The 70585-nt window shown below is 41.2% G+C and overlaps 6 protein-coding genes and 3 long non-coding RNA genes across 9 annotated transcripts; 4 read left to right on the top strand and 5 right to left on the bottom strand.

The window, feature by feature from the left end:
• Nucleotides 1-11940: 11940 nt before the first annotated feature.
• LOC4345036 (villin-5-like) lies at nt 11941-22118 on the bottom strand. The gene is made up of 23 exons (NM_001422507.1): nt 21953-22118; nt 20904-21016; nt 20248-20347; nt 19445-19513; nt 19126-19368; nt 18865-19042; nt 18644-18776; nt 18374-18536; nt 17057-17207; nt 16872-16972; nt 16450-16605; nt 16065-16133; nt 15914-15982; nt 15698-15835; nt 15471-15599; nt 14258-14405; nt 14132-14142; nt 13899-14039; nt 13685-13810; nt 13502-13567; nt 12947-13244; nt 12643-12851; nt 11941-12549 (listed from the first exon to the last, which is right to left on the bottom strand). Exons 2-23 carry the CDS (start codon nt 20957-20959, stop codon nt 12436-12438), a joined length of 2868 nt encoding a protein of 955 aa, NP_001409436.1. The 5' UTR covers nt 20960-21016; nt 21953-22118; the 3' UTR covers nt 11941-12435.
• Nucleotides 22119-30427: 8309 nt separating this feature from the next.
• LOC4345035 (AUGMIN subunit 1) lies at nt 30428-33088 on the top strand. Its single transcript, XM_015793496.3, has 5 exons — nt 30428-30976; nt 31437-31571; nt 31670-31796; nt 32578-32715; nt 32800-33088. The coding sequence occupies exons 1-5, from the start codon at nt 30507-30509 to the stop codon at nt 32908-32910; spliced, it is 981 nt and encodes a 326-aa protein (XP_015648982.1). The 5' UTR covers nt 30428-30506; the 3' UTR covers nt 32911-33088.
• Nucleotides 33089-35160: 2072 nt separating this feature from the next.
• Nucleotides 35161-38975, bottom strand: LOC107275717 (xyloglucan endotransglucosylase protein 7). Its single transcript, XM_066303696.1, has 3 exons — nt 36111-38975; nt 35828-36027; nt 35161-35652 (listed from the first exon to the last, which is right to left on the bottom strand). The coding sequence occupies exons 1-3, from the start codon at nt 36480-36482 to the stop codon at nt 35265-35267; spliced, it is 960 nt and encodes a 319-aa protein (XP_066159793.1). The 5' UTR covers nt 36483-38975; the 3' UTR covers nt 35161-35264.
• A 1683-nt stretch (nt 38976-40658) lies between these two features.
• LOC9271033 (xyloglucan endotransglucosylase protein 7) lies at nt 40659-42233 on the bottom strand. The gene is made up of 3 exons (XM_015792907.3): nt 41933-42233; nt 41635-41834; nt 40659-41180 (listed from the first exon to the last, which is right to left on the bottom strand). Exons 1-3 carry the CDS (start codon nt 42209-42211, stop codon nt 40799-40801), a joined length of 861 nt encoding a protein of 286 aa, XP_015648393.1. The 5' UTR covers nt 42212-42233; the 3' UTR covers nt 40659-40798.
• A 275-nt stretch (nt 42234-42508) lies between these two features.
• On the top strand, nt 42509-43344 carry LOC136351516 (uncharacterized). The gene is made up of 3 exons (XR_010734733.1): nt 42509-42645; nt 42717-42836; nt 42942-43344. It is a non-coding gene; the product is annotated as an uncharacterized lncRNA (long non-coding RNA).
• Nucleotides 43345-43485: 141 nt separating this feature from the next.
• Nucleotides 43486-50821, top strand: LOC107281823 (uncharacterized). The gene is made up of 5 exons (XR_010734732.1): nt 43486-43613; nt 43784-43924; nt 44062-44160; nt 46686-46877; nt 46964-50821. It is a non-coding gene; the product is annotated as an uncharacterized lncRNA (long non-coding RNA).
• LOC136351515 (uncharacterized) lies at nt 49031-51205 on the bottom strand. Its single transcript, XR_010734731.1, has 2 exons — nt 50649-51205; nt 49031-50108 (listed from the first exon to the last, which is right to left on the bottom strand). It is a non-coding gene; the product is annotated as an uncharacterized lncRNA (long non-coding RNA).
• A 3682-nt stretch (nt 51206-54887) lies between these two features.
• On the top strand, nt 54888-58060 carry LOC4345032 (cytosolic sulfotransferase 3). Its single transcript, XM_015794077.3, has 2 exons — nt 54888-55542; nt 57378-58060. The coding sequence occupies exons 1-2, from the start codon at nt 54992-54994 to the stop codon at nt 57871-57873; spliced, it is 1047 nt and encodes a 348-aa protein (XP_015649563.1). The 5' UTR covers nt 54888-54991; the 3' UTR covers nt 57874-58060.
• A 2669-nt stretch (nt 58061-60729) lies between these two features.
• LOC4345031 (cytosolic sulfotransferase 1) lies at nt 60730-65745 on the bottom strand. The gene is made up of 2 exons (XM_015793743.3): nt 65070-65745; nt 60730-61554 (listed from the first exon to the last, which is right to left on the bottom strand). The coding sequence occupies exons 1-2, from the start codon at nt 65666-65668 to the stop codon at nt 61071-61073; spliced, it is 1083 nt and encodes a 360-aa protein (XP_015649229.2). The 5' UTR covers nt 65669-65745; the 3' UTR covers nt 60730-61070.
• Nucleotides 65746-70585: the final 4840 nt, after the last annotated feature.

Genomic DNA, 70585 nt, shown 5'->3' with positions numbered 1-70585 from the left:
ATTTGACCATGATACAAATTTCGCATGTACTTTGACAAGTGACAATCAATGTGAAATAAATAATATATATATATATATATATATATATATATATATATATATATATATATATATATATATATATATATATATATATATATATATATATATATATATGTTGATTGAATTATTACTACGGATTATCTATACTCCATTAGGGAGATAAATTAAGGATTTTAAAAATATACTTAATATATAATCTAAAACAAGTGGTCTAAAACAATATAAAAAATTATATAACCATTTATAAAACATATTTTAGAATCATAGAGCAACAACCCACAACAATAATCTGTTAAAATAGCTGAAAATAACCTGACCTAAACAAGTCGTCTATTTTATCCCCAAAACCTTGTAAAGGATAAATAGGTAAGCAGACATGCTTGGTACACCTTGTATGCAAGTATAATACTCCGAGACTTTGAATGCTTGGTAGTAACATGTGTTACATGTTGGCATCATAAGAAGTGTACGGGTACATGATGGAGTCGTAATCATAGACCATTGGATTAGGACTTTGCAGCAGCATACTAGCCCATGTTGGCCACACGTATATATGTATGCATGTCATTTGTCAAATAATTTTACAAAGGTCAATGTATGCTCTCTCCGTCTCAGAATAAGTTTATTTTTATTCATCCCATTTGTCACAAAATAGTTCTTTTTTGAAAGTAATCGTTGCATCAGAGTTTATGAGAGTAAAAAATAAGTTTATTGAGGAATAATTGCATTGGATTTGAAAAGATAAGGGTATTATTGGTTTTCTGTGTTTTCTTTTGATACATGTATGTAGAATTAGAAAAAATAAATTTATTTTGGGACGGAGAGCGCCGTATCTTGTTTGTTGTGTTTTTCTGATGATGATAACGTGGCTTGCAGCTGACAACCATGCTTGCATGCAACGCATTTCCAACGCATGTGGCTCTCCGGTTTGTAAAGTCGATCGATCGAGTGAGAGAGTTGATGCACGGCAAGCAGTGAGAGTGATCTGAGCTCTGTTTATGTGAAAGCTACGGCTTAATTTTGGTTGGAGATAGCGACCAAATTAGCCTTCTCCCTGTAGGCTGTATATCATTTGTTGTGTCTGCTTAATTATTGATTAGTTTGGGCACTAATAATATCAGCTGTGCGACAAAATATCAGCGCACGGTTATATTAATGATTTATCTTCTCTTCGACTATCCGAAGTTGGACAGTTTTCTTTGATTAATTTCATTGGCGCAGAAAGAAATTAAGGGTAGGATAGGAAATTTTGATACTACCCTTCATCTCATAATATATGGCGTTGGTTAGTTAAAAAAAATTCAGGAGTAAAAGATAAGAACGATCGAATCTACAATACTCAATAATATCTGGTTTTCAACTTTTACTTTCGAAACCATTTGCTTTTCAGTCCTCAACGATAAAAATTTCACTTGATGTGGTTACGTGACCTAAGGCTAAAATATTTTCAAAGTATAAAAAACAGTACTAGTGAAAGAATTAAATTTTAATTATGATATAGAAAATTTTGACCTACTAATTACGTGCAAATAAACTTAAATTCCTTTTGGGCTCGAATTTAGTCGGGCCACCACAGTGATTTTTGAAGTAATCTAAAATATTTCAAATTACGACATGGAAAAATAACTATGTGTCGGTATATTCTCAGCTCGTTTTGTAGCCATATTCATCCTCTTCTTTTAGCAAAAGTACGTATAGGTGATAACTTCATCGGCTTGCTGGAGCCAATATACTTGATGTCATTGATGTGCTAAATAAGTGTTGTGAGGTGGTTCAAATTGCAACAAAGACAAAGTTAGGTAGTTCAAAGTGAAGCTTTGATAATAATAAGATGGCTCTAAGTATATAATTCACTCAAATTTAAATTTGGATGAAGCTAATAAGAAAAAAAAAACAGACCATGAGAGGGTAACATAAATTTAACCATCCCATTAGCATGAATACCTCTGATCAGGATGAGAAAATCGGGATAGGCTCATTCATGACCATGTGCAGTAGTCTAATCTCCCCCCATTAATCAAACTGTTAGATCAAGGCTAATAATATAACCGATCTTTTGACTATAAGATTCTTTATAGTTTTCTCTCAGTCTATCCATATAATAGTTAGCTCTTTACAATTAATATAAGGCCTACTTGTCTCTCTCACAGAGTTTCTTGGTTCTTGTGACCAAGCCGGCTGTAAGTTTACAGCCCGCTTCTCCTCTCTCCTCTTTTCTCTCCTCCACCTCAGCATTTAGCCGACTTATAGCCTACCATTATACTTTGCTCTTAACCGATTAATTAAAACATCACTGTCAGCTGAGCCCGGCCAAATCTCGACCAAACGTTCAAGCGCAGAGGAAATGGCATCCCCCTATCCTGGGCGAACTGAAGCTGAATTTTGATGGGGCTTTCTTTGATGAAGGCAAGACCGGTGGATGGGGATTTGTAGTACGGGACCATGGTGGCCACTGTGTGCTAGCTGGAGCTGGGAGAATTGAGCTGGTGCATGATGCTTTGTGTGCAGAGGCTATGGCATGTCTTTATGCTCTGCGCGCCGCAGCAAACAACGGAATTTCTCATGTCTCAGTAGAAACTGATTGCTCTGTCCTAGTGCGAGCTCTCAAATCAGCTGATTATGATCAAGCTACGGCTGGTGTCATCTTCAAGTAAATCAGATTGATGTCTTTGGTGGACTTTGTAAAGGTTGATTTGTCTTTCGCCTATCGATTTTGTAATAGTTGTGCTCATGAACTGGCTCGTCGAGGGGCTAATTGGGACCCGGGTCAGATGTCCATTTGGACTAACCCCCTCCCGTGTTTTATAAGATCTTTTGTGGTTCGTGATTACACTGAACCAGCGTATCAATAAAGAGCACGGTTTGAGATAAAAAAAAAAACATCACTGTCAGCAGCAGACGGATATCAAGAGGTGGGCCCCACGGGGTCGCCGTCGTTGACCGCCGACGGGGCCTCCACCGCCGTCGTTGCGGACACGTGTCGGGCGATGCGGCGCGGTAGGCACCCTAGCTAGCCGCCCCCTACTACTTCACTTTCAGTTGGAATGCATGGGGTGCCGTGCTGCTGATCGACCTGGGCCGGCGGTTACTGCAGTTACGTTACTCTCTCTATGACCACCCCTCGATTCCATAAAAAAATAAATCTAAGATAGTACTACTCCATTTATCTTAAAATATAAATATTTTTATTATAAATCTAGACAACTGTGTGTCTAAATTTATAGCCAAAAATTATTATATTTTGGGACGAAGGTATTATAAGATATGACATATCCTAATATTATTACTTCCTCCATTCCAAAATATAAAGCACAACTACTATTAATCTAAAGACTAAGAAAAAATTATTATCATCTTGTAGTTTGGATCGTCCTAGTAAATGTAATGTATGCATCCAATAAAATTAGATAATATGAAAGTGGAGTATTTAAAAAAGTAGTAATTTAATAGAGAACATGTCATAGTTAATTACATGCTTGTATGCATGTCTATATTATGAAACATCTAACAAAAAAATAGTTGTGCCTTATATTATAAAATGGAGTGAGTATAAGCTTATAATAGTATTAAGATGTATCACATTTTATTTTTTGTTTGTTTGTTTTTTATAATACGAAGAAAAATAAAAATGGTTGATATATTTTCTACGAGTACTGCGAATCTAGAAATGCTTCCTATCTATTTATATACTCCTATGTCCCATAAAAAGCCAATCCTAATTATGAACCTGTATTCGTTGGTATGATTAGATTTTTTATGGGACGGAGTGTGTACGTTCTTACTCCCTCCATCCCATAAAAAACCAACCTAGTACTGGATGTGACACATCCTAGTACTACGAATCTGGACATACCTCTGTCCATATTTATTGTACTAGAATATGTCACATCGAGTTCTAGATTTTTTTCAGGACAGAGGGAGTATACTCCATCCATCCCATTTTAAGTGCAACCATGAGTTTTCGCGTCCAACTTTAGTCATCCGTCTTATTTGAAAATTTTTCGTAATTAGTATTTTTGTTGTTATGAGATGATAAAACGAATAGTACTTTATGCATGACTTATGTTTTTTTAGTTTTTTTTAAAAAAATTTTAAATAAGACGGACGATTAAAATTAGGCGTGGAAACTCATCGCTGCACTTGAAATGGGACGGAGGGAGTTTTTTTTTTACGAGACAGGGTACTTCGTACCGGTATTTTCTTTCAATTTTCTGCTGTTCAGTTGAGCCTCGGAGACCGTGCAGTCAGTGGAGTTTCCGGTATTTCAGTTGTGGGAGACCGGAGTAGCGGACAGAGTGGCTGACGTCGCCTGGCGGTTGCTGTTCTGGAAATCAATGGGGGCACTGTACCTTGCGTTTCAGACTCTTCGGGCGACCGTGACTGAATGCGTTCGGCGGCTCACGAAGAAGATTTTTCTTGTTTGTTACGCGCATGTTTTTCAAATTATTTAAATATATGTTTCTTTAAAATATTAAAAATTATTTTTAAAAGCATATTAATTCATTTTTATATTTAAAACAATTAATACTTATTTAATCATGCGCTAATGGTTTTTCTCATTTTACAAATCTTATCTTTTTTCTCCTCTCAAATACTCCCTTAATCATTTATTACTAATAATTTGTTGTCCAGAGAATTATTAGTTGTCCAGAGAATTGAAATAATTTTAAGAGTAAATTTTACAAAACGGCATGTAAAGACTGTTTGTTTTTTATCAATGTATCATAAAACTATATATTTAAGAAAGTGCATCACAAAACTACAAATTTAAGATCATATTTTTCATAAAACTACATTTTTAAGATATCATATCAGGAAACTATAGATTTAACATCAGTTTTATCACAAAACTATAACTTTTGTATCCTTGATAGTGCTATGGATATAAACTCTACAATCTGTGGTTATTTAATAACTTTATTACTAAAACTATAGTTTTGTGATACAATGCTTTAAATTTGTAGTTTTGTGATAAATTTCGTGCTAAATCTATAGTTTTGTGATACACATTCTTAAATCTATGATTTTGTGATAGTTTGCTTGACGTATATGTAGTTTTGTGAAATTTACTCTATTTTAATTTAAATTTTAAGGGTTTTTCTAGTGTAGTTTATTTTCCAGCATAAATTTATAACCAATTTTGTCCATTTTTTAGTATATTTTTCACGGTTTATCAACTATAAATCAAATAATCAATCAACATTTCTATTTCTTATGATGTACCATAAAATACTCCTTAGATGGTACTCCACGTGGTATATTAATAATATCAAATCAATAATGCTCCATATTGTGTATGCTCTCTAGGTCTGTATGTCCTCTCTCTATCTCTCTGAATCACCTCTTGTTCCCTCGGCTCATGCCTCATAAGTCAATACTACATGATATGACAAAGCTGCAAAGCTTTAAATATTTTTTCTTCTAAATTGTTATTCGATTACGATCAGATGGTGCAATTAAACATTTTAAGTATTTTTTCTTCTAAATTATTATTTGATCTACGATCCGATGGTGCAATTAAACCTTATAATAAGATCTTATATGATTATATTATAAAAAAATAAATATGTTTTAATCGTTAAATTTGATGTTTCATGTGCAAGAGCGAAATGTATCACACATTTTATTGTGCTTCGCATATCTTTCAACTATTTCAATGATTTAAAATTTTTGTTTCACAACATATAACTTAATGTTTCACCAATGGTTAACTAAAATATTTTGACTGCATTAATTTGTTGATCTTATTTGGCGCCCGACGTCTAGATGCCACCATATTAAAAACAACGGATAATACTAGTTCACGAACGCTCACTTATATGTATACGTAGTGTCTTAATTAAGCTCGATATATAATAATTATGTATTCAATCTTGACAATTTTATACTAATTCAATCGTGGATACCCACTTGTAGGATATATTTTGTCATTTGCTCTATCCGTCCTAAAACAATTGTTTTTTCTAAGATTTAAAATTTATCATAAAATAGTTTGTACTAATTATCCCATCAATCACTTTCCATTTAAATTTCTCCCTTTTGTCCCCAACTATCCCCATTTAATTAGGGACATTGTAGTCTTTTCTAAACCTTAATATATACTTAAACACTCCAGAATGACAACTGTTTTACGATGAAAGTAGTACCTACTTTTTTTTTCGGGAGAATAGCTACTGTAGTCCCTAAAGTTTCTATGTAGAATCAGCTTAGTCCTTAACCTTTTAAATAGTTCAAAGAAGTCCTTAAACTTTGTCATAAGGCCTAGAATGGGTCCACCAAAATCGTCGTATGGATATGCCATGTCATCATTCATGCAAAATCTATGATGAATTGTCCAATTTACCCTTACGTATATCATAGAAAAAGAAATGTAAGGGTGAATTAGACATAACCATAGGGAAAAAAAATACTTTTCCTTTTTTCACCTTTTTGACGTATATTTTTGCTCTTATATATACCATATTTTTTAACTTTTTCTTTTGTTTTTTATTTTCCTATGATATATATAAGGGTAAATTGGACAAATCATATAGATTTTGCATAGGAGGGTGATATGGTATGTCCATGTGGCGATTTTGGTGGGACCAAGGACTATATCAGCCCATGTGACAAATTTAAAGGACTTGTTTGGACAATATGAAAGATTAAGGACTAAAATGACCCAGGAGCAAAATTTTAGGGACCATCTTCACAATTCTCCCTTTTTTTTTCATACCCCTATGTTAAAAAAACGGAATAGCATAATAAGATATGCAAAAATGAAGAAAAGGAACCTAATTACATTCTCACCTCTCCTGCCTAACGGGAACAGACAGAGCCCAAGTGGTCATAAGAGATCACTCTCGAATGAAATGGAACATCCAATCGGCATTATTGATTGATTTTCAGTTGGCACAAGAATTACTCAAAATGAGTTCTGAATGAAGAACAAACATCATGAATTGAAGTAGAGACCCAGAATTACTCGTACAAGCTGCACGATCGAGACCAAGAGAATCTTTGTGTCAAACCTGTCCATTGGTCAGATCGCCGTCGCATGGACTGGCAGACGGACGCCTTATGATGCTAGGATTTCGCTCATCACAACAAGAACCTTCATTTGTTGCCAGATCAGATCGAAGTCTTACTCTGCCAAATGTTCTGTAAAGAGATTGAGATCATCTTACTTTACACAGTGAAGTCAGAGAAGCACAGTGCGGTGACTTTAGGGTAATCTCAGCCGCCCGATTTACAGCGAGCGCACGGGATCGATCGCTACAGCACATTACATTAACACATGAACAATACTTTTACACAGGGACGGAGCTAGAGAAAAGATGAGGGGGTTCCTGACTTTCTCTGTGTAATACCGGTATGTATAATTCTAAAGTGATATTGTACTAAATAGTTGTGTACCCAATACATATAAGCATCATATCTCTAATTGATGGCAATATATAACAAGAAAATACATAGAAAAATTAAAAATATGCGTACCATAATGAAGAAACCATCTTATAACTAGCCACTTGCTGTCATCCTACTCCCCTCCGTTCAATGCAAGCAACAAACACTAACTTAATCAATAATCATGGGTTATGGATGGTCTAGCAAAATTGAAAGAGGGGACCAACGGGACTTGACTTATCAATTGGATTTTGATGCTGCGGCCTACGGTGGTGAAGTTGGTGGCGAACGGTGAACTGTTGGCCAACGTTGGGCATGGTAGGAGTAGGCGATACCGGTGGCCAGCGGCAGGCACGGCAAGGGCACTAGGGCGGGCCGCACTGCCGCAGGCGTCCAGGGCTGATCCAGGTGATAGGGGCAGCCGACGTCGCCGCGTCGGGCACAATCAGGGGTAGATCTAGACGGCGAGAGACTGAAAGATGAGGGACGAGTCGCGCGTTTTGTGGAAGACGGAACGATGCCGCCCTGATTTCTGGGCCTTCTCCAAAAACACGTGCGATGAGACTCCTCATCTCCTCTCATCTGGGCCTTCTCCACCAATAAAAAATGGAATAAGTTCACCGGAGGTCCCTCAACTTAACAGCAAGATTTTTCGAGGTCCCTTAACCACAAAACCAGAAATATCTACCTCTAAACTCACTCAAACCATTCACCGGAGGTCCCTCGGCAGTATTTTCGCCCGGTTTTGCTGACGTGACATCCTAGTCAGCAAAAAAAATTAAAAAAATACGTGGGGCTCACATGTCAGCTGCACATTTTTTTTCTTCTCTTTTCTTCTCCTTCTCTCCTCTTCTCCTTCAGGCTGAGGGCGGAGGCGGAGCAACCGCGCGCCGTGGTCGCCGTCATCGTCGGCTCTCCACCATCGTCGTCGCCATGAGCGAGGCTACGCGGCGCGGCCGTCCGGCGGCGGAGCGGAGGCAGCGGAGCGCGGCGGCGGAGCGGAGGCTGCGGGCGGAGCAGCCGCGCGCCGTGGCCGCCCTCGTCGTCGGCTCTCCACCGTCGTCGTCGCCGTGGGCGAGGCCTAGAGTTACATGCATATATGCATTCATTCATGAATATATACATATATATTCGATCGATCGATCTTGTCACATTCAACCCGTGCAGCCTGCAAATCAATCACAAGCTGCTTTTGCTTTGGTCTTTTTCTCTCTATTGCATGCATGTATCCCTCACTTGAGAACCCATAGCTAGCATGCATGCGTTCACGGGCTTTTGGCCTTTCTTCTCTCGCGCGTGGAGGGACGCCATTGCCGCCAACAAGCTCGCGAGTGAACCTCAGCCGGCTCTCTCGCCTCTCCGGCAAGAAGGGCGCCAAGGCCGCCCTGCCCGACGACGACGATTACGAGCCCCCCGCACCGCCGCTCCCACCCGGGGACGGCGACGATGACGAGGAGCCCATCAACCTCGTCTTCAAGGGCAGAGATGAGGCCGGCGAGAGAGGGGGTGGCACGCCGCATCGGCGAAGAGGTCGCCGCCGACCGCCTGCCGCCGCTCCACAGCCACACTTGCCCCTCCGCCGCTCGCCGACCAAGCCCCCCGCTCCGTCGTAATCGCCCGCCGCCCTCCGCCCACCGCTGCTTCGCCTACCGCGCTCGTGGAGGTCAACCAACACGACGACGACACCGGCGGTGAAGAGCTAGAGCATGACGAGCGCCGCCGCTCCGCTGCCACTCTCGCCCGCTGCCCTGCCCGCCGCTCCCGCCGTCCCAGCCGCCTCTCTCCCCCTCTCCCGCCACCGCTGGCGCGCTCGCTCCACGCCGCCCACCGCCGCGCCCGCCTCCTCTCCCCTCTCTCGCTTCTTCCCCACGCGCCGTGCCCGCACCGCCGCCTGTCGCCACGCCCTCATCTGCCCGGCCGCCTCACTGAAGAAGACGAGAAAAGAAAATGTGCAGCTGACATGTGGGCCCCATGTACTTTTTAATTTTTTTTTTGCTGACTAAGATGCCACGTCAGTAAAACCGGGCAAAAATACTGCCGAGGGACCTCCGGTGAACGGTTTGAGGGAGTTTAGGGGTACACATTTCTGATTTTGTGGTTAAGGGACCACAGAAAATCTCGCTGTTAAGTTGAGGGACCCCTGGTGAACTTATTCCATAAAAAATCTATGGGCTGGCCGACTGGGCCTTGTCGAGTGGAAGTTTTGGGCTAGACAATGGAGGGGGGTTCCTTGGTTTGGGCTAGAGGGGTGCCCATGTGGTAGAGATATAGGGGTTACAAGCTATTTCGAATTTTGGACCGGGTTCCTGGGCACCCCCTGGTCCTATTGGGCTCCGCCCCTGCTTTTACATAGTATGGTTCGTTGTTTACCACTGCCGCTACAGCCAATAACTGCAAATCACTGTTTTGTACTGTAGCACAAGACACAAATTACTGTGCTCCTCTGCCTTTAGCACCGAGAGGCAGAGAAGCTGGATCCTCTTTAAAGAGCACTATATTCTTACCCAAATGTGCTGGTAATATACATAAAGTGCTAATATTTGCTAAGAGAATAATATTTGTTATAGTTATGCTTTGTGTATTATTTATACTTTTATTGATTTTGTAGGAGTAAATTTAAAAATACTTTGTACGTTCCTACTTCCTCCCTCATCGTATACGAAAGGAGGGAGTATTTCACTATTGACTAGTGCTGTTTTAAGTTTGATCGACAATATTTTTAAATTATCAAATTTTAATGAGTGAAATTATTTAACTAGTTAGGAACAGATGGAGTATATGATTAATCAAATATAGGTCAATGTCAATATTGGAGAAACCATTCAAATCCTATATACTCCATCCATCTTATAATATAAGGGGTTTTGGAGAGATGTGACATATCCTAGTACTACGAATGTGGACAGACTTATTCGTAGTACTAGGATATGTCACATCCCCTTCTAGGTTGAGTTTTTTTTAGATGGAGGAAGTAAACTATAAGTAAAAAAAACAATTGTAATTACCTGGAGTATATAGCAGTGCTCTATGATTGGAATGTTGCACAAGCTTAACTGCCACACTTCCTCCCAAACTTGATATTAACCACAGCCAAATTAATTAGGGCAAGAAGCTAGGTCGCTTAGATAAAAAGAATATAATTTTGGGATGTGGTATGATTTTCGTCAAGGAATTTTTAGGGATGTAGAAATGGAGAACGAACCATTAGTTACTGACATCACAAATCTACTAGTAACTCTTATAACTCTATATATTAAAAGTATGTATCTTTTTTGGCAGTTGGTACACCAAAAGCAAGCTTTATTTGTCCATTTGGGTTAGTGATGAAATGGATGAGCAATGAGGTAGTACATGTTCTCTCAAAAAAAAAAGGAAAAAAAATGGGAAGACATAACTAAGCATTTGAAAGAAGAGAAATGACATTCTTTCTTTTCCCCTTCACATCTGCCCTTCAATTCTCAGAGGAGAAAGATGATAGGGAAACATCAGTCATTGTCACTGTTGCAACCTCTGATCACCACTTTGTGATGTAGAAATCTCCACTAGTGACAGCTAATGATTTGCCTCTCTCAGGGATACTTAATGAGGAAATATCAAACACAAGAGTAAAAACTTTCACTGGCTGGCTCCAAGGTTTAAAAAAAAAAGAGATTAGTCTTGCCCTCTCTGTCTCAAGATGCTATTTAGGCTGTGTTTAGGAGTAAGGATTGGGAACCCTTCTCTCCTGCACATAAAACAAAGCATGCATTAGCGCATGATTAATTGAGTGTTAACTAAAATAAACTTTAAAAAATTAATATGATATTTTAAAGCAACTTTTCTATAAAAAAAACTTTTATAAAAACACACCGTTCAGTACTTTGGAAAGTATATCAAAAAAAAATGAGGGAGGTGAGTTAGGAAAAGAGAGGGAAGAATACAACCTTAGGACCACTTTGAAACACCGTTCAGAAAACCGCCACAAATATTTTATAAAAAAGTTTAAGCACTCCAAAAAGCGAAATATGGATACCAGAATTTGAACCATATCATCATCGAAAAAGGATAATACCAGATTATGCTACCAGAGTCCTGGTGACTGTGAAAGGTCACTGCCTCACTGGTGTCAACATCCGTTGTCGTGTTAGGTCAAACTCGAAGGAGCCTCTGTGCTCCTTGCAAACATTGTGAGTTTTTACTGGACATCCGCCAATCATCCACTTGCAAACATTTGAGCTTTTATAATGCTTCTATTTTATATCCCTCCAAAAATTCATCACCCAAGTAGATTAAGGTTTAGAGTTACTTTTGGTAAGTTCATCTCATCACAAAAACACTTGTATGCAAACATAATCTTGCTCTGACTCCGAGTGAGATATTGTACTTCCGTGGTCAGTAAAAACTCAAAACTGGGGCACACGCTTGCATTAGAATATGACAAAAGTTAGGCTGATCATATCACATCAAAATATGAACTTAATAAACACGAGCAGGTAAGAGGCCATCAGGCTCAAGCTCAACTCACATTCAGAATAACACAAGCCATTTTCATGAGCAAGTATTTGCAAGAATGTAACAATTCTCAGATAAATGAACAGATGTTTACACACGAAAACAAAATAATCACATGTTACTGAGATTTTACAGTGTTGGCACTCTGCTGTACATACTTCTCGTTCCCTCATGCCCATTAGAAAAAAAAATAAAAAAGGACACACCAGGGTAGATTAATACAAAACTGCAAGCCTCAAAACCAAACCTGTGTGACCCTCGAACCAGTACTGAACGCTTGGTAAAATGGGAGATGGTAAGAGGGCACACCTATGAATCGAAAGAATAAGCCGAAACTAGCAAAGGCAAACTCAGACTAAGGAAAAATGGAGGACTCATCCCACACAATGTGAAAATAGACACATTGCACAACGACCATGGCTGCCAAGGGCTATTCAGGCATATACAAGTTGACTTGTACGATCAAACAGTGCTTTAGCTGGAGGTTGAATGAGGAAATTTTAAGCATGATTCAAGCTAAAAAAGTTGGAGAGCGATCTTCATTCTATTTTGCTTCCACTTTGGAAGCTTGCTGAATGCTTCCTTTGTCATTCCAAACTTGTCTTTGAATTCAGCCGAAGATAAGTAGGTCTGCATTTAGTTCAAAATGGGGTATGTGGTCATTACCTGGTCTGAGGATAAGTAATACGAAGTAGCTAAGTATCGAAAAGATCATATATTCACCTCTCGCCTGGTAACGTCAATTTCAGTGACAGGATCAGCAGCTGTAGTTATCAGGCGATCATATGGGTATACTGGGAGCCCCTCGTCATCTTCTGGTTCATTTTCTTTTACATCTTCATTAATAGTGAGAGATTCAACTCTACTGGTCATGGTGTTAATGCCTTCTTTTGCATCTTCCTCTTGCTTTGGCTTCTCCAACTCAGATCCATCTTAATTTGTACAGAATTTTACAAACAACAAGAAATCATTAACCCTTCCTCTGTTTAAAGGCAATTTTATGTTCCAAGATAAGTGTATCACATACCTTTTACTGATTTAGGGCGATCAAAAGAACCAGTGAGAGAAGCAGTTGCAGATGACTTAGACGGTGCACTTGATGAGTCAGGTGTGGCAGATTTTGGGTAAAGTTTTTTAACTACGGGTGGAGGGGTGGAAAGATTTCTGCTGTTTGCACTTTCAAAGTTAGCAGCCAATGCAGTGAATGCCGGAGATCTTCCCCTAACACGGACACGTTCAGGGCTGAAAGACATACTCCTCGAGCGCTGAGATTTGTCTTGTACAGTGCTTCTCCCTGAATATGTTGGTGTTCGTCGCTTTGGTTTCTGGTAACAAGTTAGAAAGATTGTAAATGCAAAGGTTCCACATCCACAGATAGGTCTGCTAACTACAGAAAAACACTTACAGACCACAGACTTACAACTAGAAATGTTATAAATAGGTGGTTCCATGATTGTACACACAAAAGATAAACAGAACACTGTTGTCTAGCAGAAAACGAGTTTGCAACAAAGAATACCATATATGGTTATTTCGACATGGCAGACTATCATAAGACAACTAAAGTTTGTACATATCTTACATCCAAAGCAGGAGAACCTCCACCCTTTACAATGGAAAGCTTCCTCTGGTATGAATTGCCATGCATCTACAAGAGAAACAAGAGTGAGTACAACACATTGAAGATGAAAACAAGGAGCATTATGGTGCTTCTGCCAAAAGGAACACAAACTACAGTTGTTCATCTTATGAATATTCTACTTACAAGTGACTTTGCTGAGTCCCAAGTGAAGAACCTTGTGAAAAATGTAGGCTCACTTCCTTCCATGATAACAAAAATTGGTGTGTCGCTGGATAGATTTTCCATCAGGAAATCAAGCTTAACGAATTTCTGATGCAGTATTAAAAATAATAGTCAGTGACCAAAAGAAAAGGAGATGCCACCTAAAGTGCTTCAGCATGGAAAAACAAATCATTACCTCACCAATGTCCAGAGCTTGTAATCGCACTTTGACATCTACCTGCTGGCCAACCCAAACAAATATATCTGAGTGACAGTCCAGAATGAATACATCTTCTGTCATCAGATCATCTTGAGTGAAGTGGTATATTTCTTTGATCTGCTCAAATAGATTTCACAGCTCAGTCAGTGTTAAATGCAAAAACAGAGAATATGTGCAGACCTGTATATGTCACAATTTTACTTTATTACCTTTAAATTGCCTTCATGGACCCCAATAGGTGTTGTTGGCAGAATAGAAGAGCAGATATATATCAGAAAACTCGAAGAGCAATGTGAACTGAATAAATTATAATAGAATGGTCAATTCATGGTTACCTTTGGGTAGGATACATGAGAAAAGATGGGGATCACTTTCATTTGCCCTTCCTATCTTTTGACTTGGATACTCAGATTTGCCTCCAAGTAAGCTCCAAAATTGATCTGTTTCTGACCCTTCTTTCTGCGATCTGGACTGCGAATTTGGCTGTGATGAAGAAAGCAAAGCACGAACAATTCTATTGTCACTACTTGATAGATATCATAAGCAAGAAGGAACACAAGTATGCGGTACACAACAAATTTCAAATAATAAGACTTGCAAGTATTCCTAGTAAGGGAATAGAAAACTGCTGGGAACCAGCCTGCACTAGAAATTCTCAATTCTGTCATTCTGGGATTGGGCTAAGTGGAGCCAAATCATCCCAAGTTTCAGTTAGTTATGCAAAACAAAGTTCCAGGTTATGCACAACAGAAGACCCAGGTTAATGCAAACAAAGAGAGCTAGGAGAAGATGTCCGTCAAGTCACTAGTGCTTGGGATATGAGCTGTGGTCTGGCTATGCTCTCAGTCTTTGTCTAGCTGGTGTCCCTTGTAGGTGCTCTAGGTGTTGCGCGTGTCAGTCTGATCTGTCTAGTTTCCAGGATGCTGCATTTCCTGTCTTTGTTTTGTTCTTTTGAGCTGGGCTGTGCTAAGTCTGATCTATCTAGTTTTAGTTTTTAAGCCGGGTGTGTGCGCCTCATGCCTCATGGGAAGTTTCATTAAACCGGGTGTAAAAGCCTTTCCTCTAAAAGAAGTTGCACTTGGTCTGATATATAAGAAAGTCTATACTCGGTTCCTCAATTCTTCATTGGTTTAATTTTCATTCCTCAATGCAATACCAAACGGAATCCATCCCCCAACTATCAAAACCATGCAAATAATATCCCTATGATTGTTTTGCAAGTGATTTTGAGTGTGGTGGCTTGCCACATCATCCTTTTTTACCATGTCATCTGCCACGTCCTGTGTGTTAGTCCTTTCTCTTCCTTTTTAATAGAAAACAAATAATGAAAAAGAAGATGCAAATAATATGCCTAGTAGATGGATGATCTAACAGGTTCCTTTGTTTTATCATTTCCCCTGACATCTTCATAGTGTACTGTGGTAAACCTTTGCAGGGAGTAATTACTCAAGATGTTAATGCAATATTTGTTTTCCAAAATAACAATAGGAATTGATCAAGTACAACTTCAAAAGTGTGTATGCCTTATCAAGGAGGATTGTTCCATACCTTAATTATGTCTAGCTGCCTCTCAACTACCTCTTGATCTAATGACGTAGTAAGGTTTCCAGTCCAAGTGAATACAGTATTTCCATCATGTAGGATGTACGAATAGGATGAATTCAAAGACGATGCCGCCTAATGAAAGAGCATGATCAAGTTACCTTGGAAGCAATATAATCTAATTCCAAAAGGAGTTCAAACATATCTTTAGGAATGAAAATGTGAGAACTTACAGCATCAACTTGAATTGCCTGCATGTTTTCTGGTCCTGAACCTTGAATTCGGAAGAGCGCAAGTCCATCTTCCAAATAAGTGTCATCATCAATACCATTTTCAGCAATAAATTTCTTGTATCCAGAGCTTAGACCACCCTATAATGAAAAAGGGAAAGAAACTAAGAATTGGATGTTGTGTTCAACCTGAGCTAACAGTATTTTATAGAAGGGAACCTTAAACACTTGGAAGCTTTGAAATATGACGAAGAATTGAATTGGTTCTTTTCCCTCATATAGTCGTGTCTGCATGTAACCAAGAACAATTAGATACACAAGGAAGTCATGTCTGGTTCACTAATGAAATATGGAGAAACTAGTAGGTTACCTGGACAGCCTGAAATTTCGCAGACTCAACCATCTTGCTTGCAAGTGAAATAGCAGTTACCCTATCCTCCTGAATCCAAATTGAAATATTTTTTAACACCTACATTTTCTAGTATGCACTAACAGAACATGTAACAACCGCATGCTGTTATCCAAAATGCCACTTCTTAACAGAAACAGATAGATCATTGTGGCTTCCAGTTCATAAATCAAAAGGATGGAAAACAGAAGCATATGCTGTCCATAGAACCTTCTAAGTTCTTTCTTCATTGTCCTAAAGTCCGGACTTCATTGATAACTTAATTAAAAACTAATTGTGAGCTATAAGGTGGAAACTCTAAATACAATCTTATAACTATGAACATGAAATCAAAGATAAATTTTACCTCAATGCTCTTCTTCCCAAACCAACTTCCAATAAGACACTCCTCCTTGTCATCTCCAGGGTACATATATTGAAATATGTAGCAATCGCCAGTGTAAAATTTTGATTGGTCAGCAGATGGCAGAAGTATCTTGTCCTTATCATTTATGCGCCAGACCTGATAACAGATATAGAAAAAAGAAAAATGTGTGGACATTTTAGCTCTCAGAGACCCAGAAATTGAACATATAGAGCAGAAATAAAATCTTGACAGGAAAACATTCTTGTAAAAATTAAAAAATTTAGGAGACAATAAACATAAGATAATATAAAAGGCCAAAATATTCAAGTGATACTAAAGATCTGAAAATTTTTCAGGCAAATGAGATGATGTTAAAAACACTATTGTTGAGAATTGACAAGTCAGATAGTGCAGAAACACACCTGCAAACTGCCAGTGCAATCAATGTAAGCTTGGGGTTCTTCTTTTGCAGGAGCAGCTTTCATCAGGCCCTTAACATTTAAGCCCTGGCGTTTCAGAAGAGCTTCGAGAAAATTAATAGAAAAAAGGTCAGAACATTTTATCAATGGAAAAGAAACAGTGAATTGACAAGATTGCATATAATAACCTGCAACTTTTCCTCTTCCATCCTCAGATGACAATTTCAAGTCAGGTGTCTGTGGCCACTCTTTAAATTTTGACTTGAACATAACTGTCTCAAACCCCTCAATTACTTTGATTACATGTGTTTTTGTTCGGTTATCATCAGAGAGCAATTTCTGCATACACAAACAAACATTAAGTATGACGGCAAAATAGTTCAAGATCCAGAATTAATTTGAGATATATTAGATGTATAAAATTATGTGATATATTTCTCCAGAAAAAGTTTATGTTCTTTTCTGGGTGATCTGGACTAAGTAACCAAATTTCTAAAATTCAGCAGAATTATTGGCTCATCATTTCATCAATGCCACAATGAAAATGCAAGCATGTTGGAAAATTCTGGTTTCATTCCTCCAAGCTTTCAAGCTTATGTGATTACTGGAAAAAATGCCCGTGCATTGCAACGGAAGAAAACATGAGAAATTTAAGAAAAGGTTAAGAAAAATTTACATTATGTAATTAATTAAAATATAAAATCACAACTATACATGTATACGATGTTGAAGAAAAGAAAGGCTCGTAAAAATCAAGGTAAATGTGGAAAAATAAAATTTTCCAAATAAACTATGGCTGGATTTATTTTTTATTAAATTCTCCATGATTAATTACACTATGTGAAATTTTTCCGATATTTTCAGAGCACCATTGCTAATTTTAATAATACAAACATCATTTTAGCATTTATTTAAATGGAAATCTAAATGAAAACCCTCCTTTCTCCCTGGGCCATTTTGAGCCCATTCTTTCTTTAGCCCGTAGCTGAGCCGGCCCATTAACCTCACTTCTCCTCCCTTCCACCTCGGCCTGCAAGCGCGCATCCAGCCCATCAAGCAACCACAAAGTCTAATCAGCATCCCTTCTCCTCCTCTCACTGTCGCGTGGGTCCCAGTGCTACAGGGTCGTCCCCTACCTCCGTCCGACTCCGCAGCTTCCCAACACCGCCGGAAACCGCCCCCTCCATGAAATCCGTTCGCATCCACGGAGATAATCCAAAATTGATTGAGGGGTTTTGATCCTTATCTCTTTCTCTTTCCCTTTTTCCAAGAATTAGAGCAAAATCGCATCATATCGACCTCGGAATCAAGCCATATAGCAAACCACCTAGAGTTGTCCGTTTCGCGTACGGGGAGAGAATCGGACTGGCGCCTCCAGGGACGACGTACCAAAAAAGTTGGCAAAAACATCTTAAACTTTTATAATAGGTAAAGATAAAGATATTTCTGTTTCACAAGAATGTGATGACATTACATAAGTATTTCTTGAAAGAAGAACATGTTACCTCAGCAGCTTCACTGGCACTCTTCCTCTCCTGCAAAGATGTGGTTCTGCCCATCCAAACAAATAATTCGACACCACAATCTAACAAGTAACACTTATTTGTCTTGAGCAACTCGTGCAATAAGGATTCATAATTGATAGGCTCCAACTTTCCTTGGTTAAAACTGAAAAGATGCATTTCATAAATATTGACTGACCTCAAGTGAAAATTGTTGTCTTCAACAAATGAACACAGGGTTTGTATATAAATAGCACATTTCCAATTAATTACCAGAGCAATTTGAAAACAGTTTCTTCATATTTCTCATTATCTTCTACAGGGGCTCTCCTTGGTAGAGGGGCAAAGCCACCAAAAAAACCCCAAAATTCACCAGCTTCAGCATCGGCCATCAACCTGCCATCCTCTATGAAAAAAGTACAATCAAACATATGCGGAAAATATCATTGTTCCAGTACTATGAACACACAAGGACCTGAAATAGAATAACTTACCAACAGCTGCAACTTCACACTTGCCCTCGTGAAATGTATCTTTGATGTACTGCACGACTTCAAGAGCCTTTGCACGCTCTTGAATAGACGAATTGGAGCCATTGAACTGGAAAATTTTGGACTTCGTGTCCAGAATAAATATGTCATCATGATTCAGGGACGATCGAGCAAAAGGAACCTAGTAATTGAATAGAAAGTCTGATCAAGACATGAATAGAAAGCCCCTTTCTGAAGAAGAAAACAGTTATCTAGATAGCTTGCCTCTTTGACATGAACAACACGATTCCCTGTACAGACATACAGACGGGTTTCGTGCTCCTGCTCATTGACCTCAACATGCTTGAACCCAGATGCCACTCCTCCTGGCTGTGGCATGATGCATGGTCTAAAATATGAGAGGAACTTATCTGTTTCATTGCCTTGTATCTCTCGGTATTGAACAGCGCGTCCACCAAGTGCAGCATCAAGCTCAACTGTTAAAATTGCTGCAGTTCCAGATTCATCCTACCATGCATAGAATTGGTTTCAACAAACTTTTGAAGAACTGAAAGTCTGCATCATCTAATTATGAGAATTTTACCTGACTAGTATCTTTGCCAATCCAGTAATGAATGTCATGTCGAAGAGAACCATTTTTCAAGGCAGTTGTCTAGGAAGAAAAAAAGAGCACGATGAAACATTATTACATTGATTGAGAATTATGCAGCAAAGCATTTCCCTTTTTCCATGAGAATTAGATGCAAAACAGTAAATTTCAGAAGATAGTTTATGTCATAATATGGTAATAAGAGATTTAGAGCTGTGGTGTCAGAGAAAATTTAAGAAACTATTTCAGTTTCCTAAAACCATGAGAGAACAGTACATATGAATGAAACTGTCATATTGCAGTAACATGGGGGCAAACACTTGGGAGCTTTTTATGAGGCTTGCTAGATACTCCCTCCGTCCCATAATATAAGGGATTTTGAGTTTTTGCTTGTAACGTTTGACCACTCGTCTTATTCAAAATTTTTTGAAATTATTAATTATTTTATTTGTGACTTACTTTATTATCTATAGTACTTTAAGCACAACTTTTCATTTTTTATATTTGCAAAAAAAATTTGAATAAGACGAGTGGTCAAACGTTACAAGCAAAAACTGAAAATCCCTTATATTGTGGGACGGAGGGAGTACCATGAAAATGCTAAACAATTTTGCCATGTAAAACAGGCGAACATTTATATGGTTGAGCAAGCTATAGAATAAGCATAAATTTATACTCTATAACTGAACATGGATAGACTATTTTAGGCAAAAGACTAATGATATGAATAAGAGGACAAAAGAGAGGATGATATATGGATTATGAGTTATGACACCATATAATATGTACTTGGATACCTTCAAGATGATGTAAGAATCACCCATGAAAAATTTTCCATATGAAGACGCAGGAATAGGAACTGGCTTGAAGTTCTCGATGCGCCATATTTCCAAGCCTCTGTAGTGTATTAAGGATAATCGTGGCTTTGTACATTGATTGGACTAGGACCAATAAAATAGTGAACTGAACAGATTGTCAATTGTAAATACTCAAAAAAGATCAAGAGTTTAATGAATATTTAAAGAAAAAAAGGCTTCTGCTAAATCACTACAGACCCTGTGATCATTGTTATCTCATTAACTTCTACTCTGCTAATGCTAATGTCTAGCATATTGTCAAGAAGCTTGCACCTGTCAGGATACTTCATATGTGTGCACAGTAGCATTGCAAATTCATGATCATCTAGCAAACAAATGCATTTTACTTGTTTTAGCAGAAGTGTACAATTAAATTATCTTCTTAGGACCAATTAATTCAACATGGTAGATAGTGTTCACTCAACTTATGGACAAAAAACAACTAAACCACAAATTCAGAGTTTCAACATGCACAAAGAAGTTTTCCTGGTTGACTTAAGTAATGTTATCTTGCAAATTAAGTGACTTCAATCAAGGTGAAGATAATGAAAGCAATAGAGGAAAGTACACTAAGGTGAAATTAAAAAAAAGGATACTCCTTTTGCCCAGCACCACGAAAAGCTGGATCCAAATCCTTCATAGAAACCGACATCCTTGATGTTAAAGAAACCTCTCAATTCTTCTCTTTCACAGGAGAGCTAATAGTATGCTGTAAACAGGGGTAGAAAAGGTGGGCAGTAATTAATTAGCAAACGAAAATGCACTTGGTTTTCCTTTTTTACGAAAATTAAACTAGATAGTTCAGTTGTTAAGAAACACGACCGAAGACATGCCAAGTATTAGGTATTCTGGTTATATAAAGAAAGTCAGCTTTGATGATACAATGTCTACTAACATTAAAGTAAGGATGAACCAAAACAGGCATACTATCATATCACTAATGGTGACTACATGCCCCATATAGAATGTGAAAAATATGCAGTACGCCATTTCCGCATCGAAATACACACTCCAATGTATTGTAGAAGTCTGACTAGCACATTTGCATTTCACAACCAACATGACCATGGGACATGACCCTAAGTTCCCCAAACAATGACTAGAACTGTCAAAGCAATGCAGCAAGCTAAGAAGTTTGCGCTTCCTAAGGGTTATGTCTACACAATTGAACAATGATCCAATTCCAAATGGTTAAGCAGGCACCGAGAGGCACGAATCTGGATCAATCAATCAAATGAGCACTCCCAGTCTCCCAACCACTAGGCGCCGCCCGCCGCGCGAGGCTGGACAGAACACAGCTCACTGAAGCATCACCACCCCCCAAACCATTCCTCCCCTCATAGCAACCAAGCTTAAAACCTCACGCGATTAGCCCCCACCCAACCCGGCTCCATACCTCCCAAATAACCAGCAAATGCGAAGCTCCCCGCCGCAACTCCACCCCACCCCCCACCCCCTCCTGAACCCCGTCTCCTCCTACCCTAACCACGGCCGCCTCCCCCCCTCCGCTCACCTCCGGATACCTCCACGCGCATGCCGCCGCGATAAGCGGCGAGTCCACCATTAGTCCACCAAAGCTCAAGCAAACTATCTCCAAAAAAAAACAAAAAAAAAAAGCAAGCGGCGGAAGATCGAGAGCACCGACCTGGGAGGGAGGCGGCGGAGATCGGAGCGGGGAATTCGCGCGGGCGAGGTGGGGGGGGGAATCGATCTGGAGCGGCGAGAGGGGAGGTGGAGTAGAGGAGGAAGAGGAAGAGGAAGAGGAAGGCTCGAGAGAGAAAGGAAAGGGAAAAAGAGGCAAAGCGGGCAGACAGAACAGAAGCGAGAGAGAGCGCACCTTTTGTTTTGCGCGTTTTATGCTTTGGTCCCTCTGATTGTCCCTATTTTTGTTCCGGTGAATCCACGAGTTTGAGGATCTGGATGTTAGATGTAGCTGTACCTCGTGACTTGTGTGGCAAGAGGTCGGTGGGTTTTTTATGCTTTCGGACTTTCGGTCTTAAAAAATAATAATAAATAAATCTAAACCTAATTATGTGAGATCACCTAATTATATGTATAATTTTTTACGAATAGAGTATTCCTTCGTAAAAAAAATAAATTAGAATTGGAGGTGAAGTATGCTAATATTCATTGTATTAGAATACATCACATCTAATTTTAGGTTTGCTTTTAGAGACAAAGTTATTCATTATGGTACTGAGATACGTCACATATAATTCCAGGTTTTTATAGAGAAAGTATTTATGTTAGACTTTTAGTCTATTTTTTTATGTTTATCGAATTTGTAGTGTTGTACCTCATATTCTAGCTAAGTCTATAGTTTATGAAGTTGATGCTATATGGACTGTAAATAATATTTAGTAGGGCCTCTATTATATCCCCTAAGATAGAAAGGCATCAAAATCACCCTTGACTACAGCCCCTATTCTTGAGGCTCTATGCCACAGTCCCTATACACTATTCATTAGCGCAGAAAGACATTTTTCCTCACCTATTTGTTCCCTCTCCTCCCTACCATGCACCGTACCTCCGCCATGCTGCCGCCCCACCGTCCAACATCCTCACTATTGCCCCTTCACCCCTCTTTCGTCGATGCATGCTAGAAGAATAGATCGATGGTTCATTGTCATCCCCAATCTTCGTTGTCCTTATCTTCAAGCTCCCTAGATGTTGTGTTGCAACCAGGTTCCACATTAGCCTTCGAGCTCCTCCGTCCTAGTCCGCCGCAACTCTTTTATTTGTCCCCTATGACATCCTCTACCGACGCCATGTTGTTGCTTGGATAGACTTCAAATAACTATGAACTATGTGGTGTCTTAAACATTTGCTACTCGTATTTTGTCATTCCATATTTAAAAGTTTTAAATTTAAATTTGAGTTGTGGTCTTTGAAATTGTGAATTTGTATATGATCAGATTATATGCATTAGAAATATTTATGTTCAATTATTCTATGTTAACTAATAATAGTAACATAAAGTGTATGTTGATATAGAAGAGAAGAAAATTGGGGGCTTGAAAATGGAGACATCCTAGAAATGAATGCTCCGTTGGAGTTGGAGGTATTTTTTAAGTAGTTACTTCCTAGGAAATATGGATATCCCGTAATTGATTTTTAGGGCTCTATAATGGGGGCTTCGATCATTGCCAAAATTTTCTTACCAAATTAAAGCATTTTGATATTTAATTAAGACAATTTATTTGGTGCTATCAATTTTTAAAAGCAAACAAATTGATCAAATGATTTATTTTCTCCTAATTTCTTCTATAAAAATATTCCCTCCATCCCATCCCAAAATAAATTGATTTATATTTTTTTTAAATGATCTATTTTGTTTAAATGTTTTTATGTTTTTTTATTTTATTCTATAAATGATTTAATTAATAAGTTTCTATAAAACCTCATGCATTTATTTATAACCAGTAATTAGACACATAGTACATGAATGATGACATACTCAAGAGAATGAGTTTAACAAGTGAAATTTGGATAACTTGGAGAGTAGCACACATAAGTAAGTTAATTCTACATCATGCCTATCAACTTGTGTATAGAGAAAGTTCTATCTCCTACCTATTCATCCATCAATACTATTTTTCTATTACGAGTGATAATTTCATATTTTCTCTTCACCATTGTATGCTCCCTTCGATGTTAGGAATGTTCTTATTTTGGGATATAATTAATATTGTATTAAAGAGCAATAACCAGTTGCCCTACTTTGGATCCAAGCATGAGCCTTTTGTCCATTTCCGTCATGGCTAGTATAGCATTATATTGGAAATTATTGTCAATCTTTTGTTGAAAACACTTGAACTCTTCGATAGCCGTAGGGCCTCCTCACCTTATATAGCAAATTACAGTCTATTTTTACAAGTTATGATTATACGTCTATTTATCTCAAATATTTTCACCATTTACTGTTCATCTAATTTGTATACACATCGTTTTTATTTAAGAAATCATTGACTTGATGATTGGAGAAAAAGAATCATGAGATCAAAAGCAAAATTATCTCTAAAGCGAAGGCACTGAAAGCAATTTTGGAACAATACCAAATCGGTGGTTATTGGCTAACTTGCTCAGAGAAGTTGGAGGATCTAGGTTCAATTTTGTGCAGAGATAAAGGGGGTATCTGAAAAGCAAAGCTGGAACGGTACACGGCAGCAAGGGTGGCAAATGATGGACTGGAGCGTGCGTGCCACTAAGCAACACCTACAATACAGAACACACTTATCTTTTCTATCAGAATATTTTTCAAAACTGCTCTAAATTGCAAAGTTAATAGTATATTCATCACATAAGTATTAAACTAGACATTTTCTTCTTTTTATATATTGCACATATGTGCACACGCCACAACTTATAGTCAACATTATATTTCACAGCATCTGCTGAGTTAACTAAGACTTATTAATTCTATCTTTCCAATCTAGATATTTTTCAAAACTGTTTTAAATCAGAAATCCAGTCATATATTAAAATGTTTTAAATACAAAATCGGTTTTCTCATGTTTGCACACGCCATGGTTCAAGAATCAAGAGTCAAAACTTCACGGAATCTGATGAGTTGATTATTAAGATGTATTGATTTTTTATCTATGAGACTATGACAGGTGACTTTGGAGAATTGGAGTACATTTTTAATTAATTTGGGAATTTCATTTGCATTTGATATTCGGAGGATATTTGGGGCGGTGTCCTGTGTCTCCTCATTAATAGTCTGACCTCATAGAGATGTAATATATATACTCCATGAGGGAAATGATAGTACTTAGGCCAGTGTTAATTTATCATGTGCTACTCATGCAGCTGAGAAAGTACCACACTTATTAGTAGCACTATGTACTCCACAAGTCCATTGATTTTGGAGGCCCTGTGGTACTTAGTTTCATTGGAAAGGAAGTTGGGCAAATGCAAAGATGCATTGATCATCATTTGCTAATCGATCACCTGTTTTACCAGTCATATGGGACCAGATGACAGTAGGGACATATATAGGGGGACATAGGAAATTGGTTTCTGGGTTGGCACTTTGGCAGATCCCCATTCTTTGTTCTGTTTTGGGTCCTACCTCCACATTTGGTTATTGCTTTGGTATGATATGAAGTTGATAGTTTGCTTTTTCTTCATTACTTGGAAAATGTAATAAGTCAAAAGATCGATGGTCATGAATGGCGATATTTTATATTTGATCTGATAATATAGATAAGGATCTTTTGCTTCTCTTTATTAGCTTACGGGTGTGTTTGATAGTAGCGGTTGTGAACCTTTCCTCATTGCACGAAAAACAGAGTGATAGATTAGCATATACTCACTCCGTTTCACAATGTAAGTCATTCTAGCATTTCCCATATTCATATTAATGTTAATAAATCTAGATAGATATATATGTCTAGATTCATTAACATCAATATGAATGTGGAAAATGCTAGAATGACTTACATTGTGAAATGGAGAGAGTAACAAATTAAATATTAGCTAAAAATTGAAAAATAAATTAATATAAATTTTAAAGAAACTTTCCTATATATCTTTTTAATAAAAAACATATCGTTTAGCAGTTCGGGAAGCTATGAAAAAAACAAAGACAGTATAAGTTCGGAAGAGGTAGTATAGAACATGCAAGTCTATTGATAAATTGATCGGTGCATGCAACCTAGCAAATTAGGGAAATATAGTCACCCTTCTTCTTCACTTGCTTAAACTTTTAGGTAAACCGACTAATGTAATGTAAGTGACTTTAATGTTTTGGATTACTTAAAGGGCGATGAAGTTGCGCATGAGTCTAACACCCCGCGGGAGCCTGGATTGTCAAGGGCTCCTTCCTTTTGATATTTTGAGGGGTTGTTGAGTTCTCTACCCAAATTTGCCCTTCCTAATAAGAAGGTAGTGCTAATATGACCCTCGGCCCTTGATCCATTTAATCGGTCAAAAAATAAATTTCACAAAACCTAGTATATTTGTTTCAAGTAGTACAAAACTAAATGTTTGGAATATTGCGTATCATTAATAAAAAACATTTTTTTCCAGACGTACCAAAAATGGTTTTTGCATGTGGAACTCTAGCCTGTCTATCCGAAAGGATATGCAAAAATCGCTCTTTTTTCATGTGGGTGCTTTATGTCGTCCGCACGCAAAAATAAAAATCCAAATAATAATAAAAAAACTAGCTCCACCGTCAGATCCTCCCGCCGCCGCCCGCGGATCTGGTCGTCATGGGCCCGGTGGAGGCGGATCCGCCCGTCACCGCCGGCCGCGCCCACCGCCTGCCGCCATCCATCGTCGGCCGCGCCGCCCACCGCCGGCCGTGAGAGAAGAGTGAGAGAGGAGCGCCGCTCGCGACAGAGGAGTGGAGAGAAGAAAAAGAGGCGAGAGAGTTTAGTGGAAAGGAGGTAAGAGAGATGAATGGATAAGAATGAAAAATTTTGAAATGTTAAGAGGGAAATGAGGAGGTAACTCGGACTTTAGGTGATTACTTAAGAGGTCCGTCTGCGAAAATATATTTTCGTGTGTGGCCCATTAAGAGGTCCGCCTGCAAAAATAAGCTTATTTTTGCGTGCGGACCCTTAAGAGACCCGCTTGCGAAAATTGATTTTTCCGCAAGGTCCTCTTAAGAAGCCGTATACGAAAATAGAGGACGATTTTTGTAGATGCGACTAGTTATGGTCCGTCTGCAATCTAAAGAGGGTCTCGTCCAAAAAATTCATTTCTGTAGCAGTGTATAACCACATATATTAGTATTATGGTTATATAGTTTGTCAAACATTTTCTTAACCTATTGTACATTTGAATTCTATACTTATATTCAAAATTTGAGTTCGTTCAATCCATCGCCAAAATATTGGAGTATAGCCATGTAAGTAAAATATTTTTTCTTATGCTACAATATCGAGTAAAACTAGTTAATGGTGCGGTTTTTTGAAACCTTAAGACCATAATAACTGCAGTTATATATGTGACATGTCCAAACTAACAAGGTTCTTTTACAACTCAAGCCATAATAATATAATACATACATGTGAATCTATAAAATTTACTCAAAAGAATTTATTGCCAAAAAATTGGCTAACAAACTGTCAATTTGAGTCTAAGCATACCTCCTATACATGAGTTTGTGCCTTTCGGTATATGGAAATACCATATAGCCAATAGTATACGTGAATGTATCCTTTTATTAAGAAAATACGATGAATAGAGAAGGAAATTATCTTCCTAAAATAGGAGGCGTTAGAGTTATAGTCGGGAAGATAATGCCTCCTTAGTCCGTATCATATTCTATCTCTCCGAATTCTTCTTGGAGAGGAAGATGATGTTCGATATAATACAAGACCCTAGAAGGAGAGGGAACATACCAACAAAATACAAGCCAATACAGATAAGAGCTATGAAGGCTGACATGAGGGATTAGAGCTACCTGCAATCTCGATGAGTTCATATTCAAAGACGAATACTACACTAGCTGTCGACTACGTGTGAGAGCTACATGATGTCAAACCGACAAAAAAAACTAGATTAGGTGATCCCAAATATTATACTCATGTGATACTGAAGGTAGACTAGATTAGGTCATCCTAAATACTGTACTCATGTGATACCGAGGCTATTACCTGTCAGTTAAGGGGCCCGAACCTATATAAAATTCTGTCTCCTATCTCTTTTTACCGTAATCTCGCATATACCTTGGTTACAACGACAGCCATACTATAAATACAGTAGGCGAGTATAACCCGTCAATACAAACCCCACTAATTAAAACGCAAACATTTCTATTTCTTTTGAACTCCGCACGTCTCAATTTTTTTGGAGAGGAAAAGAACTTTCCATTAACTTAAGGACTCAGCAAAATCGCTGGCCACCAAGTCCTCCATGCCCGGAGGCATACTGTCCCATGGTTCAACGGTATTCCGAGGACATTTACAACCCAAAGCTGCTAAAGCATGCGCTACTCTATTACATTTTTGTGGTGCAAAAACAAAGAAACAGGAAAGGAAACTACTTCCAATCAGCTATTTCGTTGAATATAGTATTTTACCAAAATTTTTGGGAACAACATATTGTACCAATTTCGTTGAATATAGTATTTTACCAAAATTCGTCAAAATCTGTATAGACCTGTACGGGCAATAAACCAAAGAAATCCTTTTTCCAAAGGAAAAAGTACACCGAAGGTCCCTCAACTTGTCATCGAGTTACAAAATCGTCCCCTAATCACAAAACCGGATACAACGCATCCCCTAACTTACAAAACCAGTGCAAACTAGATCCCTCGGTGGTTTTGACTCCGGTTTTAACCGACATGATAGCTGACTTAGCGTGGGACCCACGTGAGCCCCACATGTCAGCGTGGCCACCTCAGCCTCCTCTCTTCCCCCTATTCTCTCCCTTCCTCCTCTGTCCCTCTCTCTCACTTCGCCGAACAACGGACCGATGCCGGCGGCGGTCCAGAGCAGCAGTCGTGCCTCCGCACCCACCACCGCGGTGGCGCCCGCTTCTACCTTCGCGCCCACCGCCGTGGCGGTCGAGCGGTCCACGTGGTGGTGCGACGTTGAGCGGCCCGGGACAGCGGCGTGGCGCCGGTGGCGGTCGAGCGGCCTGGGCTGCCACCATCGTCGTCCGTATGCAACCAATCGCAAATCTGGGGATGAATCTATTGATGGGAGAGGGAGACGACGAGGCACGTTGCTGCATCAAGACAGAGACAAGGAGCACCGGTCACCAAGGACATCGGGCTAGCAGTAGGCGGTGGTGCATCGTGTGTGTCTTTTCATCACTGAAGTCTTGTGGAGATGAAGAGTTGAATACACAGAAGATAAGCGTGCGCTGTGGGGCAGCAAGGACGGCGTGCAGCTGCCACCGACTTTCGCCCCCACAACGCTTGTCACGCTGCCTCGGCCGGCCTCCGCCGCCGCTGACCGTGCGCTGTACCCTATAGGTAGCCTCTCCATGCCGTCCGGGTCGAGGTGCACCGCCGCCGCGTGAGAGCCCTCCCCATCTCTCCTTTTCTCGAGCTCGGCTCGCCGGACCCGTGTTGTCATCGTCGCTGTCGCTGTCCGCTTCCACCCACCAAACGCGTCCCTCTCCTTCGACGGTGGGCACGTCGTGCGCGCATGCGGGGTGGGAGGAACGGCGTGACAAGACGGACGGCAAAGAGTATATGGGCACGGCGGACGCGGGCGGCTGCCGATGAGGGAGGAGATGCCACCGGCGGCGGCGGCGGCGGCGACTCTCCGCTGGCTAGCGTCCAGCCCGCGGTGACAACGACGGCCGCACGCCGCACTCCCCCACACACCCCGCGCGCGGCGCCCGACGCCTCCGACATGCCGCCGCCCACGACCGCGAACCACCCGTAGCAACCCGGCCCTCAGCCCCTCGTCCGCCTCCTTCGCCGACGACGACGCCGCCCGACGCACACGCGGTCGAGACTGCCTGCTAGCCCCTGCCCGGTTTTGCAGTTTTCACCAACTCGCCGGGAGCTCGCTTCGGAGGATGAAGACGACGCCGACGCCGCACGCGAACGAAAGCGAGGTCGCAGCCCGCCTCGCTCGCCTGCTCCGCGGTTCTCCTGCGCATGCGGCGAACAGCTCCGCGGTCGGGGCACCCGCCGAGTCCATCGCCGCCGCGTGGCCCCTTCTCCCGTGTCGCCGCGCCGCCGTGTCGCCCCTTCTCCCGCGTCCCCGCGTCACCTATCGCCGGCGCCGCCCAGCTCCTCCCCCGCTGGCGCCGCCCAGTTTTTACGCACCAGCCATCCGCCGCGCCAGCCGAACCGTACCCAGCTGGCCAGCTGCTTTCGTGGGAGGAGAGAGAGGAAGAGAGGTGGAGATGGGAGGGGAAGTAGAGGCTGACACGTGGGACCCATGTGGGTCCCATGCTGAGTCAGCTGCTACGTCAGTTAAAACCGGAGTCAAAACCGTCGAGGGATCTAGTTTTCACTGGTTTTATAAGTTAGAGGAGGTATTATATCCGGTTTTACGGTTCGGAGACGATTTTGTAACTCGATGACAAGCTGAGGGACCTTCGGTGTACTTTTTCCTTTTCCAAATTGTAACGGGCCGAGTGGGCCGGAAATGGCATGAACGCCAACTTAACGCATTTCCATTTTCGAAAGAAAAAAAAAACCACACGAATTCCCAATTTCAAACGCCGATCTCTCCGTCTCGCCGGCCACCGCAACCACCCACCCACCCACTCTACCACCCATGGACCACGCCGCCGACCACCTCGACCCGGCGGCGCCGCCGTCCGGGCCCGCCTCCTCGTCCGCCGCCGTCGCCGAGGTCAACGCGTGGTTGGCCTCCCTCGCGGCGGAGGCCGGAGGGGCCGGGGGAGGCGGGGTCGGGGCTCCGGGAGGGCGCGGCGGCGTCGTCGGCGTCGGCGGTGGTGGGGCGGCACCGGAGCTCTCGCTGGGGCCCGAGCCCACGCCGCGCGGGGTGGCCTACCTCCGCGCGCTGGCGGCCGCGTCGCAGGCGAGGTCCCGCGCGGCGGGGATCGCGGCCGCGGGGCTGCGCGCGCAGGCCGCGGAGTACCGCGCCGAGGCGGCGCGCCTGCGGGAGGCGCTGGAGCGGGCAGGGCTCGCGCGGGACGCGCTCTCGCCGCCCGCGGCCGTGTCCGCGCGCGCCGTGGCCGCCGTCGCCAACCTCCTCGCCATCCGCGACACGGAGATGAGCAGGTGGAGGGGGCTAGGGTTCTCAGTTTTTCTTCTTCTTCTTCTGCGTGCTTAATTCTCGAATGAATAAGACTATTTGTTCTGCCATTCGCATTGCCAGTGAGAGATATGAACATCTAACAAGTCGATCTGTTTAGCATATGCGGTTTTATCCTCGGCATTGGGTGAACTTCGATGAAGTTGTAATTCCAGTAGGCAGTTCTGTTATGCGTAATGCTGTTAGTTTAGTAGGCCAAATAGCAGGAACATGTAATATGTCTGGAGCACATGCTAGTTTAGCTTTCATGTTTGGTTCTAATGCAGACAAAAACTTAGTTTGGGATGCATTATTGCAACAAGAAACAAACAATTTGATGGTGGAGAACAGTAATGTTAGGCTTCATACTTTCATAGTGAGTGTTCTGGTGATTCTTTCCTTTTGTTTTCATTGTTCTCTGATTACTTTGAAATGGTGGTTGTGCAGCTTTGTTGTGGCCAGTGCGGACCTGTCGCTGAGGAGAGCAGAGGTGGAGGAGAAGAGGGACAAGGTGCATAAGGAATCAAAGGCGCTTCTTGATTACACAAGGAAGGCCATCACCAAGCTTACTGAGCTCAAGAAGTGAGTGGAAAACTATTCACTTTCAGTATACTTAAGGAGATTTGTGCAACCACTTATATCTCTTGAGGAAAATATAATGAACAATGTATCATTTGAAGGATGCTGGAAAAATTTAAAAATGATGTGGAGAAGCAACAAGCAGAACAGATGACGGATTGGCAGACAAAGTTGGTTATGATGGACTCAAAGGAACGCCAATATATACTCCAAGTCTCCAATTATAAGGTGACTAGTTTTTCTTCTTTTGCAAGTGGTGTAATCAGTATATGGTTTTAGTTCTTCTTTTGACCTGATAGTTTTGGCCGACTACCACTAAACAAAGCAGTTTCTGTTGCTGAAGCAGCATATGGTGTTTGCTAGAGATTGTCAACTGTTAGAACTTAGAAGTATATAGTCAGTTATCATTTATCAATACTTGTGCTTGTGAGTTTAGCAGGATGCTGCAGGACATGACATACTATTATCAAGCTAACCGTACAACTTTGAAATCATTTCAATCCACATATTTCCTGAATCTTGACCTGAAGAGGCTGTTGATCAGATGCTTATCTGCGCTTTTATGCACTCTCTGCTCTATCTTTGATTGGTTTTGTAAGATAGGGCAATAACTGTATATAGCTTGTGTGTGTTTTGGGGGTAGCTGTGAAATTGTTCAATGTTGAAATAATGATGTATCTAACTAATAGGTAGAATTTGGTTTGAACATGCATTTCCATCACTTGTTTCTGCTGATGTTACCGTTTGCTAGTGACGAAGTTAGTCATATGATGAGTTGAATAGTTTCACATCATGATCTGATGTTGATAGTACAAACATGTGTTACTTCTAATTTTAAGGGCTTATGTGATATTATACTATTCTTGTTATTCTTACCTTAACAGCTTGGCTATCTAGAGCTATCCATCCCCCTTTTAGTCCGATTGCATGTATGCCGCAACACACTGTTCTTTGATTTGGTAATATACAATGACACATTTTAGATTCACTCTCCTTTTCTATCTGTTAGGCAATGCTCAACCGAGTGGGATATACACCGGAGATCAATCATGGTGTGCTGATGGAAATGGCAGAGCATAAGAAGGATCTAGAGAGAAAGACTAAACCCATTGCAGACACATTGAGAAGCTACCAGGACTTGCCACCAGTATGCCTTTTGCTTTCTGTTTTGTTCCTTTTCTTCAGACATAAATCTTTACTTATTCTTGGTATTTTTTGTGACTGTCATCAGGACAAAGCTCTAGCAGCTCTAGCTATAGAGGACAAAAAAAGACAGTATGCGGCGGCAGAGAAGTATCTGGAAGATGTGTTACAGTCTGCATTAACCACACCTGGCCTATGATGTGTGTGTGTGTGTGTGTGTGTGTGTGTGTGTGTGTGTGTGTGTTATTAAGTTTGTAATACTATTTGGTCTGACATGCCATTGATTGATAGTGCTATGCAGTAATGGCCATTGATTTCTTGTAAGTTGTAACTTGATTCTATGATCCTGTAAAATGCATGTTCTACTGTTTACCTAACCACAGCATATTTCACCACACAAACTTATTTCTGTTGCAGCTACTGAGCTACCATGTCATCGACAACCAGGATGCCTCTGAACATCTTGGCCTGTTTGCTGTATATCATTTTGCATTGATGTCTATGTGATTATGGATAGTCATGATGATTCATGGGATCAATTGATGCTATATGCTAGTAGATTAGGTAAATGTGATCATATGCCATATGAACATGCCATTTGTCTTTCATCTGTCCTTGCATCTTTCATAGAGTTAACCAGATTTGTTGGCTTTATTCCAATTGAATTCTTATGCTCATATTAAATGTTAGTACTTTCTGCGATTTCTATTAGATGTTTAGCGCTTCTTTTTTCCCCAAATACCATAACAAAATGTGTTCTGCTACAACTTCCAGAATATTTCTTTCAGGTGAATTCAGGTATTATTTGTTCTCTCATCTTCCATTGGCTAATGATATAGCTTAATTTGGGCTCTTTACCAAGTTATTAAACTAGATATTGAGCTGATTGCCGAATCAGGTTGGTTCTCTTGAGCTGCAAATAAAATGAGGGAGTAATGAAGACTACCTATATTCCTGAGCAAATTTTGGACTTTGGAGACATCCTGAATGGTGGTTCCATACTTCCAAGAAATAGGTGGGTGACTTTATCCTGAAATTGATGTGCTTTCACACTATCTGTAATACTAGAATAATTATATCCATTTTTCTTGATGCCTGATTATTTTATTTCTATAGGAATTGTGTTTGCACTGTATTTTGTATTCCTTTCTAGATCTGCCTTGCCTGTCGACAATACAACAATATCTTATTAGCATGTTTTTTATTGTTGGAGCTAGATGACACCATGACAAAGTGAGAACATCTTTAGGAAATGTTCTACATGAAGAAATCCTATAGTATTAAATATTCATTGCCAATTGTGCTTTCTAGTTATGTTGATAAATATGTAATTATCTTGTCTATCTCTTCATTAAAAAGTGAATGCTGTCTTGCTAACTTGCTATATATATATTGAATCGAAAGCTCTGTTGTCTGTTGCTATGTTTTCTGGTAGACCCAATAGCTAAAGGCAATTCCATACAGAATATTCAAAATTAGAACACTCAGGTAGAAGCTGACATAAAGAAGCTGGAGTTGTTATCAAGTGGACTTGTGCTTCCCACTTCCCAGTAGGATCTAAATATTGCAATAATAATATTTTTCAGAAATTGTTCTTTGTTTGAATAGATGTTCTTAAGCCCTGACTCTGAAACTCTTTTCAGTCGGCCTGTAAATTGGGAACAATGATCTGTCCTTCAAATGTGCCTTCGCCTGATTAGCACAACTGGCTCATGAACATTAAACTTGGCACTCGGCAGCCATTTAGTGTAACATGCTAACACATTACAAAAACCATATTTGGCTATAGCTGATAGGACACTGCAAATCTGCAATATTGTGACAATTTACCTTGGGTCACTATTCATTATAATCGCATCATTTCCAGCTGAGGAAGTGAATATCTCCCTGAGCTCTGATTGAACACCATCAAAATATCATTTGGTTTGGACTGAATGGTGGTGTGGTTGACCTCCCCAGTTTTATAAATGTATTGCCTATATTTTGTATTGCAGTCCCTAGCATATTGTGCTTTGAAGGCCTGGATGCATGATTCCCCTGGTTTTACTCTGCATAGAAATGAGAAGTCCTGGTTGCAAAGCTGTTTCCAGTGCTGCCTCTTAGTGAAAGAAGGAATGCTGATTCCCCTCTTGCATACAACCTTACAATTGAAGGTCAGTATTACTTTTTTTTTTTTGCTGATATGAGCACAAAATAGTTGGCTTAAATTTCTTCCATTTTAGTGACTTGCTTCATATCTTAGCATGGAAGTTACATGGTAAGCTTATATTTACTACTATAAATGGGCCAGCTGACTTAGATTTCTTTGATTTAAGTAGTTTGCTGCATAAATGGATTATTTGACTTTTCGTTGGCACTACTAATAGTTAAATTTGTCATTCTCTATTAATCCAGCTCAGCTCATTGTGTTTTTTTAGTGTAATGTTTTTGATATTCTGGGATCAATATATGGGTGCGAAGGGGTTTGATTCTTTTTTGATTATTTTCCTCAAACAAATGTGCAAAAGAAAAAAAAAACTCAGCTACCCTTTCTATCAGCTAACTGAAATACTTCTACTGTGACCCGCACTCTGGGGGATACCCATTTGGGTACCTCCTTGAGTCAGTGCAGTAATCATAAATCTTGTAGTTATCATCTACGTCCTTAAGTTTCTGCTTCCCTTCCTCATCCAAATCCTGGGTAAACCAGCTGCTGTCATTAGACCCTTGGCTGCAAATCCAGGCAGTTTTGTACGGAATGCAGGCGTTAGCTTGGTAGTTCCGGAAGAATGCGGTAAATGGTGCTTGAGACCAGTCGGTTTTGATACGCCCACCCTGCGTTGCCCAGTCATCGGCATCCCAGATGCTGGCGTACAGCCTCATTGGTTGATATAGCGGGAAGGGTATATCATTCCTTAGCTGATTCTTCATCTGCCGAATTGGTGTGCCATCAACAAGTATTCTGCAACAACAGACCAAACAAATTAATTTATGCTTAGCTCTAATAAAGAATACACCTTCCTAGCTGTGATAAAACCTTTCCACAATCGCTTACGTATAGGACGGTATTACCCAAATGAGGACTATTAATGCTGCATATATAAGAACTGATGACTCTAGGAAGAGAGGTAACTTACAAGATCATCTGCGGGTTCCAGATGATGGTGTAGGTATGGAAGTCTTCTGTTGGATCAAACCAAAGCCGGTACTGCTTTTCTCGGCCACCTGTTCCTCTGGCATAGATGTTAGTGTGCAAGGTGTAGGGCTCACCGGTGGTGTTCCCCAAGAACTCGAGATCAATCTCATCATGTATGTCCCACAGCCCCTCAGTTATCATCTATTCCCAAGTTCCGGTACAAAGGAATGGTTAGTCTAAGGATTCAAGGTATATTGCAGTAGCATCACTTGTTTCTTACTTACATATAATGTGGTGACAGTGCCGGCTGAGTCCTTGGCAACAAGCTTGATGTCCATGTCAATCCTCGCAAAGAGATACTTAGTCTTTGAGCGGAATGCAGAAGTAGTCCAGCGGTCAAGGGACAGTGATACAATTTGGTGGCCAGTGCTGTCATAGAGCACCTGTGTATTGCCCCACAGCATGTCAAGGCTGTCGGTCATGTCGCTGATTACTGGGGAGGTGGCTAGGATGAGATACAAAGCTGCCATGGACATGGAGGGTAGGAGTTGAGCCCTAGGTTGCCCCATGGCTTTTGCTAATGCGAAGTGCCTAAGTGAGTAGGCAGACTGTGGAGTGTGCTGTGTTGAAATGTTGTAGACTTTATATAGACTCATGTGAAGAGGAAACCAGGTGTTCAAGTCTAAACAAGATCTAGGTCTGACATACTATTACCTTAGATTCTTGGAAGGTGTATGAACTGGACATCATTGGCTGACATGAAGAAGTGGGCATAAAAAAAATGATAAAAATTGGCCTGAACCATAGCTTGAGCAGGAATGATCCAGCCTGGATTCTGTAGTCTGGAGTTGACTTACTGGTTCTGTCATCCAACCAATTTGCAAGCCGCCCCATGGTGGCTTCTGACGAACTCACCTGGCCTTAAGCAAGTTGAAAGCTTATGGTTTAGAGGGTTTTAGCCACCATGCAGTGCAGTTCTTGTAGGTAAATTACTAGATGAACTCAATTATGAAATATGTGCTCAGTTATGGTCTAGAGGTTTTTGGTCGCCACACAGTGCAGTTCTTGTAGGTGAAATTACTAGTTGAACTCAATTATGAAATATGTACATAGTTATAAAGCATCTGGAGAATTGCTAGCTTTATGCAGTCCTGCCACATTGATCTGTTTACTTTTCATCAAATGCTGATTTTCCTCTTCATGGATGTTCGTGATGAGGGATCGAACTGCAACTATTTTTTGTGGTCGATTACATTGGTCCATCAATGACTTCCATAAAGAATGAAATTATCCAGATGTAAACAGACATTTAATAAGTGATGCTTATCTTTGTTAAACAACTCAAATTATGTGCAAGTCAGACAAGCAAGTGACCTGTAAACACAAGGCCATCTAGTCATGCACACTGAAGTCCCACTGGGAATTTCACACTTCACACGTATTTGTAAGGTCATTGTGTCAGTGCACTGCTGCTTATAGGCTAGTTTGTACATAACTATCTTGAATTCCACTGTCTAAAAATTCCTATAATACTATTTGATACACAGGCCTTAGTTGACATTGTAACAACGGAAGTCGTACCTAGTTATTTAACGTTGTTTGTGTTGATAGCCGTGATACTGGCACGAATGTGCAGGCATTGTGAGCTGTAATTTTCGATATATGCAACAATAGAGTACTAATTCTTTATCCCTAATAAACGGTGCCTGTGTTTTTAATACTTTATGTTTCTAGGCAGTCACATAGAGATTGCTTTGATTCAGGTTCTGTTTGGCATTGCAGTGGACTATGAGTTTTGGTTCAACTGCTTTTATACATTTTGGTGCTTGTAAACTGTCTTCTGTTTCAATCTAATCTCAAATGATAATATATAGTGCTATGCAAATATGAATAAAAAAAAGAGTCATGACAGATTGATAAATATTTTGTTTAGCTTTCATTTGATTCATAAACAAAACTACAACCGTTTTAGATTTATTTTTCTACAGCAACTTTTAGAAAAGGGAAAAATATGCACAGTGCAATATAGCACAACAACCACGAATTGAGCCTCAATACTTTGTAGTTTGGATTAACACCTTTCTTAGGGGCCATGTTCAACTTTTGAAATGTTTATTCAGTTGATATGTGATAGAGTGGGCAATGCAGTAGGCTGTTGATACTCTGAGACTCTGGGCATGCAGAAAAAAATTGCGATGACATTTTTATTTGAGTAAATTTCACAAGACTACATGTGCTTTGTACAATCTATCACAAAACTGCAGACTTAGTGTCTCCATTATCACAAAACTACATGGTTTAACCTTGCCCGTTAGATGCACCAGCACCTTTGTGCGGGACCCACCTGCAGTCTCCGGAAACTACAGAAGTACATATTTACTCAAAGCATCCACATGCTGATCAGGTCAAAGCATCCGTGCAGAGGTAACACAAAAGCATGTAGGCGCATATAGCTAACACTTGATTATAGAAGCATCAAAATGCAGAAATCTAATACCTAATTACTGATCGCTTCATGAGACTTCAGGTGGGTCCCAAACATCAGGTGTCAATGCGTGTAATGGGTAAGGCTAAAACTGTAGTTTTGTGATAACGGAGACACTCAATCTGTAGTTTTATAAGACAAGTTCTTAAATTTGTAGTACTGTGATAGACTAGCATAATACCTGTGAGTTGCAACAGATATCTTTTAAGAAAAATAGCTCATCGTATATATTCTAAAGCCCACAATAATTGTTCTTATTGCCTAATATTATCATCATGTTACTTTTGCAGTCACTTTCTAGGTGTCTATTGAGCTAGAGTTCTCAGGGTCTGTGGCCTTGGGGGTTGGGAAATAGGCAAAGTCTCCCTGTTTATGGGTCCCACATGGTTATTGGGTACTTGGGTGGTGATTCACCACCACTACCACTACCATCTTTTACATTAGCACAGATATAGATTGTGCAAAGTACCTGTTGTCTTGTGAAATTTAATCATTTTCTTTTATGGCAGCCTCCTTATGCACATTATCCTACTGACATGTGGGCCCAGACCCACCTTGTGAGTTGTGAGTGATGCAACAAATGATTTGCAAATTTAAGTTTGCATTTATGTAGTTATATTTGTGAGTGATACACAAATGATTTGCAAATTTAAGCATGCATTTATGTAATTATATTTTTTAGTTTATATAGAAGTAACACTTGGGGTAATATGGAAAGAACAAGATAAGTTATACATTGGGTCTGGAACTCTAAATAACAATAAGCAACTTTTTATTGAGCAGGTTGAGGATGGAATTGTATTTCTCACATTAATATTAAATGTTAACTACTAATCTTTTTGTGATAAATAGGTTTATTGCCAAGTACTGACATGGTGATGGTAGTTTGGCACTGCTGCAATGGACTCCAGTGTAAAGGAATTGGTGGGATGATATCTGCTCATTCCACCACTCTTCTGTTATCAAAAGCATACCCATAAGTCCAGAGATGCTGTGATTCAGAAGGAAGGCATGGGAGGATGCACAGAGCCAATTGATACTTGATAGTTGATACTACCTCCGTCCCTAAATATTTGATGCCGTTGACTTTTCTAAACATGTTTGACCGTTCGTCTTATTCAAAAAATTTAAGTAATTATTAATTATTTTTCTATCTTTTGATTCATTGTTAAATATACTACTAGTACTCAAGTTTTTAAATAATATTCACAAAAGTTTTTGAATAAGACGAACGGTCAAACATATTTAAAAATATCAACGACGTCAAATATTTAGGGACAGAGGGAGTACTACGTAAAGGTAATTACCACAATGTTCGGTTACGTGGGTTCTGTGTGATGTGTTACTGCAGGTTGACAAGATTAGAAAAGGCTATAGGGGATGCAGAAATTATTTAGTTTTTAAAGTATTTCTTAGAGGATCTTGGTAGTACCTTATTGCCCAGGGTTACTAGCTATATATGTGGATTAGAGAGTTGCGAGGATAACATGTAAAATTATTCAATACCCTGGGATATATTTATTGGTGCAAAGTTTACCTTTTATGAGGGCACTTAGATATTCATCCTCAACCAGCTACAATTTTCACTAGCTGAATTTCTAGCCACACCTTAATTTCTGGAATTAGAGATGGAGCTCTATAGCTCAGCAGGATCTAATTGTAACACACATTTGCTTCCAGAAATGATATGAATATTGTGAATCTTTTTACTGATGAATTCATGCGCTTTAAACTTGAATCCTTTACTGCCATGCTCACTCTCCACATCAAGAAAATGGTAACCTTCATGGTCAGATATTATTTTTCTGTAGTGTTGATATCAAAGCATATTATTAGAGGACAAGAACAAGGCTTAAATATTTGTTCTGGATACAAAGTCCTCTGAAACACGCTACTTCCTCTGATAATAAGGAATGAGATGTGTTTTGCATTCAATATCTTTGTGGCAATACATTGAAGCACAGCAAACAAGGGGTCTAACTGAAAACTGCTGTATTTCCAGGTTGATCTTACCAGTTACATGTGAGGTATGTAAGTAATCAAGCATAATATTTAGTGATGCAAACACAAATGATTTTATACCATGTTATTCATATAACATCCTTCATATCTTGTTTGCAAATTGCATAATTGTGTTTATATTTTACACTGACATCTATGAGTTGACTGGCTTTTAATTGCAACTATTTGCAAATGTTTCAGTTAGCCTTCACATAATTAACACTAGCTTGACTAGAAAGCCTTTACATAGTTAGCTCACTGCACATGAGTTGCTGATCATATTTCATTTGCTATATGTACAGCCAACAATTTATTTTCATTTTAAAGTAGAGTGCTTCCCTGATGCTTCTTGTAATAAGGAAGATTTAGGTTTCTTCTGTAAGAATGCAATGGACAATACATTTGTTATACTGTTCATACTTGGAAAGAATGAACCGAATCATCCAATACACCTCTCACCCTTTCTATCTGCTAATTGAATTACTTCTAGTTTATCGTACACTCTTTGGGGAGATTATCTTTGAACCTCTTGGTGTCAGTGCAGTAATCGTAGATCTTGTAGTTGGCATCCACCTCCTGTAGTTGCTGTTTCCGTGTCACGTCCAGCTCCTGGTTGAACCAATTTCCGGAGCTCTGGCCGCAGAGTGGGGAGCTCTGTTGTGGGGGGCAAGCGATAGCCCTGTAGTTCCGGAAGTATGCTGTGAATGGCGCCTGCGACCAGTCAGTCTTCACCCGCCCTCCCATTGTTGCCCAGTCATCGGCATTCCAGATGCTGCCATATACCCTCATTGGCTGATAGGTTGGGTACGGGACACTGTACATCAAATTGTTCTTGATCTGCCGGATCAGCTTGTCATCAACAAGGATTCTGCAACCCAACAGCATTCTTATTGTTAAGGTTTGTGCCTTTCAAATAAATGGGCTGCATAAGATGATTTTCTTGATACTATTTTTTCTTTCTTTCTACTACCTCCTTTTCATATGTCGCTTTGATTTTTTTTTCTATGTTAAACTTCTTTTAACTTTGACTAAATTTATAGAAAAATATAACAATATTTTTAACATAAAACAAGAAACTATCAAAATATATTTAAAATGTTAGATTTAATAAAACTAATTTGGTGCTCTAAATATTCCTATATTTTTCTATAAACTTGGTAAAACTTTCAAAAAGTTTTGACTTAAAAAAATCAAAGCGACTTATAATACGAAACCGAGGGAGTAACATTTATTTGCCATGTAGTATTGCTTATCAAATAATTGTGAAACTGGTACTAATTCTGCACAATATAAGTTTAACTGGATAGGTTGGGGGAGCTTACAGGATATTTCTTTGGTTCCAGATGATGGTGTAGGTATGGAAGTCTGCAGTGGGATCAAACCAGAGCTTGTACCGCTTCTCTCTGCCACCTTTCCCTCTGGCATACAGGTTAGTGTGCAGGGTGTACGGCTCGCCAGTGGAGTTCCCCAAGAACTCAAGGTCAATCTCGTCGTGGAATTGCCATAGGCCCTCTGTTATCATCTGTTCCAAGATCGCAACACAAGAGAATGGTTAGTCTAAAAGATCTGCAAGTGACACCAATGCTAATACAGTAATCTGTTCATTCCCTGGCCACTTACATAAAGAGTAGTCACGGTTCCAGCTGAGTCTCCAGCAACGAGCTTGATGTCCATGTCGATCCTACTGAAGAGGTATGTGCTCTTCGACCGGAATGCGGAGGTCGTCCAGCGGTCAAGAGTCAGTGAGATAGTCTGTTTGCCGGAGTTGTCATAGAACACCTTTGAGTTTCCCCACAGTATGTCGAGGTCATTGGTGAGGTCGCCAGTGACCATGGAGATTGCTAGGATGAGGTAGAAAGCCCACAGGGAGGCTAGGAGGTGAGCCCTAGCCTGCCCCATGGCTTTTGGTGGTATGGGAGAGTGAGCAGAGTGAGTGGGTGTGCTGTGTCTCAAATGGTGTGCCCTTTATAGACTGAGGTGAAGGGAGACTTGGTTGTGCGAGCGCGTCTAAACAACTAAACAATATCTAGCTTGCCAGTGACTTTGATTCTTGGAAGATGTAAGAAACTGAAGAGAATCGTCTGGCTGCTGAATAAGTTGTGTAAAAAATGGTGATGAAAGTGGCTTCCATTAAAGCCAGAATGGTGATCAAGTTGACTAACTGGTTCTAGGGTTCGATCTTGGCTCCAAATCTGCGAGCCGTCCCACGGGGTCTTCTGACAAGCTAAGGTGGTTCTCAAGCAAGTTGCTGAAGGCTTATGTTATGATGACAAAAGAGTTTTAGGATCCCTTTGGCCATTGTGGTGCAATCTGTCACTAGATCCACATAAAAGGTAATTATTAGTTCAGCTATAAGGCATCTAATCTTGCTTGCTGGTTTCTCATGTTATATGACATCTACTAGGTTGTGAAAGGCTGGAAGTACACAAAAATGATATGCAGTTACAAGTTGTTTCCAGTCAATGCCTTCGGAACAGTTACCAATGATTTGCTGTTGTTCAACTCAGTCCCTCATTATTGTCAGGTTTGTGCAGCTCCAATAGATATCAGTCGTTCCTCAGAGGAATCTTTCAAAGGAGTTACTCCTGACTGGTGGATTAATTTGATTGATCTGATGGTTTTTGTGTAGACCGACACTCTGGTCTAGAAACCCAACTAATGCAAGTGACGCGGTGAACTGTTCTTCCATAGACAAATTGATCTGCAAGTCAGAAAGGGTAAGTCAGTTGTGGATTACGAGGTGATGCATACCAAAATTCCACCAGTAAATTCAGACCTCCAAGTTTCAGACTAAGCCCTATGTGCGGCTGTGCACTCATATTCTTTTTTCATGGATGCTCATGGGAACAAAACCCCAGAACTTGTGCTATAAACAATTTGCAAATTTATAACGGTACATCTTAGTACAAGTTCATCACATATCCGTACTTTGAGAAGCTCAAATGTTGTCTTGGGACAAAGTCAACTGGATTTGCTTTAAATGATCGTAAAAATGTCAACATAGCACTTGTTTGAGTTAAATCTGATGTTTGCTTTTGTATTTTTCCCAAATTGAAACAAATCTTTTGCGCTTACTGCATCCTGCCGTACCACTCATGTTTAAGTTGTCTGATTTTTATCTGTATTTTCTGAATAAATATAATTCTCATATACATTTTTGTTCTCCAGGATGGTAATGATACTAATGAAGTATGGAATTAATCACTGAAGTTGTTGGGGCTTTGATTAATTGCTGGACAAATTATACTACTGAATTCAAGTAAAAAGAAAACTATACCACTGAAATTACACCAAGCATCTGGTGAGTGATCGCATCAATTTATCAATTCTTTTCATGTGTTTCTACAATCTCTGACAAAAGCTACATACATCTCTGCATCTTATTCATGGATCAGCATTTCTTCATTCCATCTTCTGGAATTTGGCGCAGGATGCCAGTATTTTTCACTTGCCAGTTTGTCATTCTTACAGATCTTGCGTTGACTCCACTTACAGTCAGTGTGCCATTTTATTTTAACCACATGTCTGTGTAGAAGACCGTGAAGCTTGCAGCTTGCAGGGGCTTGCAGTATTAACCAAATTAACATGGCACATGGGCCGTAATTTCTCGATGTACGTATTTCCTACCTCCTCTAGTTAATGGCTACTGTTTTTTTATATGTGTGAGATCGCATCGATTCATGCTGCTGTGATTTGGATTAGTAAAAGGCATTTTGATCAGGTTCGTTTCTGGCTTTGCAAATGTCTAGGCACATGAGAGTTGTCGGCGTCATTTCTGTCAATGGAAGATGGCACCGGCGGTGCTTCCGGTGCCAAGCTTGGCATGTGTACGTACCGTATGCTCAGAGGTAAAGGAAACTGCGTCTTAGCTTCCCTTTGTTTAATACGGCTCTTCTCGGAATTTATTCCTTGGGTTTTATGATATGCTTGATAGGGGAAAAATTACTTTCAAACAATATTGGATATGAGCATGATTTGCCAAGGGATTTAACGAGTGAAGGGCGAGGTCGGTTATGTCTGGTACCCGAGAGTTTTCACTCCCTCTGTTATTTTTTTATTTATCGTTTAATTTGCAGATCGACAAATCGTTTAATTCACGTGTTTGATCAGTATATTTTTACGTGATAAAAAAGACATTTTAAACACAGAATTACTAAACTGCTTTTTGAGGTCTGTCTTCCACTCTTCATACATGATGACTACGTATTGTGAGTCAGAAATATCTTTTGGTTTTCGGTCGAAGCCCAGGGCGGTCCATCGAAAAAAGCTGGGCCATGGTCTTGATTCTTTTTTGGGCTGTTCTGCTCCTGCACGATTTGAGTCTTGGCCAACACAGGCTACGGCCATTTTAGGTCTCTCAATTAAGGCTACATCCATAGTCCATTTTAGGAGGTTTTTACCTGTATGCCATTAAGAAAGATGGTGCTTGTCTCTGTGCCACTAAAAAGTTCGAGCCTCCCTCTATGCCATCGTTGAACTTTACTGCGCTCTCCACACCATTCCGTCACTATTTTGTTAAGGTTCACCTATTTGGCAGCTCTGACATGTGGGGGCTCGCGTGTGGGAGGGTAACCAAGGACAGCCTACCAAACCCTCTCTACCTCATCCACCACCACGTCCAATCCTTCGGTCCTTCCACCCTATCCGTGAGGACAAGCTCGGCCGCCGCGTCCCCGCCATCAACGCGGTACCGGCGACGGAGGAGCCAGCCGACAACGCAGCGATGCTCCATCCGTTGTAGCATCCTCTCACCAAGCTCACGCCGCCGTGGCGCCCAGAAGCTGCTACCAGCGCTAACTTTCCCCACCACCATGGCGGTCACCGCGCATGCTCCGCTCCGTGTGGCGGGCTCGCCCGTCGCCGCTGGCGCTCTGCTCCGCCGCCACTGCTCTGCTCGCCGAGGCCACCCTCTCTCTCGCAATGGCGGCAGCATCATCAATGTCATGGCTTCCTATTCGACTATGCGCCAACCGCCACAGTGCCTGCCTCTACTTCCATGCCCACCGCTGTGGCGCCATCTGCTCCCGGCTCGCCATTGCCACGTCACCCCTTCTCCAGTTTCGCCGCGCCACCGCACCGCCCGTCGCCGCCCGCTCTTTCCCACCTCACCCCACCAACCCTATGAGGAGAATAATGAGAAAGATAGAGAGGAGGAAGGGAGAGAAGAGGGGAAATAGATGACGACGATGTGGTGACCCTGATGTGTGGGGCCCATGTTGAGTCAGCTGCCACGTCGGATAAAACCGGAGTCAAAACCGTCGAGGGACCTAGTTTTTACTGGTTTTGTAAGTTGGAGGATGTGTTGTATCCGGTGTTGCGGTTGGGGGACGATTTTGTAACTCGATGATAAGTTGAGGGAGCTTCGGTGTACTTATCCACAAAAAAAAAAAACCAGGCGTGAACTGGGCCTGCAGCAGCTTGGGCTCGATGCCCAGGCTGCGGACGATGGGAAAAAAACCAGGCGTGAAGAGAGAAGCCCAACCCGTGGCTTATGGGACGATGGGAAACTGGAGCCCTCGATCTCTCCCCCTCACCTTGTCGCTTCCTCCTCCCCCGACGCCGCCGCTTCCCCAATTCCGGCTCCGGCGGCGAGCAGCAGGCTGCGGACGCGCCGTCGAAGCTCCAGGAGGATGTGGATCTCCGGTGTAGTCTCCGTGGCATGCCTACATCGGCGGCGCGAATATTCAGCACCGGCTTAGATCGATGGCGCCCCTCGCCGCCGGGCTTCCGTGGAGAGCAGGTATGCTTCCGCCTCTACTCCTAGGTCGGTCTGCGCCGCTGTTCTTTGGCTCCGACTGAATCCATCCAACAATTAGTTTTGTACCATATCGCCGATTCTGAGACAACACGACCTGTTTATTAGCTCGATTTGATTCCATTCCATCGCCACCCCAGAGGCACCCACCCCGACTGCAATGGGCAGCGGTAGGGCGTGTATCCGCACTACCGTTTCAGCTGCAAAAAAAAAAAAAAAGCAGTGAAAAGATCCCCTACTGGGGCACGGCAGGCGACCCCCTGCCAAAAAGATGCCCTATAGAGGCACACAGTCGGGTCTCTCGGTGGAGGCAGCGCTAGACACTAGCGCTTGGCTTTTTGAAATTTGTAACATTAGATTTTTTTCCCCTGTTGAACTCATAGCTACTCATGGGATAATTGAACCAATTGCAAAAATAGTTCGATTACTTCGTAACACTCCTCCATATACAACATACTCCATGCGCACAATAATCTGAAAACCGTTTCATAAGCAGAGAGAGAAGCTTAATGTCTTCAAACATTATTAAGATAGGGTAGGAGAGGAGATGTGATAGTATATAGACTGATCATCCAATAATTTCAGTAGATGTTTGACTGAAACATCCAATATTTTCAGCGAGTTGTCTGAAGATGTGAATACCAAGGTTCCAAATGACTAGCGGCAAGATCAGGTATGTGCAGACGACCTCCGAGACTGAACCAAACTCATCCAGGCATGGAATGCGGAAAAAAAATAGACCATAGCTCATCTCGGCATGAATGAAGAATCTCACATTTTGAAGAGTCTTTTTGATGCTCAGGGATTCATGTAAGCAATTATTTCTTATCCCTAACACAAATAATTTGTCTCGGCTTTTGTTTCTGAAAATGATATTTTTTTTCCATTTTTCTCAGAGTGCAATTAATCACGATGCCATAATGCATGCTAATGATGACCAGAAGCTTGACGCCAATCGGAAGTCATGATAGTTTTTTTTGGTTGCTAGTTCGACTGGTAAGAGCTGGTGCTGCCGAGACACCATCCTCAGTGTTCTTGAAGTTTAAGTCAACACTCAATAGGCATTGGTTTATTTAGTTCTTCTCAGCCATCAGAAACTTCAAATAGCAGGGCCAAAGTCTGCAAACTTTTAGGTAGGATGCACTTAGAACATCTCTTGCATATTCGCTACAAAGAAAAAGATGATCTAGGGACTAGCTTCTAATCACACACCAAGTTTATCATAGAAAGGTCATGCATCAAGCTCTTCTACTAGGAACATTATCATGCAACCTCAAGTCCTAATTTACCAATATGCACCTTCAGGCTTCAGCCAGCTCAACAAGCATTAACCAGGCATTTTAAGAACTCCATTATGTCCAAGGATATGCTGCTATTTAAGAATCTGCTGAAGGAAATAGCAATGTTGCAAAGATGCAAAAATGATGCAACATGGATGCTCAAACCTTACTACCAGTAATTTTAGCTGTACTTGAGTGGAACAATATTTGGCTAGGTCTGGTGTGCTGCATAAATTAGTTTCATTCAGATAGGACATGCAAATTAGAGATAGGGGGAATGTTTCCAACATCTTTTTGAAACCTTTTGGCATTGCTGACTGATTCTTTTTGTAAGAAAGGAACAAATCTGAAACAAGAGCATGTTAGGTGACATGTGGCAAATAGATGAATACAAACATTTATCACCGGAAGGATTGGTGGCGATTTTTTTTTTTCAAAACAAACTTGTGGGAGGACTGCGGCAATTCGTTCTTCCCCCAACTTGTAGTGTTATACACGAAACATGATAGGCATGTTGAAGCATGAAAATACGTCCTTCACACTTTGTTTTTTCCTCATTTTTTAGATTTCCAGCTGCAACAAATTTGGTGCAAAATTGCTTATGGGGACCTGGTTGGACTGGTGAAAGGAAGCTCAAACAACAATCTTTATTTAATTTTCGTTTGCTTTGAGACAGGAAGAAGTAACTGAAATAACTATTCCCTCCGTACTCGTAAAGGAAATTGTGTTGGACAGCGACACGGTCTCCAAAACACAACTTTGACTTCTTGTTTCTATAAAAATATTTATTGAAAAGTGATATATGTATACTTTTATGAAAGTATTTTTTATGACAAATCTATTCATATAATTTTTACATTTTCAAACTCAACAACTTGAGAGTTATTCATGATTTATATTTCGAAAGTTTGACTTAAACATTGTCCTAAACGACTTCTAATACGAACGAGTATGGAGGGAGTACTTGACTAATACCAACATTTCTTTATCATTTAATTTTTTTTTGTCTTGATTGCCAATGCAGGGCCTTGTTATTCAGCTTTGATGTTTCGTGTGTTCGTTTCACCTATTTCCTATTTTACATTTTCCTGATACTATATTATCATCGACCTTGTTGTCTAGCACCAATTCTATAGCCAAATTTTGGTCTGCATTTCAATCACTTGGGTTCAATCACTTGACCAGATTACGCCATTGACTTTTATGAAATAACGTTTGATTATTTGTCTTATTTAAAAATTTGGTATAAATATGCTAAAGAATAAGTCATACTGATACGGTATCATCTATTTAAAAATGAGAGTACTATGATACGATGAGGTTTTCTGCTTCGAACATCAGATGCTAGATGACAGTAGATGCTAGATGACAGTGGAAACCCTTACGGATGTTAATTTTCTATGCCCTTGTTTAGTTCCAAAATTTGGTATAAATATGCTAAAAAATACCTGTGCGTTGCAACGGGTGAAGGCTATTTTAATTTTATTATTGTTATATGGTTTAGTTAAAATGGAATTCACTGTGAGAGTTAGGTTGGATATATATATTTTTAGAAAATCATGAGCTGCAGTTAAGAGTAGTTAGCATGCGAGTTCTTTTTTAAATAGATTTCTTATATGATTTCTTCTGTATTACTAAAAGCATAACAATAATAAACCATATAACAATAATAAGATTAAAATAGATTTCATCCGTTGCCACGTACGGGTATTTTTTCTAGTAATATGTATAATAGGTAAAGAAATACAAATATTACATATTTAACTGGTGAATCACCAAAGAAAATAATGAATACAGTTAAAAGTGGCTTAGTGAAAAGGGTACACAACACAAACGTTACATGAAAAACGCATGGGTTGATAAAATTATCAAATTCATCATAAATCATGTACAGGATCTTCTCCCGTTTATTTATACCAAAAAGCAGAGAATACAACAGAAAAAAAAATCATTAACTATTTAGCTGGGAAGGAGCAGGACCGGCCAGGCAGGAAGAAGCCCAAGAGGCCTAGGGCGATGGGCAGATGGCCCAGCTGGTAAAAAAAAAAAAATTCAGGACTCACGAGCGCTTCCTCGGTCAGATGCAGAACAGCGCCTGTACATCTCCGTCTCCGAGCGACGTGCGGCAACCAAGCCGACGCGACGATGGATAAAAAATGGGACAACGTACGAAAATTTGAGGGCAAAAACACCTTGCATAAATTAAGTTGCAACAAAATAAATAATATTTATATAATTTTTTAATAAGACAAATGATCAGACAAAAATCAACCAACGGTATCATCTATTTAAAAATGAGAGTACTATGATATGACGAGGTTTTCTGCTTCGAACATCAGATGCTAGATGACAGTGAAAACCCCTACAGATGTTAATTTTAGTTCTAAAATTTTTCTTCAAACTTTTAACATTTCCATCACATCAAAACTTTTCTACACGCATAAACTTCTTAACTTTTTTGTCACATCGTTTTAATTTTAATAAAACTTCTAATTTTAGCATGAACTCTACACACCCTATGTCTACCCGTGTTGCTAGTCGTCCTGGTTTTCTTGTACGTCAAAGAAGTGCTGCTAGTCATTAATGATTGACCCCCTATGTTGCAGTTACTGTTTGGAAAGTCGTACCTCATCATGCTCAAATGTTCTGCAGTGTACAAAGTAGTGTATGAATGCAGTTCTCTACTACTATCACAGCTCATGTGAAATGGGACTCCAGCTGAGAAATGCAGGACATGGAACTTCGATTCATTGCATAAGCCCTGCATAGATATTTTTCAAAAGATTTATTCATGATGGGCCTCCCTAATAAAGCAGCGGACGGTCCTAGAGACACATGGCAGAAATATCTTACTATATACTAGTATTTAGCAAGTAAAAAAAATGCATTTAACTTTGTGTTCGTTCAATAATTAAGGAGACGACTACACGTCGGACATCCGGAGATTTGTAAAACTCCGGACGGTGTTTCACTACGTGTTAAAGAGATGTCGCAATGTTTCATTGTTTCAAAAAAAATGTTTCACCATATTTTGCAAAACGTCGGACGTTATTGCACGAAATGTTTCACATGTTACACCACTCGATGAAAAATGTTTCACCAATTAAAGGAAAATGTTTCATCGCTTGAACGAAATTGTTTCAACCAAATACAACATTCGAAACACACCAATTGCAACACGAAGAATTGATATATGCAACATCAAATCAAAAGAAAACGAAACACCTTAATAAAATAAAGTGCAATAGAGATAAATAATAGGCTGCAACATCGTTAAAAATCCAAACAAAAATGAACCCACCTTTGTTTTCTTCATCTACTCCATCCGCCGAAATCAAGTTAATGATGCAGCATGGGAGAGGTAATGGCTAGGGAAGAACACATATGAGCAGCCTCGTGAGAGGAGTGACCTTAGCCAGGGCCACCACATCTGATCCACGCCGATGGCAAGTCCAGTGTCTCCCTCCCCGACATCCTCACGTTCTGCCCTCCTGCTGCCGCTATTGTGTGGGCACCGGCGAGGTCAGCATCTTCTTGCTATCTTGCATCACCTTGCCCTGCCGCTGCAGCCATGGATGCCTCCGCTATGGAAGAGGTGAATACCGTACCGAGGAGGAGGAGGATGCGAGGATGTGGTGGCAACAGGAGCACGCGACGGGGAGGAGGAGGAGGAGGAGGAAGAAGCAAGGCATGAAGAGAGCCAAGAACACAAGCAAGCGAAGAGCCGTGTGCTCGATGGCTGGAAGTTTCGAGGAAGGAGGGAGAGCGAGAGGAAAAAAGTTAATAGAAAAGATGTGGAGGAGAAGGTAGTTGGAGTTTTGGATAAGGATGAAGCCGTCCGATATTTCACATGCGCTCGGACGTACGTCGGAAAGCATTTTTGAATAATTAACCCTAGGAACTGTACCATTTCAACAAACTAAGACAATAATTTGGGGAGGGATAAGTCAGACTTTTCCCAAATCCAAATGATAAATGACTGATTGGAGGGACATCAAAGAAATGTAATCCTATGGCAAGTAAAAAAAAAGAAATGTAATCCTAGATATTATTTTCCCCTGTGGCTGTGTTGAGAAGAGTTTAAGATTATAAGAAAAAAACTGATTGAATAGTTAAGTTTCTAATAAACTAGAAAAGTTAGATTTCATACCTTCTTGCTTCTTGTTTATTTTCTGAATTTTATAACATAGATTCTAATTAGGTTACGTTCTTTAGTCTACTTTCCCTAACTTCACTTTCCTCGTTTTTCTAAATGGCGTGTTTTTTTTAAAAAAATTTCTGTAGAAGAGTTGCATTAAAAACTTCATATTATTACTAGCCACATTCGTCACCCATTGCGCGACTATCATGACTTTTTTCAATCTCTATATGTGGACTATGGCATATGCCACTAAGAAGGACTATGGCATCCTCTATGTTTGTCGTCAATTTTACATTCATATGTTGAATAAATTTTACAACATTTAATATAACCTACCAGTGCATTTGTTATAGTAAATTCATTTTTTACTATATTCACCTTGTTGCAAACCCCGAAGCTAAGAGTTTGTTTATAGATAACTTTGTACTTATTGTATATAAATTTTACAAAAAGAATTATATTATTGTATATAAATTTTACAAAAGAATCACATGTTTAAGGTTATTCATAATAATTGCAAGAAATATACCACAAAGCCATGAATGCATTATGAATGGGTTTTCAATTTTTGTGTTTGTAAATGATTGAGAAATGATATTAATATGCATCCGTTGACATGTTTAATATCTTAAAACCATTTTTTATTTGGTAAATTATTAAAAGTGGTATTAAGAAAAGTAATCTGTCTAGAGTGGTAATTATCTTTCATAAATTAGAAACTCGCATATAAATTATCTCTTACCGTAGGTAATTTACCATGGGCATTAAGATTACAAATTTAATCATGTTTTTCCATTTGAATCATAATTTACTTGAATATATATATATTTTTCTTCTTTTATTCAATATAATTTTGATCCTCCTATCTTTTACCTTTGTTATATCTCCTATTCTATTTTTGATAATCATGTTATTGCATTGCAATTATATTTTTCATATTTTCAAATATTTTACTCTCAATTATAAAATAACCAGTGTCAACTCAGTCTCTAATGCGTTAATAAAATAAAAACCCTTAAATTAACTAACTTCCTTTCTGATCAAATTACATCATGTGTAAACCCAATAGCTACGGTCTATATAATAGTAACAGGAAGCTTAGTACGTGGCCTTTTTTTTTCCATTTGACTATAGGTCTGCTACTATGCTTCCTTTCTCTAGATCCTTTCCCAAGACCTGAACCCTGACCTGGGTCATCTTTTACTGTCCAATCCTCACTCTAGATCCGACGTTATCTATTGAATGCATGTTGCATCCAACGGCTCTGATTATTCTGATGACGTGGCAAATTGTGATGATGAGACCACTTATGGAGAAACCATCTTTACTCCCGGTTGGAAACCCCCATTTAATCCCGGTTTTCCAACCGGAAGTAAGGATCCAGGACTAAAGATGTCTCTGTTAAAATAACCGGGACTAAAGATACATCTTTAGTCCCAGTTGGTACCAACAACTGGGACTAAAGAGAGGGGATCTTTAGTCCCGGTTGATGTTACCAACCGGGACTAAAGAGACAATAGCGGCAGTACCAGATGGTCGCCTTTTCTTTTTCTTTTTTCCTTTTTATTTTCTCTCGAATCAAGTAGGCAAATCCCCAAATCAATCCCCCAATCAAAGCAACATCCCAAATTCATATCACCAAATACACATCACAAATCATAAAGTTACTTATACACACAAATCAAATACATCACAATATCCTAAAAAATTACTCAAATACATCACAGATCCAAACAATGAATCACAAATTTGTATATCTCAGTGAATCACAATTTTTTTTTAAAAAAACAATGCCGCTGCTACCACCACTCGCCACGACCGCCGGGCGCGGCCTCACCGCCCGCCACGGCCGCGGCCCCGCCGCCTGCCGCCCACCACGGCCGCCGCCGCCCGCCGCCGGCCTCGGCCCCATCGGCCTTCGCCCCACCACTCTCCACCGGCCGTGGCCCCGCCGGCCTCCGCCGGGCGCCGCCCCGCCGCCCGCCGAGGCCCCGCCGGCCGCCGGCCTCCGCCGGGCGCCGCCCCGCCGCCCGCCGCGGTCCCGCCGCCCGCCGGCCCGCCGGATGGGAAGGGAAGGAGGGGGGAGGAGGAAGGGGAGAAGGGGGAGGAGAGGAGGAAGGGGAGGAGCTGGAGGAGAGGGGACGAGGAAGAGAGTTAGAGAGGATAGATCTGAGGAGAGGGGGTGAGATTCGATCTGTCTAAGTTATAACTGTGGATGAGAAGATAAGTGATAGGGATTATATACTACGTGTTTAATTTTAGTCCCGGTTGGTATTACCAACCGGGACTAATGATCAAGAGTACCAACCGTGACTAAAATGGTGATATTTAGTCCCGGTTATTGACACCAACCGGGACTAAAGATCCTCGGCCCCCTGACATACATCTGACAGGGTATGAACCAGGACTAAAGATCAAGATCAAAATTTTTATCTTTAGTCCCGGTTCTTTTTGGAACCGGGACTATTGTGGATTTTGCCAGACCGACCAAAGATGGTTTCTCCACCAGTGGAAAGATGAATCCTTTCACTACTTTAGATTTTTTAAATTTTTAGCTAATATTTAACTAAATATACGCTAAACTGTTGTTTCGTTTTGCGTGCAATGAGGAAAGTGTTTTCAACTCCAACTGACGAACACAACCTACAGCTGGAGCTGTGCCAAACGGTATAGATTCTCTATTTTTTGGAGCGGAGTTAGTAGAGCTGCTCCACAAATTTGTACTACGGGGGTGGAGCTAGGTTTTTGCTACTCCACAGCTTCACTCCACCGCAAAAGACCCACTACCCTTTAATTTTTTAGTCTATTTATACCAAAATGCTACTGAACTACCCCTTCCTACCCCATCTCCCGTTCTCGCTCATCCCCATCTTCATCCCTTGACACCGGCGGCGCCGTTGGTGTCGGCAGCGGCAGGCGGTGGTGGCAGGTGTTGGTGGAGTGGCGGCGAGGGCCACGAGCGGCAACGGTGGCGGGAGACGGCACGTGGGCGGTGGAGTGTGGTCGGCGGCGGCAGGGCGAGGTGCGAGAGTAGCGTCGGCTGCGGCAGCAGGCAGGGCCATGCGCGTGCGGTGGCGGAGGCAGTGGGGCGACACCAACCAGGTGTTCAACTAAATGCCAACAAGGGACGTGTTGGTGTGGAGCTAATCAATCTAGCCAAATACTTATATACCCACTTCAGCTCCTATAGGAGCTAGCTATCACTGGAGTTAGAGTTTAAAGTTGGGAGTTGGAGCTTGGAGTCCTACTAAACGGGCCTAAGAATCCGGATAAGAATATTGATCATTCGAGAGCTAGAAATTTTTGGAGAAACTGTGGCCGCTAAAATCTCGTCCAGATAGTGCCTATAGTAACCTGCCAAATAAAGTATTGTAGAGAATCTCATCCGGCTGTCAAGGCCATCTGGCCATGCATACCAAATCTTTTCTCAACAGCAAACCAATATACGGAGTATAGTAAGTACTAGGGTCTTATAAGAGTCGATACTCGCTCTTGCTGCCGCCATGGCGAACAAGGGAGGAGAGCCGGCAGCAAGAGCAGCTGTGCGCCATGGTGGAGGCCCCGTCGCGTTCAAGGACGCTGTCGACGTCGACGCCACGCCGGTGCGCCCTCCGACGGAGCTCGCCGCCGCCGTCTCCGCCCTGCCGGCGGGCGTCTCCTACGGCCAGCCGATGCGCTGCTACGGGGGGACCTGGGTGTTCGAGAGCTGGGCGCAGGGCGTGGTCGCCATGCACCGCGGCGGCCTCGTGCCCCGCGCCGGCGACGTCCTCCTCGCCAGCCTCCCCAAGTCGGGGACGACGTGGCTCAAGGCACTCGCGTTCGCCACCATGGCGCGCCGCGCGTGCCCGCCGCCGGCGAGCCCCGACCACCCGCTCCGCCGCCTCAACCCGCACGACTGCGTGCCCCTCCTCGACAGGCTCTTCGCCGCCGGCCGCGACGCGCTTCTCGACGAGCTGCCGTCGCCGAGGCTCATGTGCACGCACATGCCGCTCTCGCTGCTGCCGCCGGCGGTGGCTGACGGCAACTCCAACACCAAGATCATCTACATTTGCAGGTACCCATAACCATAGCTATAGCTAGCCATCCCTTATTCGTTATATTGTTATTGGTACTCCCTCTATCCCAAAATAAGTGCAGTTTTGCACTATTCACGTTCAACGTTTGATCGTTCGTCTTATTTGAAAACTTTTTATAATTAGTATTTTTATTGCTATTAGATGATAAAATATGAATAATATTTTATGTGTGACTAAATATTTTCAAAATTTTCAAATAAGACATACGGTCAAACGTTGGACACGGATATCCACGGCTGCACTTATTTTGGGACGGAGGTAATATTATTTTACTAAGGGGAATCTTAGTTTTGAATCATATCCGGTCGTTTTCGTTTTTGTACACCAGCCGAAATTTATACATATCAGATTCAAATATTAGCTGCTCTCATCTCAAATCTCATGTGTGAAAACTTTAAACTAATTTTGGAAATGGTATGTATTTCTCCCTTAAAAATGAGTATTTTGCCATATGGCCGTTAAATAGAGATTTTTTATTTCCCAAAGAAAAGCGTTAGGAAGAAAGATGGTACATGACCACGTGCTGTGCTATGTGTGATACAACTGCGTAGTATTATTATGACAGAACGGGACCCTCTACCAAATATGGTGATGTAGCATGTTTCCTATTTGGTTATTGCAGGATCTAGATTAGCTGGTACTTTGTTGTCATTATTTAACATTGTATTTTTCTATAAGTAAAGTACATAAAACCCTACTATTATGGTGTAAGTTACGTAAAACTATAAGGATTTTGATACGTGGCACATCACACCGGATATTATGGTTCTAAAATTTCATAAAACCGTACTATTGAACATTTTGATTTTTGATCAACCACACCTTTTAGTTCTACAATTACAATTTAAATTTTTGAGAATTTTATTCATCATATAAATGTTTTGTCCACTTTTTAAAATCTTGATATAGGAGCACATTAAAATGGTTACACATAATACTTGAGATTATGTGTCACATGCCAAAATCTCTATGGTTTTGTACAACTTGAACCATAATAGGTGGGGTTTTATAGAATCTACTCTTTTCTATACAAGAAGATAAACGCACAATTACAACCATGACCTTGGTAAGAGCCCCTTCAAAGCAAAAAGAAATCCCCTTCCACACCCACTCCCCTCCGTCTGAGAGTCATCCTTGCAGTATTGGTAGATGGTGTCTTTCACTGGTGCCATTATCCTCCTACAAGAGTTCAAGGTGATGAGGTCAAATAATTGGCTTCCCTTTTCCTTATATCCATATCGATGGAGAGGCAGTTCATGTTTTTCTATAGTGTCGCAAGCTTCTAGTCCCTCTGTTCTGAAATATAATTATCTTTGCCCCCTCTTGTATGTCCCAAAATAAGTTCATCTTTGAGTCATCATTGCATTGGATTTTATGAAAGTAGGGGACAAATGCATTAATTGTAATTAGGTAAGTAGGGGACTGATAAAGTAGAGGGTATTCTAGTCTTTTTGCTTTGTATTAGTATGCAAGAGTTCGGTGAAAAACAAACTTATTTTGTCTCCCTTGCAATGAGTCATGATGCTCTAGACCATGGTGCCCTTTGAGAAGTAAAGAGCCCCGTGTCTCGTGTGTTAGCTTGTTGGACTTGTTCAACAACCTCGATCTCTACCCTAGGAAAAAAATATTGTTCTTACATACTTGATCCAAACATTGTCCAAAATTTCATGAATTCGCAAAAGCAAGTCCTGGATACAATATGTATATTTAGAAAGAGAGAAATTGCAAACCAAAATCCAAAACATTTATTCACATAGTATTAACTTTAGTGACAATGAAACATTGCTTTACTCTAGCTTGTTATATTTTGTAGGGACCAGAAAGATAGATTGGTCTCCATCTGGCACTTTCGGAAACGCAATGTGCCAGATCTGTTGCTCCAAGAAGTGTATGAGTCTATATGTGATGGCACTGGGTTTGCTGGTCCTGTCTGGGATCACTTGCTTGGTTACTGGAGGGCAAGCAAAATAGATCTAGGCCGAGTGCTCTTCTTGAAATATGAGGAGGTGCTTCGAGACCCAGTGAACACCGTTAGAGAGCTCGCACAATTTGTCGGGCAGCCATTCTCTGACACAGAGGAAGAAGCTGGCATTGTTGCGGAGATCGTCAAGCTATGTAGCCTAGAGAGTCTAAGGAGCCAGAAAGCCAACAAAGAAGGCATACAAGGTGTGTACATCAAGTTCTCGCACGACTCGTATTTTAGGAAGGGGGTGGAAGGGGACTGGAGGAACCACATGACTCCTAAGATGGGCGAACATCTGGATTCGATTATGCGAGAAAAGTTTGATGGATCGGGGCTCACCATATGATGCGCCATTATGGCCGGGGTTTCATCTTTTAATTTGTAGTCACAGTTTTCAAGCTATGTGTTTCATAATAAAACAAAGCCTCCTAGCCTGTTTGGAGGCTTAACTTTAACTGTTTATGCTTATAAACAGGTACATCTATGACCTATGTAATTTTCGGTGCACCAAATAAAATCCTTCCGATGCTACCCATCGTTTTTGTCAATCACCATAGGCAACCATCTTTTTTGTTAATTATTGTAATTAACCTCTGTTTAGGTAAATGCTGCAGTTACATTCGATCTGTCACTACTATAGGAACTCACTTTTGTGTCAGTTGGGAACCGGTCTTTGGTGTCAAATTCACAACCGGCACCCTTCATGTGACACTGATGTGGAGAATGGTCTAGAAATTGGTGCTTTTGAGATTCCATGAATAAAAAAAATGCTCGATGCATCGGCTCGAATCGAACATATGCTACGAGCCAAGAACACATACAAAAACTGAATGGAAGATTCTCACAAATCCAATGACAATGTATCAGAATCATCCCAGAAATTACACACATAACATTCACGACCTCCCCCCTCAAAGAAAAAAATATTTACAAATCAACACAAGGATGCCTCCATTGCCTCATCCCAGCGGAGACCAAGGCCACCACCACCCATCGGAGGCCAAAGCCACCTTTGCCGCTACTGCTCACCACCACTACTCAGATCCAGAAGACCACAGTCAGATATAAGGGGTGGTGGGAGAGATCAGGGAGGGGAATTTTTTGGGAGGAGGGGTATTGGTTAGTCATGTGGATCGCCACCACCGCTGCTTGTGGGGAGGTGGGGCCGAGGGGAGGATGCTGATGCTGCCCCACCGAGGGGAGGTCACTGTTGCTCGTTGTCGCTCGTCATGGTCGACAGTGATAACTAGGGGAGGGAGGAGGGCAGATCTAGAGGTTCCTGAACTCGGACAATCTAGATATGGCATCGGTGCCACCGCCATCGCCAATGACGATGAATCCGTCTGCGGGAACTGAGGCTGTGGCCATGGTGAGAGGATAACCTAATGGCTTGTTCGCCGCAATCGTCGTGTCACTGGGAGAGGCAGGCTGCCGCCTTTACGTGTTGGGGTGTCATCGTAGCGTCGCAGGCTAGGATGCTGAGAGGTGGAGAGGAGTAAAGAGTGAGAGACAATGAGAGAAAAGATGAAGATTATCTTAGGTGGAGGCTTAGAGGGTTTGAGAGAGACGGATATAAGAAAGGAATGGACGAGGTCACGAGGAGATATGGCGTATGTCTATGTGATTTTTTTTCCGCTGGTGCTGCTGCTCCAATAATGTGCCAAAAAACCTAGCACATATGACATCTTTATTTGTACTGCTTTTATTAAAGAAAATCAGGCACTTGTATTATACGTGTTGGTTTTTAGAAAAATTGGCACGTTATAGGTGTTGATTTTTAATTTAAGAATTTACGAAGGATAGGAAAGGCCTTGTAGATAGAGGATGTCCCCAATTTGTGGTTTTCTAGTAGTGTGTTCTAGGGATCTTGCAGCGTATGCTGGAGCTTGTAACTAGCTTAATTACCACCGTACTTCCTCCGTTCCACTTCGATCATCATTTTTTTCTCTCTCTCATTTTTGTATTTGATGTATTTATTTTGGAGCATGTTAAAAAAGGTTTACCATAATACATCTTGATTTGTCATCTAAATCAGCAGTTTTAGCTATATCCACGCACATGTGCCAAATTAATTACATGTGCCAAATTACTAGAACAAATCCTGTAACACACACATGCCAATTTGATACACAAATCCACGAACAGTATGCAAACAGCTGCTTTGCCTCCACACAATTAGTAAGAATAAAAACATAGCTCATGAAAATTTAGATCTAGCTATCAGTGAAAATGGGAAAAATAGAAGCCCCAACTCAGCGGAGGCGCAATGACATGTTCTTCATGTAGGCTGCGAGCAGTATATACTCCCTCCATCCCATAAAAAACCAAATCTAATACTGGATATACTTCCTCCATCCCATAAAAACCAAATCTAATACGGGATATGACACATTTTAGTACAACGAATCTGAATGTATCACATCCAGTCTTAGGTTCGTTTTATTTTGGACGGGAGGAGTATTTTTTTTAAGAAGGATATTTTTTACCCGGATTCTGCATCCAACCGGATATATGCAGCCTTTTTAAATTAGGAACTTAGCCTATCAAATAAGGAACTTGCCCTCTAATAACTCAATCTAAAATTCGCTCATATGGAAATTTGAAGTTAGGACCTTGGGTGCTACTCAGATCACTGCAACCACTAGGCTATATGCCCTTTCACGGACGGGAGGAGTATATATCATCTCCATATTAATTGCAGATGTGTGAATTAATTAATTACTTCCCTCCCTCCCTTAAGATGACTCATCATATGGGGCTTGGGCAATAACACTAGCATACTTAGTAATCTATATTAAATTTATAAATCCTGTATAAACTTATAGGATTTATAGGATTTATAGGATTTATGACTTCATAAACAAGTACATGGATATGGCATAAAGGCTTCCATTGTCGAAGACCTGGTCCTTTATTCTTCTCAAAAGAAAGAATTAGAGGTTGAATTTTTCTAGCTTATATTTCAATGAACAGTATACTGGATTGATTGTTGACATTACACTTAGTTAGTTTAGTCATCTTGAATTGGGAAATATATATGAAGTTAGTTGAATTCTTAAGTAAGCTGAAACAGTTTGCCTTAATTTACTAAATTTGTCTTAGGGTGCAGTAATCATTGATGATAGACTTCTAGAAAGCATTTTATATAGTATGCGCATCTCTCCAAAGCAAATGATATCCACAGCCATCTTGCAGCAATGTGTGGGGAATCATTATGTATTTATGCCAGATAGCTAGTCCATTATCCCATTACATCAGTAACCAGAGTAACTCTAACAATTACCAAAATACAAGCTACATTGTGATTAACCGAATTAGGGAAATTACAATTAAAGGGTTTTCCTTGGTGCCCTGGAAATTACAAAGTTATAACCGTTTTACAAGCATAAAAGGTTACAGACTATACTTCCAAACAACACCATTATTTCAATACATGGAGAAAAGGTTCAACAAGAAAAAAAACAATCCAACGTTTTTTGCGTACTACTATATATTGTTAAGCATAAATTAAAAGACGAAACACACGTAAAACTAAATGCATATTCAGATAGTGAGTCCTGACCCATCAAACTTGTCCCGGAGAATCGCATCCAGACGTCTTCCCATCTCAGGGGTCATGTGGCTCGTCCAACCCCCTGCCACCCCCTTCCGGAAATACGAGTCGTGAGAGAACTTGATGAACACACCTTGGGCGCCTTCCTTGTTGGCCTTCTGGCTCATGAGATTCTCCATGCTACAGAGCTCTACGATCTCCGTGACAACACCAGCTTCTTCCTCGGAGCTAGTGAATGGCTGCCCGACGAACTCGGCTAGCTCCCTGATGCTGTCTGTTGGGTCTTGAAGCAGCCGCTCATATCTAAGGAAGAGCACCCTGCTTGGGTTCGCTTTGCTTGCCCTCCAGTACTCGAGAATGTGATTCCAAACAGGGCCCCCGAAGCATGTGCCCTCGCAGAAGGACTCGTACAGATTTTGTAGCCCATTGCGCTTCAGGAAGTGCCACATGGAGACCAATGCATCCTTCTGATCCCTGCACATGTACATTTATATGTTTTGACAGCTCCTTCTTTTTTATTGCAAAAAAAAGGAATAAGACTTAACAATGGTGTTTTAACAAATAGCAAAATCGAAAAACTACGTAACTACAGTTCAAACCTGGTTACCACCTAGCTAGTTATTGCATTGGACGAAGATTATGAGGCATATCTGTATTTTGGGGTACCTAGCTCAATTAAGGCTGGACATTATATGTTAAACTTTAATTTGTCTTTAGATCGATCGATGTGCTCTTTTTTTAATTACACATGGCATGCTGCAGTGATTATATTATAGTGTTCGATGTGTGTGCTCTAATACTTTATTCACGATGCAATTATCAAATTGTGGTTTGGATTTTTGATGAATGATAGGAGTAAAACATTGTTGATCATGATGTGTTCCATGAAAACGATGAACATATATCATATGAGAATTATATTTGTCACAAGCAACTTGTTAATTTTTGCCTTTTTATGTCTTTCAGTGATCTAGGTTCTTCGCACATGCACCAAGCAAAATTTGAAAATGGTGGTATTATTCCATCCCACTTGTTTACATTAACAATCTTAGTTAATTATCACTTCATCATGGTACAAATATAATGGGCCGCAAATTGAATATTATATATATCGACATGTCTATCTATATATACCACACACATATACAGAAAGAGAAAGAGAGAGTATGTGTATAAGATCTTATGTATTTACTCCCGGTCTGTTGATGAGAGAGATTAAAGAGGAATATATGTGCCCAAATTATGGCTATATATAGAGGTTGTTTAATTATATACACCCTCCATTTGATATATAAGTAGTTTGACTTTTTTATTAGTCAAATTTCTTTAGGTCACATTTATAACATTAAATTAGTTTTATTAAATTTAACATTGAATATATTTTGATAATATGTTTGTTTTATATTAGAAATATATATATATATATATATATATATATATATATACACACACACACTTATAAACTTAATAAAGCTTAAGAGAGTTTAACTAATAAAAAAATCAAACAACTTACTCCCTCCGTTTCAAAATATTTGACACCGTTGACTTTTTAGCACATGTTTGACCGTTCGTCTTATTTAAAAATTTTGTGAAATATGTAAAACTATATGTGTATATGAAAGTATACTTAACAATGAAATAAATGATATGAAAAGAATAAATACTTATTTAAATTTTTTGAATAAGACGAATAGTTAAACACGTACTTAAAAAAATCAACGATGTCAAACATTTTGAAACGGGGGGAGTATAATATAAAAAGTGTGGTGTGTATCTGTCCGATTAATTACCTGAAGGACACACAGTAGCTAGCAACTTTGGTCGAGCTAGCCCATGCATATATCAGTCCCATTCCGTCGACCGTCCTTATTGTAGCTAACAAATATCCGGTACACCTAATTGATATGACAACACCCAGTCACCTACTTCCACGTTAATTGTCCAATTCTATCACGTAGCTAGCACAAGTACGCCTTGCGCTGTACTAACACTACTACAATACCCTCCAGTCGCTCTCTCCCTCCCCGTTCTCTCTCTCTCTCTCCCCCTCATCATATTTTGTTTGCACATATATATAATAACGACATGATTCTATATATTCTTCTCTGCCCATTGTTATTCATCACAGAAATCACAATTATTAACACTACTACAATACCCCTTATTGATATCGATTCATAGGTGTCGGTCGACATTTAAAACCGTTACCTACGGATATTTTCTCACATTTGCACGATGAAAAAAATATAGAACATACACCTTTGAGTAATATAAATGTCAGTTCTAAAGAAAAAATCAGCATAATATTTTCAAATGAACTAGGACCTATAATATATTGTAATATATTGTAGGTACTGGTTAATAATTAAAAAAGAACCTATAATATATTATATGAACTGATTTTTTAATTAACTATTACCCATAAAATTGACGGAGCCAAGCCACTTTCTTATCCACATCTTTCACACATCTATCCTCACATTTTCTCCCTACTTTTCTCCCTACCCCGTACTCCTTGTCCACATCTTTTGCACATCCCCACCACACGGGCCTTTCCTCCTCATCCATCTTCGTCCGCCGCCACTCCTCCCTCCTCTGCCTCCTCTTCCTCTCCCTGGTGACGCCCCTCCAAGTAATTCTGCCCCTCCTCCTCACCACTACCTCTAAGCCATGCTAGATCCGGCCGCCTGGAGGTCGGGGTCCGCCGAATCCGGCTACCACGCAGCAGTAGCACCGCTAGAAGGACCTGTCAACGTGGAACTCGCTGGTGGCACCGGGGCCGAGAATATCGACGAGGACAGCGCCGGCGTCAGAGCCAATGCCGAGGATAGACAAGCGGCGTACGGAGAAGAGTGGCTTCTGCCCCGTCGCAGCGCCATCCACGAGTAACCCGTCCTAGCGGTGGTGTAGGCTGGGGCAGCGGCGGTGGACGGTGAGCACGGGCTTGAGCAGCGCAAGGTCCCGTGCCGCTGCACACCCTGCCGGGCCTGTACATCTCCACCTTGAACGTCATCATCTGGATCCATCCTCCTTAAGGGGATCAAGCGGGAGCAGCACCGGTTTGTCGAGAGGCAGCAACTGCGATGATTTATTTTATTCTCCTCTCTGTGTATTCTCTATTGTTCTTTGATATTGATTTTGTATCTTAGTGTTGATTTCGTAATTGTGTTATTGGATGTGATGAGGGGATCTTATAGGAATGGTTCTTGGATGGGGATCAGTAGCTGCTCGATGTCGAGCAACCTTGCTTTATTTGTTCCTCACACCGGTGTTAGGTGGTAAGAACCGACACCTATGCGCAACTGCATAGGTGCCGACTACGGAAACCGATACCTATGACCAGTTTCTAACCGGTACCTATGACAGTTCAAGCAATATTGTAATAAGGGCATCAGGAAGGCACGGTTCTCATTGTTCCCTGTGGTATATCTATCTGTTTGCAAAGTTATCCTTATTTCATAGATAAGAGGTGTAACAATGATATATTATAACCTAAACTTAAAGTAATTTTACAAATACCATGAAATAATTTAATTAACAATTGGTAAAAAAAACAAAGTGAAATGCAAAAATAAAGTAAATCTATATACTACTACAATATATTTTTGTAGTTAAAATGAACTAAAATCGAACACATTAACATGGCACTACAAATTTATGATTAGCAATTAATGCATAATTTTAGGTGTTTGGAATTTTCAAATTTTCATGTGCCTAATATCTAGCTTTTAATATCCGGCACATTTGAGTTTAGACTTAATATTTGAATTCGGTATGAATTTTTTGCATTGTGGCCTACATAAGGATTTTGCGAAAGATGTAGCATCATTTTTTTTGTCCTATTAATTCAATCACTTTATTTTATTACCATTTACTCCACAATTGGTTATCTTCCTCATGTCATGTGTAAGTTAATAAACTAAGCCAGTATATAGGAGTACTTGCTAGCCAGTGTCCTCAAACTTTATCACGCACAAAGTCCCGGATACCTGCAAATGTAGATGATCTTACAGCCGGAGCTACCGTCGGCCACCGTCGCCGGCAGCAGCGACAGCGGCATGTGCGTGCACATCAGCCTCGGCGACGGCAGCTCGTCGAGAACCGCGTCGCGGCCGGGGGCGAAGAGCCTGTCGACGAGGGGCACGCAGTCGTGCGGGTTGAGGCGGCGGAGCGGGTGGTCGGGGCTCGCCGGCGGGTGCGCCGCCCGCGCCATGACGGCGAACGCGAGCGCCTTGAGCCACGTCGTCCCCGACTTGGGGAGGCTGGCGAGGAGGACGTCGCCGTCGGCGCGGGGCACGAGGCCGCCGCCGCCGCGCTGCATGGCGACCGCGCCGCGCGCCCAGGCGTCGAGCACCCAGTACCCCTGGTGCTGTCGCAGCTTCAGGTTGTGGAAGACGCGCGCCGGCATGGCGGACACGGCGGCGTCGTGCTCCGTGGGAGGGCGCACCGGGATGGCGTCGGCGTCGGCGGCGTCCTTGAACGCGACGGGCCCCAGCCCCGCGGCGGCGCCCCGCCCGTCGCGCGACGTCGCCGGCGCCGGCGCCGCTCCTCCTCCCGATGCCAGCATTACTTCTCCCGTGCTACCCATAGGCGGGATGGATGGCCAGTGTCGATGGAGTGAGCACGTAGAGTCTCATATATATAGCTGCTCCAGAGGAAAATTATGCGTTTTGGCCCCTGCAAAATTAGACGGGATTGCTAAAATTATGACACCATGCATATATTTTTCACTTAATTTTAGTCTTTTTATGTGATTACTCTCTTTCCTATATATATATATATCTTCTATATACTCTTTTAAGTTGATAATAATAAATTATTTTTTAATTCTAATTCTTTTATGTTAGAATAATTGGGCTAGGCCCAATTTATTCTATTAAATCTCAAAGGCCCATAATAAATGTTAAGGATAATAATACCACCTCAGGATTTAAGCGAGAAATATCTCAACCTAAATAGGGAGTTATTAGAGGCTCCCTGTTGACCAGTTGAGGTGGGGGTCAGAATGCCACACGCGCGCGCGCGCGGGCCGTGGGCGAGGCGTGGCTGGCGGCGTGCGTGCGTCACGTCACGTCGCTATCCTTTTGCAGCCACTAACCCACGTTCCCACGATTCCCTCCGTGCCTGAGTTGCTCTCTCGCTTCCCCGCTTCTGATCTCTTGCACGCACGAGAGATTGGCCTGAGATCTACACCGGGTAGGCGGGTGATCAGGTTTTTGGGGAGTGCCTCCCGCACGACTGCTCATCGCCATGTCTAGAGTTGCTGCCGCCTCTGTTGGCGGAGGTGATACGCCGCCGCCGACAGGAGCTGGTGCGCCAGGAGGAGGTGCCGTGAACGACTACAACAACGGAGGCAATTCTGCCTCACCATCCAGCGGAGGGCCATTCTCGGGGTATAATCTTCTCCTATACTATGTGCTTGTTCCTGTTCTACATGATGCCTCTAGCATGTTATCGCGTTACTGGTATGTTCCTGTTCTCGACATTCATGATGCGCATAGTATGCTACTGGTTATGTTAAGATCACCCTACACTACTTATGCCATGATCATTGTTTCTTTTTCTTGGATTAAAATATGCCGATTAATGACTATATTTCCAACAATCCAAAAACCTGATAGGTCATTTTCGGTAGTTGGCTTTGCTGCTGCACTGAAACCACATGCTTTTGATGGTTCAAACTATAAGAGATGGAAAGCACGTGCACTATTGTGGTAGACAGCGATGCAGTGCTTCTATGTTTCACGGGGCAAACGAAGTGAACCACCTCTTTCTCCTGAGGAAGAGGCTAAGTTCGAGGCTTCGGATTGCCTGTTCCGTGGAGCATTGATCAGTGTACTCGCTGACAACATAGTGGACGTGTACATGCACATGCCTTCTGGGAAGGACATGTGGGATGCACTCGAGGCCAAGTTCGGAGTCTCTGACGCCGGCAGTGAGCTGTATGTCATGGAGCAGTTCTATGACTACAAGATGGTCGATGACCGTTCTGTAGTAGAACAAGCTCATGAGATTCAGATGCTGGCTAAGGAACTTGAGAACAACAACTGTGAGTTGCCGGACAAGTTTGTGGCGGGTGGCATTATTGCCAAACTACCACCTTCTTGGTCGGACTTTGCCACTTCTCTAAAGCACAAGAGACAAGAGTTCAGTGTTCCTGATCTCATTGGCTCTTTGGGTGTTGAGGAGAAGGCGAGGGCAAAGGACATCCGGGGCAAAAAGGTTGAGGGAGGTTCTAGTGCCAATATGGTACAGAAGAAGAACCCTCATGCATCCCACAACAACAAGAAAGTCAAGCCTGATGTCAAACCCAAGGCTGCAACCAATTTTAAGAAGAAAGGCAAGGGAAAGGCAAAAGGAGACTGCTTTGTGTGTGGCAAGTCTGGGCATTGGGCCAAGGACTGTCCTGAGCGCAAAGACAGGAAGTCTGCCAACATGATCATTAGCGAGGGCGGAGGAACATCGGGGTACGGTAAAATATTACCTACAGTTCTCTCTGTTTTTCATTCACCTGATTGGTGGGTGGATACTGGTGCTAATATTCATGTATGTGCTGACATTTCTCTGTTTTCTTCTTATCAGGTCGGGAGAGGTTCCTCCTTGTTGATGGGAAACGGGTCGCTTGCGGCTGTTCATGGTGTTGGTACGGTCGATCTGAAGTTTACTTCGGGAAAGACCGTGCAGCTGAAGAACGTGCAGCATGTCCCTTCAATAAAGAAGAATCTAGTTAGCGGCTCTCTATTGTGTAGAGAAGGTTTTAGACTTGTGTTTGAGTCCAATAAATGTGTCGTATCTAAATATGGGACTTTTGTTGGAAAAGGTTATGACAGCGGAGGCTTGTTCCGCTTTTCTTTGAATGACATGTGTAATAATCATAATGCTGTGAACCATATTAGCGAGAATGATGAGTCTAATGTGTGGCATTCGCGACTCTGTCATGTGAATTTCGGTTGTATGACGCGCTTAGCTAACATGAGTTTAATTCCAAAATTCACTTTGGTCAAAGGTTCCAAGTGCCATACTTATGTTCAATCGAAACAACCTCGCAAGCCTCACAAGGCATCTGAGGCGAGGAATTTGGCACCTCTAGAACTTGTTCATTCCGATTTGTGCGAAATGAACGGCGTGTTGACTAAAGGGGGAAAGAAATATTTCATGACACTGATAGATGATTGCACTAGATTTTGCTATGTGTATCTATTGAAAACAAAGGATGAGGCATTGCATTACTTTAAAATCTATAAAGCTGAGGTAGAAAACCAACTTGAAAGGAAAATCAAACGGTTGAGGTCTGATAGAGGTGGGGAGTATTTTTCCAATGAGTTTGCATCTTTTTGCGAAGAGTTTGGAATTATTCATGAGATGACGCCTCCCTATTCACCCCAATCAAATGGGGTGGCCGAAAGAAAGAACCGTACTCTAACTGAGATGGTGAATGCCATGTTAGACACTGCGGGGCTTTCGAAGGAATGGTGGGGTGAGGCAGTTTTGACTGCGTGTCATGTCCTGAATAAAATTCCAATGAAGCATAAGGAAGTAACACCATTCGAGGAATGGGAAAGGAAGAAATTAAATCTCTCATACCTACGAACATGGGGCTGTTTGGCCAAGGTAAATGTACCTATAGTCAAAAAGCGGAAACTTGGACAAAAAACCGTTGATTGCGTGTTTCTTGGTTATGCTATCCACAGTGTGGGTTATAGATTCTTAATAGTAAACTCTGGAGTACCCGACATGCATGCTGGTACAATTTTTGAGTCCAGAGATGCTACATTCTTTGAGAATGAATTTCCTATGAAATATACACCTAGCACTTCTAGTAAAGAAACTGTCATGCCCCATGAGCACTTTGCACCGATAGAACACAATGATGAAACGCCTGAGGAAAATCCTGAGGAGGACAACATTGTAGATACTCGCAAGAGTAAGAGACAAAGGGTTGCAAAATCCTTTGGAGATGACTACATTGTATACCTCGTGGATGACACCCCAAGAACCATAGAAGAGGCATATTCATCTCCTGACGCTGACTACTGGAAGGAAGCAGTACGCAGTGAAATGGACTCGATTATGTCTAATGGTACTTGGGAAGTCGTTGAGCGTCCATATGGGTGCAAGCCCGTAGGATGCAAATGGGTTTTCAAGAAAAAGCTTAGGCCTAATGGTACAATCGAAAAGTACAAGGCAAGGCTTGTGGCCAAGGGTTATACCCAAAAGGAAGGCGAGGATTTCTTCGACACATATTCACCAGTTGCTCGCTTGACTACGATTCGAGTACTACTTGCTCTGGCAGCCTCTCATGGTCTTCTCGTCCATCAGATGGACGTTAAGACAGCTTTCCTAAACAGAGAGCTGGAGGAGGAGATCTATATGGATCAACCAGACGGGTATGTACTAGAAGGTCAGGAGGGAATGGTGTGTAAACTATTGAAATCCTTGTATGGCCTCAAGCAAGCACCTAAGCAATGGCATGAGAAGTTTGACATCACGCTTACATCTGCAGGCTTTGTTGTGAACGAAGCTGACAAATGTGTATACTATCGCTATGGTGGGGGAGAAGGGGTGATCTTGTGCTTGTATGTCGATGACATACTGATCTTTGGGACCAGCCTTAATGTGATTGAGGAGGTCAAAGACTATCTGTCTAAGAATTTTGAAATGAAGGATTTGGGAGAGGCTGATGTTATTCTTAACATCAAACTACAAAGAGGAGATGAGTGTGGGATTACACTTGTGCAATCCCACTATGTGGACAAGGTTTTGAGTCTCTTTGGATATAGTGACTGCAAGCCAGCTCCTACTCCTGATGATCCCAGCGTGCTATTCAGGAAAAACCGAAGAATAGCAAGGGATCAGCTGAGATACTCTCAAATCATTGGTTCATTGATGTACTTGGCTAGCGCAACGAGGCCTGACATCTCATTTGCTGTAAGCAAGCTGAGCCGGTTTGTCTCAAATCCGGGAGATGATCATTGGCAGGCTCTGGAAAGAGTAATGCGCTATCTAAAGGGCACTATGAGCTATGGAATTCACTATACCGGGTATCCAAAAGTACTAGAAGGGTATAGTGACTCAAACTGGATATCTGATGCTGATGAGATAAAAGCCACAAGTGGATATGTGTTCACACTTGGAGGTGGCGCTGTTTCCTGGAAGTCTTGCAAGCAGACCATCTTAACGAGGTCAACAATGGAAGCAGAACTTACAGCACTAGATACTGCGACAGTTGAGGCCGAGTGGCTTCGTGAACTCCTGATGGATTTGCCGGTGGTTGAAAAACCAGTGCCAGCTATCCTAATGAACTGCGATAATCAAACAGTGATTATTAAAGTGAACAGTTCAAAGGACAACATGAAGTCATCTAGACACATCAAGAGAAGACTGAAATATGTCAGAAAGCAGAAAAACTCCGGAGTGATAGCATTGGACTATGTCCAAACGGCTAGAAATCTGGCAGATCAGTTTACCAAGGGGCTACCACGTAATGTGATAGACAGTGCATCGA

Source organism: Oryza sativa, chromosome 8, assembly GCF_034140825.1.
Source record: "Oryza sativa Japonica Group chromosome 8, ASM3414082v1".
In the NCBI taxonomy this organism is placed as follows: domain Eukaryota; kingdom Viridiplantae; phylum Streptophyta; class Magnoliopsida; order Poales; family Poaceae; genus Oryza; species Oryza sativa.
This window is presented reverse-complemented; position numbering and strand designations above follow the sequence as displayed.

Bases quoted from the DNA above. Each gene is read 5' to 3' on its own strand.
- LOC4345036 (NM_001422507.1), bottom strand. From the start codon at position 20,959: ATGTCGGTTTCTATGAAGGATTTGGATCCAGCTTTTCGTGGTGCTGGG. The intron at 13,245-13,501 runs GTAAGATATGTA...ACTTGTTACCAG, and splicing joins GAGGTTCTCCTGCTTTGGAT to AAACCAAAGCGACGAACACC. The intron at 12,852-12,946 runs GTATGTGATACA...GTACAAATTAAG, and splicing joins TCGCCCTAAATCAGTAAAAG to ATGGATCTGAGTTGGAGAAG.
- LOC4345035 (XM_015793496.3), top strand. From the start codon at position 30,507: ATGGACCACGCCGCCGACCACCTCGACCCGGCGGCGCCGCCGTCCGGG. The intron at 31,797-32,577 runs GTGACTAGTTTT...TCTATCTGTTAG, and splicing joins TCCAAGTCTCCAATTATAAG to GCAATGCTCAACCGAGTGGG. The intron at 32,716-32,799 runs GTATGCCTTTTG...GACTGTCATCAG, and splicing joins GCTACCAGGACTTGCCACCA to GACAAAGCTCTAGCAGCTCT.
- LOC107275717 (XM_066303696.1), bottom strand. From the start codon at position 36,482: ATGAGTCTATATAAAGTCTACAACATTTCAACACAGCACACTCCACAG. The intron at 36,028-36,110 runs GTAAGTAAGAAA...ACTTGGGAATAG, and splicing joins GCACTGTCACCACATTATAT to ATGATAACTGAGGGGCTGTG. The intron at 35,653-35,827 runs GTAAGTTACCTC...CTGTTGTTGCAG, and splicing joins TGGAACCCGCAGATGATCTT to AATACTTGTTGATGGCACAC.
- LOC9271033 (XM_015792907.3), bottom strand. From the start codon at position 42,211: ATGGGGCAGGCTAGGGCTCACCTCCTAGCCTCCCTGTGGGCTTTCTAC. The intron at 41,835-41,932 runs GTAAGTGGCCAG...ATCTTGGAACAG, and splicing joins GAACCGTGACTACTCTTTAT to ATGATAACAGAGGGCCTATG. The intron at 41,181-41,634 runs GTAAGCTCCCCC...GTTGGGTTGCAG, and splicing joins TGGAACCAAAGAAATATCCT to AATCCTTGTTGATGACAAGC.
- LOC4345032 (XM_015794077.3), top strand. From the start codon at position 54,992: ATGGCGAACAAGGGAGGAGAGCCGGCAGCAAGAGCAGCTGTGCGCCAT. The intron at 55,543-57,377 runs GTACCCATAACC...TATATTTTGTAG, and splicing joins AAGATCATCTACATTTGCAG to GGACCAGAAAGATAGATTGG.
- LOC4345031 (XM_015793743.3), bottom strand. From the start codon at position 65,668: ATGGGTAGCACGGGAGAAGTAATGCTGGCATCGGGAGGAGGAGCGGCG. The intron at 61,555-65,069 runs GTATCCGGGACT...GTACATGTGCAG, and splicing joins AAGATCATCTACATTTGCAG to GGATCAGAAGGATGCATTGG.